Consider the following 72089-nt stretch of genomic DNA (forward strand, 5'->3'; position numbering starts at 1 on the left):
CTGATGTTGTTTCATATCTTTTAGATATCAGTCTTACTCCTTTCTTGTCGTCGGCCATATCCCTGACAAAAATAGTATTACCCGATAAAATCTGACTTCATTTTTTTGTGGTTCACTTAGCTAACTAGATTAAGCGACGTGAAATCATCAATTTGACGCACGAGAACTATTCAAAAAATCATTCATCTCAATCAACTCCCACTCATGTATGCTTAACTCAACATTAATGAAAATTTTTTAAAAAAATCATGAGTTTTTTTTTTCAAGAAAAAAACACCCTTTAATGTTTTATATCCGATAATTTATTTGTCATGAAAAAACCCATACCAAAAATTTAAAAAAAATATCATGAGTTTTTTTCTCAAGAAAAAAACATACCCTTTAATGTGTTATATCCGAAAATATATTTGTCATGAAAAAACCCAATAAAATCACTTTTCTGAAAAATGTATCCAAAACTATAGTTCTTCAAATTTTAAAAAATACCTGATAGTTTTTTTTAGTTCACCCCACTCAATATAGGGGATTTTTTGTGCGATTTCGTAATTACTGTCTCTAATAGTAATAATTATGAATATTTTTAAATTTTGTATAATTTGTCCAAAATACCTCTAACTTATTTGATGGATAAATCAACTATATTTTAATTTCATTTTATTGAAGAATTCATTTTTGTATTAATACAATTAATTATATTAATTTGTATAGGTAACATTGTCAGTTCTTGTTGCTTATTTCATATGTTAATAGTTATGTATGGACAATTTTGATATGTTACATGTTTAACACTTATGTAAGCAACAATGATATGACACTCAATTATTGGATGTACAATTTTTCTATGTTTCGTCACATCCAATAGATGAATATCATACCATCGATGCTCACATAAGTATGCACAATGAATACACATGTTATATTAAAATTTTATACACTAATATGATTGGATCCACGCGTCCCCCACATGAATTCATGTTGGCCCCTCTCAGTTGTAACGACTCACCATAAGATATGAGAGCTTCTAAAATAACTTAACGAAAGCAATGTCACGTCAAACCTCTCTTGTTCGGGAGAATCGAAACACATCACACTTGACTTGAGTTATAACAACCCGGTTCGCTGTGTAGAACTCGTAAATATTAACGTGCTTCAGATAAAATAACAACCAACGAACTTTTAAAGAATAAATGGTTTCTAACTGAGTATGAGAATATGTTGATTAATGAGATAGAATAGATATATTCTAGGTATTTCCATTTATGTTCTTCATGTAACATTCTGACCGAATGACCCTTCTTTACTACTTTAACAGCCTCTTCTTATCTTATCGAAAACAAGGGTCCGAAGAAGAGTTCTCTGAAATAACTATGTTGTACGAAAAATGCTACTCTAGATATATGATATAAGCCCTTGGGGATACCCGTGCCCCCATACGCATTCATGTAGGCCCCTATTTGTATGTATGGGGGATCCAAAGGCCTAAACTCTGCGGAGTGCAACACTCGAGTGGAGAATAGTTAGAGCCCATGTTTACTTATTTCGACATGGCTCTGCATGTTATCCGCGACGGAACAACACAAGGACATTTTTAAAACTTTAAAGTACGTGGCTACTAGGATCTGATATAATGTCAACCACATACAATTACCTAGTAGATACATAAAAAATCAGGCAAAAATTTGTTGTTTATATCTTCTTCACAGCACAGGCTGGCATCGATTTCTCTTCTTTGAAGTATAATTGACAAGATAAATGCAGAGACGAGGCTTGTCATGAAACTGAAGGAGGGTGACCATACCTTCTTTCATTAAGGTAATTGAATACTTGTCTCAAATTCCCTCTCGATGGCCGGGCATTGACAGCAAATTTAGAGATAAATACTAATCGTCTTCGGAGCTCAAACTTGGAGATATGGGAATTATTGAAGGATTTCCCGTCATCGAAGTTTCCTGTTGAAAAAGCTCAAGAACTAACGAAATCCGTGGAAGGCATAAACAAAATGATAGTCATAAATGAAACCAGCCACTCAGTTGCTACTACATTTTGTGATAATGATTCATTCCTAGAACTAGGATTCTCTTCTGGATAGCATCAAAGAAAGTTCTAGCATTATGTCCAATTTTTCAACGAGCATAAACTCAAACCATAAAGAAAATATCTCACACCCCCCGACGACATAGAACCAAGACAAGGTTTCAAGTTTTACCTGCTTCATCATATAATAAAGTCAAGATTGCCAAACAGATGCAGATGCTTACATCTTCTCCTGTGAAGAAAGAAACCACCAAAAAGGATATTTAATAACAGGCTGAAACAATATGAATACAATGATCCATTTGATTTCGTTTGCTTTGAGAAGCAAGAAACTACAGGATATGCAAAAGCATTCAAAATTTAAGCCACACGGCCCACGGGCAAAGAAAAAGTTCAGTCTTTGAGGATAAGAGGGAAAAAAGAGAGTTTTCAGTATCAGCGGAATGGGGAAGGCATAGAAGATATCACACAAGAAGCGATGAGTTAGATCGAAGAAAACCATCACTTGTGTTTCTCTCACCGAGATGTCACTGGTGGGACAACAATGTAGCTGATAATTTCAAAATCATAGAATTCTTACCATTTTGGCAGCAAACTAAAAGCTTTCTCCCCTCGCGCAACTGTGTCTGGGAAAAATTCAGCGCAGAAGGGAGATGTCTTAACAAAGAGAAACGATCATGTTTGGAGTCCTGTTCACAATTAGAACATAAGTTTGAGAAATCTTGACAAAGAACGAATTTGGAATCCCATTCACTTCTAAAAACAGAAGCGAAAGAAACAAATAAAATGAATCACAAACGAGAAAATTTTGATGAAATAGAATCAACCGACAGACATACCACAATGGGCAAATGCAAATGAAATCCAGAGTTCTTCGGAGAGATATTAGACTCTTTATCACAGTTCAAGATGCAATTATCAGGAGCCACCTCCATGGCTGAAAAATTGAAAATTTAGTGCACTTGTTTTCTAGTCCAAGATGCAAATAAAGATGCACCGGTGAAATAGAAAATAACTGGAGTAAAATTTCAAGTAACATAACTTTTATATGATATTGACCCCATCAGTGACTTCACAAAATTATGCTTTGAAAAGTAAACAACTAGGGGAACTACTAAACAAAAGAGATGTACCAAGTTGAGTTCTGCCAACTGCTATATTGGTTGGTCCCAACCAAAATAAAGAAACCTCTCCAAACAATTGTTCATTCTCAATTACGGTTTTAGTATCCAAGTCTAATGGCCTTTCTGGGGCAAACTTGCTCTCTGTCACCAGCTTTGAAGGCCTGGCTGACACCTGAGGAGCATTTTCCCCCCTCTGTGCACGACGAACTCTGTCCTTTTCAACAATATCCGCAATCTTTTGATTACACGAGGCTGGATCTGATCTTATTACATCATGGGCATGTTTCCAGAAAAGATCAGGGCGTAGACCTCTAGACCAACTTTCCTCATCGTCTCCCGCCCCGGCAATATAATTCCAACTAAACTCTGAAGAAGTATGATGTTGATAATTGCCATTTGAGGATGACGCTGAGACAAGTATTATTGGTGTAAAACCCCATGAATCATAATCTGGGACTTCATTCATCCATATGACAGTCTTCTGTGAAATCCATAATGGTCTTAGAGGCTTTTTAAGTGATGATGAAACAGAAGCAATATCAGCTCCACTAGCCTCCAATTCCTTGGTCCACCCTTCCAATCGGTTTTCAATCATTAGTTTCTCAGTTTGTGAAACCCAAAGGGGAAGATGCAAGGAACAATCCCAATATGTCGAGTCTTGTCCTAAACCATTTAAGTCCTGTTGAAGTGCATTTAAGTCAATTATGATGCATGTAAATATCATTACATAAATCTATCAACAAGCAATTATATATCCACTTGACAGTTCGATTAGCTAAACCTTTTTAACTATGGACAAATTTTGAAAATTGAATGTGAAAATAATGTCAATGGATAATATATAACATTCCAGTTTAAATTAAGTTCTCAAAGCTTCAAATCATTTTCCTGGATGATAGGATACATCCCGCAATATTTATTAATTACAAAAAATGAAGCTAGCATTCAAGATCAATCCTATTCGAGCAGTCCACAAGATAATATATTAGAGAAGCCTTGCGAAAATACGCGACCATCGTGAAGTAAATGCTACAAGGTGACCTCTGTCATTTAGCATCTTAAGCTTAGCCTTGAAAACACAATGTGATAACAAACTATGAGTATTCCCTATCACAGCAGAATCAAATTTCTTACTGGCTATTTATTATCAGCACTTGTTCACAGCATACAATCATCAATTAACATATATCTGAACAAATAATATAGGCACATTTCTTCAAGTGTGAATATCGAAGGCACTCAATCCAGGAAATGAAATTTCTTTCACTTACATTCTCAGAAACATGAAGACCACCCAATGCCATGCGATAATTGAGAATTGCACGATTTAAGACACAAGTCCATATCGGTATAGTCTTGGACATGCTGTCGGGAAATCTCTTCCCTTTTCGTGTTGAATCAACGATCATGCATCCTCCCCTCTGTCCTACCACCAGAAATCAATTGAACAAGTCATTGTCCATTCCATATCAGCATACATGACTGCGCAACTTGCCACATAAAAGGCATATACACCACACAACAGTGATGAGAGTGAATCCACATCAATTTGTGGCACGGTGCAAGTTTCGATTTCTTTCTGGTGATCTAGCATTTTTTATAATTTCATTTTCACCCGTTACAATATAACCGACACACACCTCGTTTTATCACACATTTTCTCGCTATTTGCGACAATATTGTCAGATTAACATGGATACAGGAGATGGAATACTCAAGATTTCCAAAACAAGACCAATAAAATTTTATAAAACCAAAGTCTGACAAATGAAGAATCTCCAATACACGCTCAAAAGAAAGTCAGTGGTTCCCGAGAAAAGAAGGTACCAGCAACAAGGGCGACGTGAAGGTTGAGGCGGCAGGTGTTGAAGGACAAGTTGTTGGTGTGGCCGTCGGTGGATTTGAAGTAGCAATTGGAGTCGAACTTTGGAGAGTACCAAAGGCCGCATCGGAGGTTGGCCAGAAGCGGCAGCTCCGGCCACAGCTGCGAGATTTCTCCGACGAAGATGGAGTCCTCGTAAATGGATCGGAGAGCGTTGTAGAGAGAATTATCCCTGCGTTTGATGGCTCTGGACACCTTGTATATGCTGTTGCTCAATCTCTCTTGCGTGAATTCCATTGGAGGGCAGAGAGTGTCGGAAGTGAGAAGGTAGATGCGGCCGTACCGTACGTCGGACAAATTCTGTGTGAAACGTTTCCAAGGTACATAATTTTTTTTTTTTCAAAATTAATTTTGAATAATAATTACTTAGCAAGAACAGAAATCAATCAAATTTTGAAAATTGATACATTAAAATCTCGGGGAAGTTGTTGAAAAATTCTCAATCAAAATATTTTTTTGGGTTCACTCCCTACCCAGAAAATTGTGGTCCTATGTCATACAAAATGTGGTACACTTCATGTGTAAATGTGGTACTAAAAAAGTACTCAGGAACTGAACACAAAAAAAATCGACAGCTGGGGATTGAAAACCAATTTCCCGTAAAATCTTTGTTAGAAATCTTAAATTTCTCAAAATTTTACATATATGATGACGACGGCTCAATCGAGCGAATTGAACAAATATGTTGAGAAATTCAAAAATCAATATATTCGACTTTTGTTGGTGTTAAAAGCGTGACGAATCATTAAATAAATATAAAATTTAATGTAAAACTTGATTAATTTATATAAAACCTCGGATTTTTCGGAGAATTTTAGTATTATTTGATTACTTATTTTTGTTTGTCGTCATTCTCTTTGTTATTTTTGGAAAAAAAAATCTTATCAGATCGTCTTACAAGTAAATTTTATGAGATAATCTTCTACTCATAGGTTAAGAGATAATGAATATATATACGTTTGTAAATGGATAATGATAATTAGATAGATAATAGACGATAATCTATCATAGATTCAAAATTTAATTCAAAAGTTTAAACGAGCTAATAGATAATACACTATCTGGATAACAACCACTTTTCTATAAATACGATAAGCTTTCATTCGAAATGTACACGCCATTTACCCATCAAATTTTTTGCTATCATATTTTCGAAATTCTTCTCCAAAATTCTGCACAAGTCATCAAAGTTCTGTCTAAGTTCAGAAAATTATTTCTCTCTCTTAATTGGTCGGAATCCAATCTTCACCCTTCATGATATGCTTCCATATGTTTCGAATAACATATCCAAAATTCGGCCAAATCCAATGGTTAATTTTTCGTATTTATCCTTCGCAAGAAAATTGATCAGATTTTAGGTGGAAACAACATGCCTACGATTTTTCGTTCATAAGCAGGTTAAAACGGCTTCCAAACCCGATATCCACCGTTCATAATTTATTTTACGTACTTTTGAACGTAATGTAAAAGTTTGAGCTCAATCCAACGGTTCAATAAGGCACAAATAATTTTCAAGACGACTTATTTTCAAGGCGATGAGTTGCTGCATTTTCGAAGTTCCAGTTGCATGATTCTTTTATGATTTTCGAATTCTTCAGTTTTCTTCCATGTCTAAGGTAAGTGGACTTTTTTTAAAAGTATAATTTCTTTTATGAATTATTTCGTTTTTCGAAAATTCGGTCGAGTGAAAATTCTTCTTCTATTCCATTCTTGATACGATTATCATATAGTTGTGTATTGGTACTATGAGGATTCGTCTAGATATGGATGAGAATTCCAATATATGTACATAATATGTTTATGACCCTTACACGGTGGAATTGTAACCGTTATACGGCATTGTCCCCTTACAGAATTAAAAATTAGGGACTGATATCAGTAAACCATAGAAAATAGAGGAATCTCAGTGTCTGATCAATGGTATGCATGTGGCATGAGTCATATTATGCATGGTATGCATTTCGAATTTTATGCATTTTGCTATATTGTGCCCGAACGGCCCTCACTTGTTGAGTGATAACTATATCACTTATTACCACTTACTTTATCCTCCCCAGATAAGTCAGAAGAAGAAATATAAGAAAAAAATCAGACATCAGTTTTGGGGTTGATAGTGGACGCATGAAAAAGTTTAATTAAGTTTATGTTCTTTTGAGTTTTTAATTCAAATTGTAAACGCTTCCGCATATTTTTATTGTTTTCAAAGTTATTGTTGTAAAAACGATTTCATTTTATGGTATTTATGAAATAAACTAATTTTGGTTTATACTGTATCACGAAACTTGTTGTTCAACAATTATTTGATTGTTGAATAACGCGGATGTCGACTAACCCTGGTTTCGGGATGTGACAATTTTATTTTCTTTCTTGAACTTTAATCGCTTCCTTACAAATTTTTAAACCAGTTTTAATTTGACGCCAGTGATTGAGGAAGAAAGATTTAGGTACCAGAAAAAGAGATTATAAACAACTTGAGAAATAATTTAATACTTGTTGGTAGATGTCTAATCTTTATTTCGACTCTATATATACATTGTTCTATTCTAAAAATCAGTGTTTATAAAGACGAGATTAAGCATGAAATACGAGTAGATCAACATAACGATTTGGTCAAAAGCGTGAAAAAACATGTGAAGCAGTGGTATGTCGTAATATTGATCGGGCTTAATGCACGAAAAACACGAGTTTTTTGGTCTCAATATGTTGATCAATGTGCTAGAGCGGGCATGAATTAATAACCAGAACGATGTCATAAATATGTTCTTTTAAATATCAAAATGTTGTTTCGAAAGCAACCGATTCTATAAATCTCCAGTTTGCTGATGTAAAACGCTAATGAGCATCATTTTCATTTAAATGATCCAAATACACACACAAGACTTAATTCTGAAATATATGATGATCCATAATTTTATGGCTTTCTCTTGATTAGTCCTGAGGGTACCGCCGCCGAGGCAGGGTTGATGGCCTTCCGAATTTTGACTACATTCCAAGCTGTTCCTGCACAATGTCCTGCAGTTGCAAGTGCATCCTCTGTTGCCTCACCAGCACTCTCTCCAAACCTGCATGCATGTTCATCATGGATAGTTTATGTATAAAAAATGTGTAGGATTCACGCCCAACCTAGGGACGATATGTAAAACCGAGAGGTGATTGAAACATGTCGAGCTAGGTGGGGAAGGTCACTTAGAATATCGCTGCCGAGTCCGGCCTGAGCCTCAGCAGCAGCCTTCTCTCCATTAAAATCACGTTGGTTCAATGGTTCCATCGCGTGTACAAACAAAAATCACCCCACCTCCGGATGTAATAAAAAAAAAGTATTGTAATATTAATTTCAAGAATTTATAACTTCGTCGAAGTTTCTCCCACAATCCAACATACATGAAATGAAGGCTGTGAGACAAAATTACCCGTAAAGTTTATTATGCTAATATTAATGGTATTTAGAGTCACCTTTCAGTTACCATCCTTGTAACTGCACCAGAGGTGGCGGCCATGGCCTGCTTCTCTGCTGCTTCTGCTGCATCGATTATCTTATCTGCCATTTGATATAATAATGCACAAACCATTTCATTTCTTCCCAAAAACGTACGTACTTGTAATATTGCACTTTTTCAGAAAAGGAAGTAAATTAATTAAAAAAAAAAGAAGAGATTTACTCATAGATATCAACTTACTGACAGCATCGAGTGAAGCTAAGAGAACTTCTCCAGGAACCATGGATAAGAAATTTTTTCCGGGTCCAGATCGAACAACGGGCACAATCACAGAGCCACTGGCAACCCCAACAGCATCAAGCATTGTTTTGCTTAATTTTTCAGTCATTTTGGATAGCTTTCTCACCCTTTCGTGTAAGGCAAAAATTTAATGGAAGGAGTGATTTACAGAAATTATATACAAATACACAATGTATAGATGTTCTATTTTTCGCAGTGATGAAGTAGTACCGCTTCAGGCTTTGGTTGACAGCACTACTCTTTTTCTTGGCAACATTGCTATTGCTTTTGCGAATTTCATTTGATGGTAGCCGTTTTTTATCCTCCACTGCACGAATTAAAATTGTTTCCCCTCCCAATTGCACCTATTATTAATACATGCACATGTGTATCATAATTTAAAATATCGGAAAAACGTCTAAATTGGTTCGCAAGTTTGCTTATTTTGGGTCTTGGTTACGTAGATATATACACTAATTAGTTTGGTTTTGATGCAGTATTTTGGTTTTTTACTTTGTTTTTGGTTCGGAGTATTAATGTGGGAGTGACGTAACACCGAAAATTGCTTACTAAAGAAAACAGAGTTGGTTCAACAAATTTTGACTATTTGGAGAACAAGAAACCTATAATAAGCAAACTTAATGGACTAATTTCGTTGTTTTACCTTAAAAATTAATAGGGAAAATAGTTTTATGTTACTAATTTGTTCAATTTTGAGTTTTAGTCTACTAAATTTTCAAAATTTGATTTTAGTATGTTATCTTTAATTTTCGACTATTTTAATTCAATTACTGATGTGATACTAAAAAATGCTGATATGAATTACATAAAATTAATGCTGACGTGACAAAAAATTGATGTTCGACGTCACGTTAACATGTACACCAAAATAACAAAAAAATAAAAAACTATTATACTAAAGCAAACTGTAAAAATTTAGTGGGCCAAACAAAAAATTGTAAAAAAAAAAAGTATTTTCCCAAATTAATGTATAAGTATTGTCTCCAAATCTACTAAAACTCATTCTTACCTGATTGCTGTAAGCATTGCTACATTTGAAGATTCCTTTAACAATCTGACCAGTCCCTCCAGCAATGGCCCTAGCCAGTACACTATTATACTCATCTACCGCTGGTGCAAACTCTTTCCAGTTGACAACTTCCTTCCGGTTAGCAGAAGATGAAGCAGCACTTGTAAACAGTGAATTTTCTTTAAGAAATGCATCCAGCAAGCTCAAATCACCGTGTTGCTTCTGCGAAAACGTTACCCCGTAACTCAAAGCCTTGCCATCTTTCATCGGCAAAGAGAAGAGATAATGCAAGGCATCAAGCTTCACCACAGGCTCGTCTTTTGTAAGAGGCCATTGAAGTTCATCGCCAACTTTTATAGTCGTGGCAAGAGATATATTCGAGTCCGATACTCGGAAAACCTCGAAATCTCCATTGGCGAGTTCCAATGCATCTTCTTCGTCCATAAGATGGACCTTGCAATCTTTTATTTTCAGCAAAACTTCATGCATCACGATTCTGTTTTCTGGGATTTCTTGCGTTTGTTCAGTTTGTGATGGGGTTTTTGCTGATGTTTTTGATCTCTTGAGCTTGAAACAGTTCATGTTCTTGAATTACAATTGAAAAAGAATATGGGAAGAGAATGCGGATAAGTTTGTGAAAATGAAAATTAAAGAAAGAGTTAATGGAGAAAGATGTGCTGTGATTGATTCCATAATTTCCGACTTTATTCTGTTCTTGTTGAAGAAGTTGATGCCAATATGTTGCTTTCGGCGGTGTTAATTGATAAGGAATAAGAGAGCATCGGATTAAAAAAAGTTTTAATATTTATATTTATTTATTAGGGAAAATTACAATTTTTTTCCCTGTGTGTCTCTCTTCATGGTTTTGTACCGTCAAATTTTAGTCCAAATATGTTTTTTTTTTCGATTTTAGTAACGGATAAATAAATTCCTTAATATTTATTACATAAAATACATGAATTAATACTTAATTATTTAATAATGTTTTCAATTCGAACTTTGACTAGAAGGATAAATTGTAAGTTTAGTACATGAACAAAATAATTCATTTTCTAAAAGACTTGTACGCCTCCGATATCATTGTGAGACCCAAGTCACAAGGCCACTCACCCTTAAGGATGACAATGGAGTGAGTAGATATGGGACGTGTTTGTCATCTTTATCTCTGTTTTTGAATTTCATATCTATCTTTATTTGCATCTCGATCCCTGCTTTTTCGAATTCGGGGAATCCGAGAAATCAAATCATCATCCTCATTTCAAAAATATTAATGGGACGGAGCGATTCTCCAAACCCGAACTTATTATTATATTATTATTAATGATGTTTTTCAAAAACATTAATATTATAATATCAATATTATTTACGTACTCGCTCCCTCTTTTTTCGTGAAGTAAGAGGTCACTAAGCACGATAAGGTTAACGCTTTGTCATCCACTTTTAAGAATTATAAACTATTCTCGTTGAATGAGAAATTCAATAAGAGAACTCGGATCCAATCGGTTTCTATCGGAACTCTTGGAATTGGAATAAGTTCATTAGCGGATCATGCAATCTCGGTGATATTCTTTATCTAATGATCGGGAGCTAAACCTTGGGAGTAAGAGAGGTTGAATGACCTGGCAGGCAGACAATAGTAGATTCTACTTTATTGACAATAATATGTCTTTTTTTCTCTATCGTAGCACCACATGAGTAACCCTCTTCTCTACCGATTGATAAGAATGAGAAAAAAAATTCGAAAGCTTGTTTTTGTGGTGATAATACCAAAATATCAAGTTGGCTTACATAGTATATATCATAAATCGCTACTCTGCCACACGAACGAAAAGTCTACTCTCGATCTCTTTATGCACCATGTATTGGAATATAATGGTCACCAGCTCGTCTGGACTTAGCTTTGGCCGGTCGATCCTGCAATAAATTCTTTCGAAGTCCGAAAAAAATGAAATTAAAAATCATTCATATATAAAATGATATGTTTAAAATGAAAATATATAATGATAATTTTTATTTTGTTATGAGTTGAATATAAATTAATATATTTTAATTTTTGATAATATTTTTTAAAATATTATTAATATAAAGTTAGAAAATAATTTTAATAATTATTAAATTTTTAAAAAATTTATTGCATAATAATTATATTTTAAAAAAAATTAGTTGGTCAAACAGGTCCAATCCGGATTAGATCCCTCATGTAACGCATTTTGGCCAAATCCAAGTTATTTTGATTTTATTACTGTTATTTGTGGTAGGTTACCGCTCTTCTTGCACCAGGATTTGTGCGTGATATCGGCGAGGATAAAGTAGAATTTAAGTTCAGGAAGCCAAATTCTATAAAAATTGGGGGAAGTACTTATTCACTTCAATCCATGCTCAGGTTACCCAAGGTAGTTTTCCAACCTTCAATTTGAAATAAGCATAATTTAGCAGTGAAGTTTTAAAAAGGTTGAACGTTGGCCTAGCTTTAGTTATTAAAACAATGATCATTTTGTAAATACAAGTATGTGTTTTAATATGGATTAGATAAGGTACGATAGAATTCTGCTGAATATTCATGTGACGATTCAGTTTTTGTGATTTGGAAATATTCTATAAACTTGGCGTTGTCAGAGCTTAGGTTTTGTGAAAATTTGTAACCTCTGAGGTTTTTATATTGATGAAATTACAAAACTTGATATTGCATGGCCCCATCTTTTAATTATCTAAAAATTGAAAGTGGGTTTTAAAATGGAATTCAGGGTCTTGAGTAGAGATGGTCGGTATGGTATATCGTACTGAAATTTGGGATACCGTATCGAAAATATCAGTATGAGAAAAATGATATCGTTACCGTACCGACTTTTCGGTATCAAAAAAGTCGGTATGCTGAAGTTTCGGTACAATATCGGTAAAATACCGTCATACCGAAACTATATATAAAAAAATTCATTTTCTTATAATTCCAAGGCTAGTCCAATACTAAACAAATCCATCAAGACAGTCAAAGAGACAATGAAAGATATATACAAAACAAATTCATCAAGACAATAAACGCTAACCGCAACAAGTGTCTGGAGATTCAAAGACATCAATGAACACCAATAAACTTCAACCGCAACATTTTTGACTTCTTCATCCGCTATCTTTGCAACAATGTCTGAGATCATGTGATTTTTGAAACCTGTCAGCTTTTTAACAAGTCAAGGACCAGCATACAGTCCTTTAGCTAGCTGTAAGATTAGGCGACAAAAATAAGACTTCTCGATAGTTTAAATTCTCAACTATAAGTCGAGTTGTTTCATTGAACTTTGCTTTGGACTATTCCAACATGATGAGTCAAAACAAAAGTTAAATTCTTTATTTTAGTATGGTATCGATATATATCGTTTTATATCAAAAAAATAATGTTGTTAGTTGACGCGTGATTCACTGATATTCACCAGAAGAACTTGTCTTCTTCAGCCCGTGTGTGCTCTGTGAGAGAATGAGTAAAAGTGTAGAAGAAAACAGAGAAAATCTTATTCCACTTGTGGTGTCAAGAATATAATAGTCTGCCCTACAATTATTGAATGAGAAGACTTTTATACACCGAAAGAAATGTATGATAACTGCTCCTATTTGTTAGATGAAATCTCAGCCACTGATTTAACAATTCTCCACCTTGGCCAGATTTTCATCTTCCTCCAAATGCAGTGACCATGTGCAATATCTGAACTTTGAACCAGGTAAGGGTTTAGTTAACATGCCCGCTGAATTCTTACTAGTAGAAATATTCTCCAGCTTCACCTTCCCTTTTGAGATTACCTCTCTTACAAAATAGAGCTTGACGTCGATGTGCTTAGTCCTTTCATGATAAACTTGATTCTTGGCTAGGTGAATCCCACTTTGACTGTCACAATACACCTTAGCTACTACTGTCTCTTGTGGCCTTAATTCTGCAACCATCCCGCTTATCCACAAAGCTTCCTTGATTGCCTCTGTAACAGCTATAAACTCAGCCTCTGTAGTAGATAATGTCACTACTTGCTGTAAGTTACACTTCCAACTCACCACATTTCCATGATATTTAAACACATAACCCGTCAACGATCTCCTTGAGTCCAAACATCCAGCATAATCAGCATCTACATATCCTTCAATAACCTCTATACTCTCCTTTCTATTTCCATACAGCAATCCCACTCCAAGTGTTCCCCTGAGATACCTTAAAATCCACTTCACCGCCTCCTAGTGGTTCCTGCCTGGTTTACTCATATACCGACTGACCAGACTCACTGCATAGGCAAGGTCAGGACGGGTGCAAATCATGGCATACATCAGACTGCCTACAACATTAGCATAAGGAATTTTCTCCATGTACTGCACCTCTTCTTCAGTTTCAGAAGAATCCTTAAGTGACAATTTAAAATGTTGAACCATAGAGGTTTGGACTGGTTTGGAGTTTTCCATCCTAAACCTCTTCAACACCTTCTCAATGTAAGTCCTTTGTGAAATAAAGAGTTTATCTGTATATCTATTTCTCTTGATTTCCATACCAAGGATCTTACTAGCTAGCCCCATCTCTTTCATTTCAAATTCATTCTTAAGTAGTTGTTTCGTCTCCTCTACCTCTGTTTGACACTTAGATGCAACTAATATATCATCTACATAAAGTAATAAATAAATATCAATTCCATTTTTATTCCTCTTGAAATAAACTCAATTGTCAAATTCACATCTGAAAAAACCAACTTTGATCATATAAGTGTCAAACCTTTTGTACCATTGGCGTGGAGATTGCTTAAGTCCATACAAGGACCTCTTTAAACGACACACTTTCTCTTCTTCCCCTGCTTTAGCAAAGCCTTCGGGTTGTGTCATAAAAATGTTTTCTTCTAAATCACCGTGCAAGAAGGATGTTCTTACGTCAAGCTGTTCCAGCTCCAAGTTCTCATTTGCTACTAGGGACAATATCATCCTGATTGAGTTGTGTTTAACCACATGGGAAAACACTTCATTGTAATCCACTCCTTCACATTGTAGATATCCCTTAGCCACTAGCCTTGCCTTGAATCTTGCCTTCTCAACTTCTAGAATAGCTTCTTTGATCTTAAACACCCACTTGCAACCTATCACCTTCTGTCCCAGAGGTCTTTCAACCAAAACCCATGTTTGGTTTTTCTCTAAGGACCTCATTTCATTTTTCATTGCATCTAACCATTTTTCAGGGTTGCTGCTGCTCATGGCCTCTTTGAAAGACATTGGCTCTTCTTCACTTTCAGATGCCGCCATAAGAGCAAATGCAATCATGTCAGCATATCCAAACCTCTTTGGTGATGTAATATTTCTTCTGGTTCTGTCTCTTGCAAGCAAATAATCATTTTCGACTTGGTGATCAGTTTGAGACTTTCCTTGTTGCTTATTATCATCATCTTGGGACAATCCTGATGGTCCACCTCAAAATGAATTTCCTCATTTTTTCCAGAGTCTCCTCCATTCATCTTGGGGTTAGGTGAATGATACATCTCATTTTCCCTGAACACGACATCTCTACTAATGATTATTTTGGACTGACCCTTCTCATTACACCATAACCTGAAGCCTTTAACTCCCTCTTGGTAACCGAGGAACATACATCTTATAGATCTTGGCTCCAACTTTCCCTGGTTCACATGCACATAGGCAACACAACCAAAGATTCTGAGATATTTGAGATTTGGAGCATGTCCTGACCAAATTTCCATAGGAGTTTTAAACTTTATTGCAGTAGATGAGCTCCTATTGATCAAGTGAACAGCTGTAGATACAGCTTCTGCCCAAAAGCTTAATGGCAGGGATGCATTTGACAACATGCATCTCACTTTTTCCATAATGGTTCGGTTCATCCTTTCTGCCAAACCATTTTGTTGTGGGGTTCCTCTTATAGTGAGACGCCTCTGGATTCCATTTAATTTGCAGAATTGCTTAAATTCTTCTGAACAAAACTCCAAGCCATTATCAGTCCGAAGTGTCTTAACTTTCTTTCCAGTTTGGGTTTCAACTAAAACCTTCCAATATTTGAAATGCACAGATGTGTCACTTTTGTGCTTTAGTATATAAACCCAAACTCTTCTTGAGTAATCGTCAATGAGTGATAAAAAATATCTAGCACCACTTTGTGAGGGCAACTTTACAGCTCCCCACAAATCAGTATGAACATATTCAAGTATACTCCTGGTTCTGTGAATTCCAGTGGCGAATCTGAGTCTCTTTGCTTTGCCATATATACAGTGTTCACAAAACTCAAATTCTGATATTTGATCACCTTCGAGAAGACCCTGTTTACTCAATTTCTTGAGGCCTACTTCACTGATATGACCAAGTCTCATTTGCCAAATCTGACCCTTAGTGAGGTTGGCTTCTGTTGCAACACTTGCTTCTTCAGTGACCACTTTGGCTTGCAGCAAGTATAGCCCATTCTCGAGTCTTCCTTTCATTATTATCAATGAACCTTTCAAGACTTTAAGGGCTCCACCTTCAATTGTACAGCAAAGGCCATGGGAATCCAACATTCCCAAAGACACTAGGTTCTTTTTCAGTTCTGGTACATGTCTCACATCTATTAGAACCCTATATGTCCCATCTGTGAGCTTGAGTTTTATGGATCCGATGCCAGTTACTTTACAAGACTCATTGTTGCCGAGCAGTACCTGTCCTCCATCACAAGATTTATACGTAGTGAACCAATTCTTGTGAGGACACATGTGAAAGGAACAACCTGAATCCAGTACCCATTCTTGATTAATCCTTTCAGCTAAGACACAGAGAACTTCATCACTTTCGTACCCCTCAGAGGCTACTTCAGCATCTCCACGATCACATTTCTTGTCCAGATTATATTGCTTTCGATCTGGGCAATCCTTTTTAAGATGACCCTCTCTCTTGCACACGAAGCACTTCTTTTTATCCTTAGATTTCGATCTTGAAGTGTTCTTGAATCTAGAATCCTTCTTCTTAGTTCTTCCTCTAACATTGAGTCCCTCACTTCTTGACTCGTCTACTTCCTCGGATCTTTTCTTTAATTCATTGAAGAAAAGGGCAGCCTGTACTTCTTCAAGCGTAATCGAATCCCTTCCATACATCAATGTGTCTGATATATTATCAAACTCACTGGACAGTGATCGGAGGAGGAGGAGGGCCTGATCTTCATCTTCAATTTTGATTTCAATATTTTCAAGATCCAAGATGATCTTATTGAAATCATCCAGATGATCTTCCAAAGATCTTCCTCCCGTCATCTTCAATGTATACAATTTCTGCATTAGATACAACCTGTTGGCCAATGACTTTGTCATGTACAAGTGCTCAAGCTTCTGCCAAATTTTGGCTGTCGTCTTCTGCTTAGAGACTTCTCGTAGCACTTTGTCTCCTAAAGAAAGAATCAGAGCGCTATGGGCTTTATCAAGAATACTTTTCTTGTTTTCAGCCGATAGCGTAGATGAGAATTTATTTTCTCCTTCCAGCACTTCCTCGAGACCTTGTTGAACCAGTAGGGCTCGCATCTTGAGGTGCCATAGACCGAAGTCATTCTTTCCCGTGACTTTCTCAATGTCGTACTTCGCAGACCCCATTCCAAATGAAGGACACGCCGTGACTAACCTGGCGCTCTGATACCAATTGTTGTTAGTTGACGCGTGATTCACTGATATTCACCAGAAGAACTTGTCTTCTTCAGCTCGTGTGTGCTCTGTGAGAGAATGAGTAAAAGTATAGAAGAAAACAGAGAAAATCTTATTCCACTTGTGGTGTCAAGAATATAATAGTCTGCCCTACAATTATTGAATGAGAAGACTTTTATACACCGAAAGAAATGTATCATAACTGCTTCCTATTTGTTAGATGAAATCTCAGCCACTGATTTAACAAATACCTTATATTCTTAAAAAATTTAACTTTATTATTTAAAAATATTATATATTTTTTAATTTTTATATATTATTTCGATATTTCAATATATACCGAAAATTTTAAATTCCATATCGCTACCGTACCGAATATTTCGGTATCGGTACCATACCGTATCGAAAATTTCGATAAATTCGGTATTTTTCGGTACAGTAACCTCGGTATACCGAAAATTCGATATTTTTTCTCACCCCTGGTTTGAGACCTGTTACGAATTTGTTTGTGACTCACAGACTTTTTCTTTTTGGTTCTGTTTTTGGCTTTTCCTACTAAGTGCTGTGCGAAACTAATACGAATGCACGTCTGCTTTTTTAAAAAATGGAGTTTTATCTTCCAATATTTTGGTCTGCAAGGTGAAAGGATTAGTTTGATACGAAGAAGATGCTACAAGGAATCTAGCATGCAACAAGTTCTGTGGTATGGTGTTGTTCGTCTTACCAAGTTTTCTGAGATGGAACTATCTATCTTATAATGTAATGTAACAATGCATGTTTAGCAATACTTTTCATTCAAATGTTTATCTTTTTTTTTTCTATTTCGACATGAAATGCTTTCATGAAAAAGACTATCTCATGAATCATCGTTGCCATGGAAAAAAGGATTTCTTTATCTTTGCATTATCAAAACATATTTGAAATATTCTTCTTAATTTAGTTCAAGTGCAGGGCCCTTGTTTGGATTCGAATGCATAAACCTCTTCTTTTCAAACTTTCCCCTGCTAAAAAACTGCATGTAGGTTGGAGTTCTTTCTAGGCAATCTGAATCTTTGGCATTCAATCAAGAACAAAACCAATTTGGACTATAATTTCCCAGAATTTTCTTGTACCTTTTGTGCGATGCAAATCTCTCGCAATCCCAAGTTGTTATAGGAATCTATTGCGTAGTTATGTCATAAGTCATTCGCATATATCTCACAATCCGATGTGGTACGATGAAGTAGCTAGGCTCTCAAAATCACCCTTGAAACACTTCAAAAATGTAGCATCTGTTCATGATTTAGAACAATTATAACTTTTAGTGTCAACAATTCTCCCTTGATTTTTTAAACATAATTTCGCAATAAAGCTCTATTTATATTAACATTGTAAGCCGACGGTCTTGGCTTAAAAACCAGAATAGGAATCAAAATGGAATACTTGCAATTAAATTTTATTTTCTAAAATGAGAAAAATGTAAACGAAACTAGAATTAAAATCCGTGAAAGGAACTATATTATTAAACTTGAGATTATATACTAAAAATTTTGTTGTCATGATCCGTCATTTTATTTAATGTCAAATGTATTCTTGTTTGATTCAACATTCATTATTCAAGAAAAAAAAATTATATTATCATATTATTATAAAAAAAGAACCTAAATCATATAAAACAATCTATATAATATTTTATTCTTAATTAATTTTCAATTTTTTCTAGAGAAAAAAAGGTTTTTCGTATGGAATTAATGATTCTAGTACATAGAATGTTTGAGTGGGGGTGATAAATGGGAACCAGATTACAGAATATGTTATCTGGAGTTGGATCATTTATGGCATATTTACACTTTTCTATATTAAGAAATAAATATTAAATGCTCAAATTTAAATTTGTTTGTCAGATTTAAATGAGTGGGAATTGGTAACTTGTCGAAAAGTATTTGGAGAAAAGCCAGAGATGGCCATGCTATGCCAACTAAAAATCTTACCCAATTTGATATATTATATCCAAAATGAGAATGTGCAAAATTAATTAGTTCTAAAGTTTATCAAGTAATTAATATTTCTTAAAATGTTATTTTTCAAAACAATCTTTTATACCAATTATGAACATTTTTCTTTGTATTACAAAAGCGTCTATTTTTAATTCTCTAATTTTTTTACTTTGTTGTAGCTAATGTAATATACATGATTATTTATTTTTTTAATATCTAAAATTTGGAAATTTTAATTTTTGGTTCTTTTGTTCTGTATGATTGTTTCGTCGAATAAGTGTAGATGCGACATCGTACACGTCAGAGTCACGTAAGAAAAAAGACTAAAATTTCAAACAAGAAAAAATAGCTAACTTAGACTGAAATTTGACAACTAGATCAAAAATACAATTTTTTGTACAAATAATATAAGAAACCAACCAATGAATGCATCATCCTGGCGTATTAAAATGTATGATAGTAAAACATTTGTTCAGAACCATGTGCAAAAATGCTTCCACAAGCATGGAATCCTATAATTCCATGCGTGTGGATTTTTTACCAGATCAGAACTTTCCTTAAATACTCCAAACTCATATCTTTAGATCTGTTTGTACCAAGATTTGATAAATTTTCTCTCTTCTGTGTATAATATTTACTTTTTTTCAAACTATTTTACGAGTTAGAGGCAAGCCCCTCGAAGTAAACGACTTCACTTTTTTTAACATTACATTGACGGCTACTTTCACTATGAGTTTTTTACCCTGTCTTAGGAATATCTGGATGAAATTGTGGGTAAACAAAGGTGTAATATTGAGTGTTGAGGCCATACCTCATTTTCCCCTTTGATCCATTTTTTGATTTAATAGTAAAACACACATCCTCCTCTGTCGTTCTATGTTATTATTATTTTCTTAACACGAAGCGTTGCTGGTCATTGTGTCACAGCTGGATTTGCTTTTAACTTTTCAAGAAAATATTGTACGAATTTCATGACAAATAATTGTTTAANGAATGCAATAATTAGCAACAAATTATCTTATTCGAGTTATTATACGATTTAAAATATTTGAGTTGCATTGTTATCACTAACTATAATTTTTGATAAAACAACAAACACTAATCTTATATATTGTATGCAAATTAAATATTATAGTTTTGTATAACACAATAATAATTAAATTTCATATTTTTTTTACCCTTAATAGTATTTGGTAAAAATATGATATATTTAAATTTGTATAAAAAATATAAAAAAAGTATGGAAAAATCATAAAAACATATGTAAAATTTTATTTATGTTAACAATGTAGCTTCTCATCGTTATTTTAGGGAAATAATATATAATAAAAAAATATGTATATTTTAGAATTGCTCACATTTATTTATTTTATATTATTATTGATTTCAGATAACTTTTTTTATGGATATGAAATGTCTCCCAGAAGGAATCTGTGACCAAGTTGACAGCATAAAAAAGAGACATTGGAAAAAATAATAATGGATTGCCCACATTGATATTACTGTTGTTTGATGAGATGGTCGAAATTCCCCGCTAACTAATGATAAAATAATATTCAAAATCAGTGTTTTCCTCGCAATTTTGGATTGAAAAGTCAACCGAAACAATTATTCAAATGCTCCAATTTTATAATAATATATTGCACATAATGTCGCTAATAATGTAGAATGGATCCCATACAGACCTTTCAGTTGGGAGGTAGGATTTAATTTTTATTATTTATCTCCACAGAGTATAATTTTTTTTATATCTGTTTATAATTTTATTTTGTCTTGTTTCATTTTGAATTCAAGGATATGAATTTTTTTGTAATCTTATATTTTGTTTCAATTATTTTCATTATAGTAATTGAAATTGGATCACTATAAATTTGCTTCTTTGCAAAGTTATTTTAAGAAAAAAATAATACGTTTGAACAATTATTATATACAAAAGTTTTTTTTAACAAAATAAAAGTAATATATGTGATTTTTATTATTTTTTAAATAATCAAAAAACACATTGTAGATGAAAACTTTTGTTGGAATCAGTTTGGAGTTTAGAAGGGGTAAAGAAACCCTTTTAAAATTTTTCAAAACTATAGCAGTTCTTAATAATTTTTAGGTCGTGAAGACAAATTTTTGAACGATTAGATTTGCTGAACAACTGAAATTATACAATTTTGGAAACGATCCGACTTAGTGATAAAAAATATATATTAATTGATGCAAACAATCAGTTAACAAAACACAATTAGATATGCAAACAGGTAGTATAAAATGTGTAAGGTAAAAATAGATATTTATGGATGTTCGGAGATGAATAATATTACGTGTCACCTCTTCTTCCACATAGAAATAATTTCACAAAAATACTTTGGTTTTATAACACTTTGTAACAAGAATTTCTATTTTGAGTTTGCATATTTATAATTGAAAAGCTCCAACGGTCGGATTTGTTTTTCAACGATCATCTGTATTATCTTACGATATAATGTTCAACATTGTACACTTCAATAAATGACATTTAATGTCCTTTTGTTTCCCATTTCAACCCTTATAGTTTCTGAGAAGTTGATTGACTTTGAACACTTTGGAAAACAACCTATCAATCCGTAGTTGTTAGGATAATGCGCAATAATGTTTTATATATATCAGTTGAGTTCAAAGTATACATCTCAATTTGATCACATCTTACCGGTTGCAGTGTTGTTGGATTTTAATGTTTATACTTGTACAAGTCAGATAATCTCTTGCAACTAGAGCGGTCTGACTTGATCTAGCGTTCGGAAAAATGTGTAAATACAAAGGATAAACGGCTGGATAATGAAATAGTTCAATGATGTTGTTTCCCAATCACCAAAACTTAAGAAAACATAAATATTCAACAACTTTGAAAATCAAACCAAAAATGATATTAAAAACAACACAATTAAAAGTCAAAAATTGAAAAGAGAGTGATTACAAGGCATTTTATTTAGTAAATAATAACGAAATTTATATGAAAACGAGACTAAATAGTCTGATCAAAATATGACTTGCAATAATCGACCAAATAATGTATATCATCTGGTTTTCTTAATCTTTCCATCAATCCTAGTATAAATCAAGATTAATAAGCCATTAATGACTATCTAACGTACCAACATAAAATATGTAGTTAATCCACCCGTTTTAATTATTATTATTATTATTATTCAAACATACGTAAAACTATCTAAGTCGATTGTGACTTAGGTTTCAATTAAGTAGTATTAATTTATTATGTGCGTATGATAAAATAAAAATGATAATAAATATAAATCTCATTTAATTTTCTATACTGAACAATAAGAGTAATTTTGCTTAATATTAGAAACTACAAAAATCTTGTTATTTCATATTTTTATATTAAATTCATTTGACATCTTTTATCATTATTACATTTTACATTATATGTAATATTAAAATGATTTCATCGTTTGGTCTTTAGCAAAATTATAAAATATGAAATGTTATATATATTTTATATATATATATGTATATATATATATATATATAAATGATTATCATTATGAATCGATTAAAAAATTAAATAAAAAGAGAAAATAATAAAATATGTGGATATAGCCAACAATAGGATGTAAAAAAAGAAAATATTTAAAATAAAATTATAATTTTTGTTTTTCTCATCCCTATTAATACTATACATACTCTAATGGAGATAGATATATAGATAGATAGATATACACGTACATTTGGGTGGTAACAGCGTCGACAGAATTAAGAGAAAGATTCTTCACAAAAATATGTGCAATCCCAACACTAATCCTACAGTCTGCATCTGCATAGAGAATGGGCATGATTATCACAGGCAGCAGCAGCAGCAGCCCCACCTGTTTCTTGATCTGATATCAGTCTCCGCCACCTTCAAACCCCAAGAAACCACCAAGAAGCCTCCACCGGAGGTGAGCAATCTTCCGACCCCATCTGAATTTGTTGAGGAGACAAGAGCGCTTTTCAGATTAGCATTTCCTATAGCCCTGACAGCCCTAATTCTGTACTCGAGGTCGATGCTTTCTATGCTGTTTTTAGGCCATCTGGGTGACCTAGAGCTGGCTTCGGGTTCATTGGCCATGGCTTTTGCTAATATAAGTGGCTATTCCGTTCTTTCTGGGCTAGCATTAGGGATGGAGCCTCTTTGCTCGCAAGCCTTCGGAGCTCAGAGGCCCAAGCTTCTTTCTTTGACGCTGCAGAGGTCTGTGATTTTCCTTCTTGTTTGCTCGGTGCCAATCTCCTTTCTTTGGTTGAATTTCTCTAATATTTTTCTGCATTTACACCAAGACCCGAGTATCACCTCATTGGCCCAGACTTATCTTCTCTTTTCGATCCCTGATCTTGTCACGAATTCCTTTCTTCACCCCATAAGGATTTACCTTCGGGCTCAAGGTATCACCCATCCTTTGACTTTGGCTTCCTTTGTTGGAACGGCTTTCCATTTGCCCATAAATTATTTGTTTGTTTCTCGACTCAAACTCGGGGCTGCTGGCGTGGCGGCTGCTTCCGCCGCGTCTAACGTCATGGTGCTGCTAGCCTTGGTTCTGCACATCTGGGCTCGGGGGCTACACGTCCCAACGTGGTCCAACCCCAGCCTGAAGTGCTTCACCGGCTGGGCGCCGCTCATTCGGCTGGCGGCGCCGAGCTGTGTCTCCGTGTGCCTTGAATGGTGGTGGTATGAGATCATGATAGTGTTGTGTGGGTTGCTCGTTGACCCCAAGGCCACCATGGCATCCATGGGTGTCTTGATTCAGACAACCTCGTTTCTTTATGTGTTCCCTTCTTCCCTCGGGTTCGCTGTCTCAACTCGGATCGGGAACGATCTGGGGGCGAAACGGTCACAGAAGGCAAGAATATCAGCCGTCGTCTCCATTTTTCTCGCAGGCCTGATGGGATTATCCGCGATGACATTCGCTACCTCTGTGCGGAGCTTCTGGGCCCGAATGTTCACGAGCGATGAACACATCCTACGGCTGACATCAGTGGCGCTGCCGATCCTAGGGCTGTGCGAGCTCGGTAACTGCCCGCAGACGGTTGGATGTGGGGTTTTACGAGGGACAGCGCGGCCTTCTATCGCCGCTAACGTGAACCTTGGTGCATTCTACTTGGTTGGGATGCCTGTCGCTGTTGGGCTCGGGTTCGTGCTCGGGGTTGGGTTCTGTGGGCTTTGGATTGGGCTTCTGTCGGCCCAAATATGTTGCGCCGGGCTGATGCTGTACGAGGTGGGGATCACGAACTGGGGCTTCGAGGCAGCTAGGGCTCAGATGCTGACGTGTGGTGAATCATCGTTGCCTCGTGAATGTGCGGAGAATGACATAGAGCCCTTGATTTGTGTAAAAGTGACGTCACACGATGAGGACCTTTCGACAAAAGTGACACCCTCCAACATTGTGTGATTTCATTTTTTCTTTTTTTTTTCTTTTTGGATTTTAGACAGTATCCGTTTTGTGTACTAATGAGATTTTTATTTTTATTTTTATTTTTTGTGGGCATTTGTAGTTATTATTATTTGGGGTTAAAGATATTTATGTAAAGATATAAGATGGAAGAAGAGAGTGGTTAATGAGAAATTTTTGTCACTAATCTTTCCCAAAACTATGTTTTCTTATGCTCATATTAGACTACTACTACTCCAATATATTAGACAATTTGTTTAACGCTGATGTGATACTTACCTAATGGATATGTAATTCTGATATGTTTCATAACGTCTAATACATGAGTGTCACCTTAGCAATGATCGCAAAGATGAATAAAATTAATCAAAAACATATCAAAATTGTGATTTTGTACACATTTTATATGTATATATGTAGGCTAAGAATATATTTATTCCTTCCAAGTTATACTCTCCCATCCAATATTGCATACACAGAGTAACATACACATCCATCTCGTTTCCTTCAAAATCAAACATTTATCAACACAATTCCACTATATTTTTATGAACTAAAAATTTCTTTTTCATGTCCAATAAAATCATATATAATAATTTCATAAAGAATACATAAAATATGTAAGAACCCTAATTTTTCTCAAACCTTGTAATTAAATATTTGCAAGGAAATGTTAAGAGTATAGGATTTTGATTCATGTATTAGAATGAGATATGCATATTGGAAAATATTTTTATATGGGAAATCCTTATTGTCAAGTTAATAATATATGCACTTGTACAAGCATATTTTCGAAATTTGGTTACGAAATATTGCAAAATTGAGAGATATCATACAAGGTTTAGAGGAACTAATACATGGACATTGCTAATTTCGAAATTTACTAGATTTTTTTTGCCTAAATATGGTGCTGCCTAAATATTGGATTATATGCAAGCTTGAGCTAAAGGAATAGAAGCAAATACTCCCCTCCCTTGCACCATGTTTTCGAGTCAATCTAGGGTAAAAGATTAGGAAATAAAGAGCTCAAATGAATAGCAAAATCATCAGCCATGGAAGAGAATAATTGGAGTCAGAATTGGGAGATTTTTGCACAATTTTGGGCATGATTTGAGTATATAATTTAAGCCTCCTCCCCTCACCTATAAATAGGTCATCATACCCACTCCTCAACACACCCTAAAATTCGAAATCCCTAGCTGCAGAATTCGAAAATTCCAGCAGCATTCTCTAGCTGAAATATTGCTTGAAAATCGTCCAAAGTTAGGCAAGAAAGTGAGCTGAAGGGCCGCTCAAGTAAGGAGCAAGAAGTGATCCAAGCCAAGCAGTTGTGCACCCATGTTTTAGCTTAAAAAAAAAAAAAAAAAACCAAGTAAGTGAGCTTGTTTTAAAGTTTAATTTTCAGTTATGCATATGTTTGTTTTCATAAATTCGGTCGAGTATAACTCTTCTTCTACTCCTTTCTTGTGTTGGGTGTCATATGGTTTTGAGCACTGTGATGATTCGACTGTATATGAGTGGGAATCCCAATATGAAATGTTTATGACCCTTACACGGTGGGATTATAACCATTATATGGCATCGTCCCCTTAGAGGAGTAAAAATTAGGGACTTATATCAGTAAATCATAGAAAGTAGAGGAATCCAGTGCCTGGTCAATGTTATGCATGTGATATGAGTCTTGTTGTACATGAATTGTGTTTCGAAATTATATGCATGTTGTTATATTGTGCTCGATATGGTCGTCATTCAGCTCGATACAGCCCCACTTACTGAGTGACAACCATATCACTCACCATTTACAATCCTTTCCCAGATAAACCTGAGAAACAACTCGAGGAAGAGGAGTCGGACTAGTTTTGGGGCTGGTGAAGATTTCGAGATTTTAGTTTAAATTTAAACTTTTAATTCAGTTGTAAACTTTCCGCATTAAATTATGTCGTTTTTCGGTTATTGGGTTGTAAAGACATTGCTATCTATTTGAAATTAGGATATAAACTGGTTTTGATTTATACTGTACTACGAGGTTGGTTGTTTTCAATTGTGTGATTGCTAAACAACGTCGTTGTAAACTAACCTCGTCTCGGCCTTGGCAAAATCAATTAATTAGATTTTTTATTTGAATGGCCTTGTCCCTCGACATGCGGCAGCCTTTTGGGTCACTATCAACAATAATAATTAAGTTTGAAACGCCAAGTGACGACAAAGGTCACTCTCCAAAAAATGAATTATATGAGTGTGATCTAGTTTGAGGCTAAGTGCATTTATGCTAAAAAAAATGTTACCTAATCCAATATTCATCTTATTTGAAACTGACCAAATCAATTGTGAAGCAATGTTGTTGTCTCCAGGATAAAATGGTCCAACTCCGATCCAGTTGTTCATTTGTCATGGCCATGCACAAACCAAACCTTTCCAGGCTCATGGCTCAAGTAAGTACAAGTTATAGCCACGAAAACGACTTTCTTCGAAATTATGCGTAAAATGTTAAAAACGATATTTTTTTCGCTAATAGTTTCGATTTTAAGAAATGGCAATTTTTTTTTTTAAAATGCAGTTTGTTAGTAGTGTAAGTTCATTTCAGAAAATTTGGATGTGGTGAGATATTTAGATGTATTATTGGGATAGATATATATTATTTGGATGTGCTGATTTCTGATTTTTTCTGTAAACTTCAATTTGTGGGGCAAAAAAAGCCAATGAGCCATATGGTGAGTGAGACAGGAAATGAGAGGTGAAATTATATTTCAAAAATTATATGTTCGTTAATTTTTTTTTAAAAAAATAATACTATTATTTTTATCAGCACCTCAGATCAATCTCTCTTCGGACAAATAGGTCAAATAACACCATGTAAATTTATATTTTTAGATTATGTGAGTCGATCTCTTATATTATGGATCAAGATCCAGCCGTGAGTGAATCGATAAACCCCGTCACTTTGTGTATGCACTTGATAGTAACATGTCTGATTTCGAGGCCAATGGATAGGGAGAAGTATACGAGTCCAAGGCATCAAGTGGAAAGAAAATGAAAAGTGGGAAAGGGTGAGAATGGGAATATGATAAAAATAGAGCATCGGAAAAGGGGAACAAAATGGGGTCTTGTCCACATTTTGAGAGGCAGAATCAATGGTGAGCAGGATTTTCGAACGAGGGGTCCGTTGTGCCAGAAAAAATGTTTCGATCCAATTCCCACTCCAAATTGTAACGTAGCGAGGTACAATTTCAACCATTTGCAGAAGAAGAAAACAATAATAGAAGTGGAACAGAAACTGGGGCTTCTGTTTCTGTACACGTTATATTAAAGGATAGAAGTGAAGAAATGGGGTCGTGGCACTCTTTTCTTCGCCATGCCCTACTTCCACTCACGTCCATCAAATCCACTGCAATTTTAGCAACTTAGTTTAAACCATTCTCCACTTGCCAGTCTTGCAACTTTTTTTTTTTTGTTATTTTCATTTNTTTGTGTTGAGAGAGAAATACTTTGGTGTTCTTCGGTATGAAAGATAAGATATATATTAATTAAATATTTTCGTTCAGTCTAATGTTTAAATCAATCTAATTCTACAAATGATTATTAAAGTTATAAATCATTATGTTAAAAGCAACAATGTTATGCATCGTAAGATTAGGACTTGAATCTAACTTAACCCCAAAAGCTAGCTCAAGAGGAAAAATTGTCCAAGTCCATATATGTAACTCTTGTGGATTTTATTATCTAATCGATGTGAGACAACTAACACACCGAACATTTAGAGCGTGAAGTTTACAAATGACCCAACTATGGACAGGCCAATACATAACGGTGAAAATGAACTCTGACAACATGTTAAGATTAAGAATTGAACTTAACTCAACTTTAATTAAAAGCTAGTTGAACGGCAGATTGTTGAAGTCCATATATGCAACCCTCAAAGATTTTATCCAACTGATGTGAGATAAATACAAATGAGAAACCTATTGCATGTTCAACGCTTACCTCTAGAATCGTTTTGTAGGGTTTATAACAAATTAATCATGAGACTGAAATATTTTGATACAAATATGTAAATAATCAGAACGAAAACGGCAGAGATAATTAAATTTCTATATTTTGTTTACGTTTATTGGTTTCATTTTGTTCTCTTGATATATTCCTGAATATAATTGTTTCTACTCAAGATTGTTGTATTTAAATGTTCTTGTTGGCAAGAAAATAGCATCAACTTGGTAAAAAAAATTTGTAAAAAAATTAAAAAGAAATCCTCAAAAAATTGACCCCAACTTGGGTTCGGTGGTGAAGAAGAGGAGAATAAAATTGAGTCGTTGACAGCTAGATAGAAATGATACATGCTCGTGTATTTTTTGGCTTATTTTGACAAGTCCAATATTCTCTTCCTTTTTTACTGTTTTAGGTTCACTCCCCCAAACAATGCATGCAAATCATGGGGTCCCTTTGAAATGTTTCACGTAACCCAAAATAAATTTCTCTCGTACGGATTCTTTATCCTTTTTTTTTTTAAAAAAAAAAGACTAATTATTTCACTAAATTTAAATTTTTTGTAGAATTAGTGTATTAAATCATTTTGTCGACAGAAAAAACAACACGTGAAGTTATTTTACTTCTTTTTTTTAGGTTCAGATCATGGGTCCTTTTTTTTGTCAGATTTTTGGAAACACATACGTTTGTTTTTAGCCTACTAGCTTTTTCTGTTTTTCTAAATTTGAGAGCAAATATATAGTACCAACAAAATGAAAACAACTAAAACTCACGTTTATTTTTCAAAATAATTAAAATGTGTATGAAATTGAAAAAATAAATAAAAATCTTGTACATCTACGTGCTGAGTAAATCTCTTGTGAGACGGTCTCACGAATTTTTATCTGTGAGACGGGTCAATCCGACCAATATTCACAATAAAAAGTAATACTTTTAGCATTTTTTCATGGATGACCCAAATAAGATATTCGACCCACAAAATTTTTTCCTGAAACCGTCTCACAAGAGTTTTGTGCTATCTGTTTAGTTCTTCTCTTCCTAAAATCTCAATGACACACCTACATTACCGTCTACCAACAAGAATCCAGTTCCTCCTATATATATAATTTTGTTCACTTCGCACACAATGTAGGGAAAAAGTAAAATGCGTAAGATGTAAGTGAACCTATTTAAGTTTTGGTTGTTGAATTAGTCAAAGTCGGGTCTTACTGCTGTAAATAATAAATTATTGACGTAATACCAAATATTGTTAGCATGATATAGAGCATTTCGTTGACATATCTGACATCATGTTAGTATTACGATGAAATAGAACTAAAACTTACAACTTCAAAGAGCCAAAGAACGAACTCCAAATTACGATAAGTTAGATAACTAATTTGACTATTTTTCATGTATAATTATTTGAAAAATTATATTTTTGGTCTCGTAACTTACGTTTTTTTAAATCATGTTATGAATTGATTTGCATTTTTAGGGCAGTAACTTGTAATTTTTTTTCCCAATTCCGGTCATTATCTTTGCCCAAAATCGAAATTAACAACCGAAAATTGCCTAGCTGATAGTCAGGAATGCTGAGGTGGAAAATGAATTTGAGGATTTGATTTTTGGTAATTTGCGTGACATTTTTTTAATTTCACCTATGCAAATAAAAGAAAAAAGAAAAACTAAAGTCCATCAAGAAGATTGGAAATTTCAAACTTTGGTTACTGGGTGTAAATATTTTTATTAATTTTATTTTTAAGATAATGTGCACTTTGATTTTTACTTTTTTATTTTATTTGCTAAGGAGATTTTTTTTTTTTTTTAAAAAAGAAAAAGTCACATGTGCTACTTTCCCATCAAATATCTAAATCTATTTTCCAACTCAGCATATCCGGCAGGACAAAAACTTGTGTGAGACGGTCTTACGGATCGTATTTGTGAGATGGATCTCTTATTTGGGTCATACATGAAAAATTATTATTTTTTATACTAAGAGTATTACTTTTTATTGTGAATATCGGTAGGGTTGACCCGTCTCACATATTAGGATCCGTGAGACGGTCTCACATGAGACCTACTCATCCGGCCGCTAGCTAGGCAATTTTCGATGGACCATTTTAATTTTTTTTTTAAAAAAATGATTGTGGTAAAAAAAAATATAAGTTATTGCACTAATAACGAAAATTAACTCATAATAAGAATAAAATTTAAGAAAAAATACAAGTTACGAGAATAAAAAATGAAGTTTCTCTATATTTATACATGCACAGAACACAAGAACCGTAGAATTGCTAACAATTGTGTCCGAAGGTCAGCACACACAATGAACCCAGCCCCCAATTTTGGATGCTGGGTCCAAACAATTTTCAATAATATTTTAATCGCATTATTTTTTTTCGCAAAATTAAGATACAATTATAATTAAAAATAATTATGTATAATTATTGAATGTAAATATATTATGAATTTATTAAATTAAACTAATATATATTTTTAATATATTAATTAAAATGAGTATAATAAATATATATTTATAATATTATATAAATGAAAATTATAAATAAAGATAGTAAAAAAATATAGAATGATGTATTAATCGACGAGGTACGACGAAAAGTTGTTTGTTGGTTTTATGATTGTGAGAAAAATTTTACAGAAGTTGAGATTTTTTAACTTTTGATGTGACAATAATGTTGAGTTTTAAGTTTATGAATGCGGACACCCTTATAGTAACACAAGAGGATAAGGTTGTGTGTTACCATTTTATGTACCTAAATTAATAAAGGCTTCATTTAGAATTCATCTAATATAAATTAATTGAAACAATCAAATGTATTTGAAGTTGTGGACTGAAAATCTATAATTTCAAATAACTTAATCAAAATGCACCATAAGATACTAAGATATTGGGTTGTAATGGATTCTTTATTTCTATGTATTTAATATAAAACATAAAATTTACTCTCCTTGAATTTTTTTGAGTTTTCATATGTGAAATTTATGAAATCCTAACTCTGGCACTATTATCAGAGTTCCATTATGTTAATATCTATAAGTAGTCAAAAATTTGTGTGAGACGGATCTCTTATTTGGGTCATTCATGAAAAAATATTACTTTTTATACTTACTTTTTACTGTGAATATCGGTAAGGTTGACCCGTTTCAANCTAAGAGTATTACTTTTTACTGTGAATATCGGTAGGGTTGACCCGTTTCACAGATAAAGACACGTGAAATCGTCTCACAAGAGACCTACTCCTATAAGTATGTCGATCATCTTTTGATCTAGTAGCAAGAACGAAGCTTCAAGATCCAAATTATATATATGCGCACACACGAGTAGGACGGAAAATAAAATTTATCGACTATGCACATTTAAATTCTATGACGATGATATATAAATGTAAAAAATATATATATAGACAATATTTATGTTATATAGTGAACATCTGTAGTAAATTGAAAAAAAAAACATAGTAAATTTATAACTAAGTCATAAATTGTATAAAATATTTTACTATATCTAGCACAGTAGGATGCTATACGGTAAAAATATATAAATAAAATGTTTAATCACCTGCGCTGACCTAAGTCAACGTCATGATTGAAAGTATATTTTGCTCGACTTTTCTATGATAGATGAATCTCATTAAATTATGTCTCGCTGATCAATTCATTCCCCTTCATGAAAGTTGATAAAACACATGCCATTAATATATATTTTTGTTCTAAATTTTCGCATCATCTATGTATATATACGTATAAGTATATGAAATTGCTCCTATACCTTGCGCTCCTGAAATCACGGCGGAGCTAGACAACGTTGGTTGGGGACGGATTTTTTAAAACATTTAGGTTTTGTTGATGAGTTAACCGAAATGAATTTATTCAAGATTATTAAAATCATTATTATGAAATCATTAAGTAGTTAGTAGTCGATAATCTTATATGTAACAAGAGAAAACTTTCATCCTTCGAACTTCCAGAAACAATCATTATATATTTTGAATACTTATGTTATTGTTCTTATAGTTCAGTAGATTCTTTCTGCATAACTCATTAATTGCCTACTAAACTTTGAAAGTTGATATAAGATTTCTATTGCTAATACCAATACAGGTCATCTGAAGAATAAAAAAAAATCAAATTTATAGTTATTTGTTCACCCTCATTTAAAATATTATCATCGGTCTCTAACAGATATTTTTCCCTCCAAAATCGAGGCGGAGCTAGACAACTTGCAATGCTACATATCTCGTAGCAACTAATTTTAAAAATGTGCATCCCAAAGAATTTATGCGTCTTTAAGTTTTCCGTCTCATTAACCAACGATCACATTAAATAACGTTGTCCTTTTTAAGTTCCGTCGCATGGGCTAATTTATGAAAACGGACAAAATCACTTGATTTATGGCATATTAAATTATTAATCAATAGAGTTTGACAATTTCCATTTAAAATATATTTTAATGTTAATTATTGCTAGTATAAGCTTAATTTTCATCCGTGAAGCTTTAATTTATCTAACAAATTATACACAAAAACCAAATCAAACTCGACTTTACATGAAAAAGGACTAACACGACCAAAGTAATTGGTTATTACCAAACTAAGAGGGCCTTACCAAATATTTAGCTAAAATTATTTAAATAACTTATAAATCCTATATTTTATTTGTTTTAGAAGCTGATAAAATGTAAAGTCTTATTCTAAATAAAATTTACTGAAATGTTCGAATAAAATAAACATAACAATGCTTAAAGATAGATTCTGATAATATCAAGATAATATATATTAATATTACCAAAAATATACGATAATATTAAAAAAATAGTCCTACAAACATTCCAATGTAAAAAGTTTGTTAGAAAGGCTCCCTTAATATATTAAAACCAAGAACACAAAGGTATCAAACTTGAATGATCATAATTGAAAAAACAAACTAAGGCTTCGATTTCTAACGCTTCGAATAACTCGAAATCAACATATGGACGTCCCTTAATCTGCTTCTTGAGAAGTCCTCGAAGAAGTTCACCTCAAGTACTTATTGTCCAAACGATGTGAACCCCGATTCGATCCCTTAATAGGTGTCTTGTCCTCTGCGCCGATCGGGAAGACAAAATAAAAATACATGGAATCATACACTTTTTTTAATTTTTTTTAATCACAATATATTTGTTGACGAAGCTATTTCTGCTCCTTTTTTGTCCACTGGAATGCGAAGCCATGACACGGATTCTTTAATTTGCAGGTCCACACATGTACAGTGTCTCAGAATAGAACATGACGATAATTAATTTTATGGTGAATTATGAACATTTATTACTAAGAAGCCTGCAGGGAAATTACTCCACAGACAACGTACACATGCAGACATTATTTCAAGGCTGGATGTAAATAAAATCCAGCAGCTCCATTTTGGGAAACTTGCCATGATATTTGGTGAAATAAATTAAGAAACCCAGTTTTTAGTTTGAATATATAGATATATATGAAGCCCATTTCTTTCTTTCTTTTTATGCCCAAAAAGAATATTCAGAATCAAGTTGGAGTCCCCATGAACTTGTTGGACGTAAAGTGGACAGATGCTATATTTAGGGTCGGTTATTACGTACAGATATCCTGGCCTATATATATATATATATGGCAGTAGTTAGCTAGGTGTAGATACAGTGATTAGGTCATATTTTACGATGCAGACAGGCATGATGGGCGTGGGTTGGAGGATGATGATGGCCTTGTTGGAGGGTTGTGAAACTGAAGAAATGGGAACAATTGCTACCATAAAAAGTATTATATGTGAAAAGTTATCTTGTAATTTACAATTTTTTTTTTCATTTTTATCAATCATCATCCATTCTCAGTCTTATTTCATTATTGTGCATTTTATGTCAACAATTTTAGGTGATACATTCATTTTTCNATTTATATAGTATGGAATGATATTAAGATATGGTGACAACTGTAGAGAATGTGGAGTAAGCAAGAATTGGTTGATCGTGCATGCATGTGAACGTTGGAAACATGCATGATGGCCTAAGATGAAAATGTCGATATTTTCTTTTCCTTTCAAATTTTGATTGTGAACAACTCCAAAGATATAATTCACCCTATAATTTATGAACGTGCATAAATCATATAAAAACGGCATTCCATCTGCGGAAAATTTTAATTGTTCGTGTATCGAATTATTTTTACGCTTATTTTTAAGGATCAGAAAGTATCTTGTGATGAATCTATATATGTGAGATGGGTCGACCTTGTTTTTATCTATGCAGTGAAAATTAGTATTTTTCATGAGTTGAGTCAGATTAGAAATCCGTCTCATAGGAATTTTTGTGTTTAAAAATACTTAATATGTATATACATTGATAGCTCACCTCGTTGAATACCATGTTAAGAGCTACATGATCAAGGACCATAGGTGGTTAGATATCCAACATTGAGAAATAAATGCATAATTCCACTTTAATTACCTAAAATATAATTTAACACCCAAATTAAATTGTATAATTTATTGCAATTAATTCTTTAAAAAATGATAAATAATTGGAATTATACAAAAATCGTGCTAACTCTGAATATTTTTACCAGTTTTGGATTGTTTCAACTCTCTATTTTTTTATGTTAATTCTACGTCGTCGTAGAAAATAAAACGAACTTATCATTCGTCTTAAAATGTGTATCAGGTGCTAAATAATTAATAAAATGCGAACAATATAACTTCTAATAATTCAAACGATAATATATATAAAATTTGATTGTTAATTCTAATCTCCTAATAAAATATAACGTCAAAACACTAGAATGGATGAAATAAACACCTGACATTATTTATATTTAGTAGGAATTTACACAAACATAAAAATAAGTATGCGTAAATACGAAGACTGGAATTTGCAGAAAGTTTTGGCAAGTTTATGACGTTATTTTATTTTATTTTTTTGTCCCACTCCACGTTCTTTATCCAGTATTGGACTTTGCCGGCAACCAACTGATTCAAGTAACTAATGGGCCGCTATATAATTTTCCTATTGGGCTTGGGCCAAAATGTAATTTTATAAGTCCAAACACATATGTTGAGTGTATCGTATGAATACAATACAACTTGTTCTGATATCAATTGTAGGATAATAAACTCAGATTTCATAATTTTGTAAATGGTGACAATATTATTAGACAATATAATCAAGTAGTACTCCTTGTTTGTACAGATTATTACAGTTTAAAAATGTATATATAAATTTTGTATAATTTTGGAATAATATGAAATAAGTCCATGTAAATCAATTTAAAATATTAAAAGATTTTAGAGTTTAAAAATTTCAGCCCAGACAGAGTCATATTTCTGGCTCCGCCGCTGCCTATTCATCATGTCAAACTACATCTTCTGAACCTAAAATAAATCTAAGAAATTCTGATCTAATAATTTGAAGCACAACCATGCATGCATACTATTAACATCATTATCATACATGATCTTGATCGATGATCATATGTTGACCCATTCGGATCCATCGATGAATGTAAGAGAAATAAAAGGCTTGGCTTCTTCGTCAGTTAGCTCTCTGGACCAAGGCACTCTTCCTGCATGGTTCGCCCCTGCTCCACTGCACTTGTATTGCCCGTAGAACACAGTCCTGAGTATATGTTATTTTCAAAGTTAACGGATGTAANAAAAAAAAAAAAAAAAAAAAAAAAAAAAAAACTTAGGAGAATTTTTAATATGTAAATTAAGAATACTTACATTTCTCTGGAGGGATCTCCCCAATTATACCATCCTTTTTGAATGATAATATTGTCCATATATGTGTAGGCGAAGACCACCCTAGAGAAGGCTCCCCATGCTCTCCCCAGGTACAGTGCGCCTGACCCCGTCACTTTACAGTTCACGAACGAGAACCCACTGTCGTCTAATATGCTCTTTCTTGCTTGTGCTGTCACTGCTCCTATCGCACCTGCTATTGCATGAACGGCACAGTTCTGCACCGTACGTACACCTCTACTTGTTAGTTTCTGTATATATATATACCAACCATGCATCAATTGATTTTAGAGAGTAATTTGTAATTAATTACCTCGAACATGGAGAGGCCATTCCCAAAGATGAAGTCGACGGAGCCTTCAATATAGCAATCTTTGTAATAATGCCTTCCTAAATGATCGTATAGTGTGTCCTGTGCACCCAAGAACTTGCAACCAACAAACGAAGCAGTGTCCGCAGATATTCTAAACGCCACCGCTTGCTTCCCGACTGCTCCCGGCGGGGGAACCGGTGCCGTATTCTGCACTCATTATATTCAATAGAATAATTAATTAATCGCTACCTAAACGGGATTTCCCATTAGGAAAAATACCAAAATTGGTCCTTTTTTGGTACTCTAACAAGTCAAATTTCGATCTTGATCTTATAGGAGTACTATTGGTCATTTACCTTGACGGTAATATTTTTGGCTATGAAGTATGGAGAATTGACTGCAAAAGTTGCGGAACCAAATGTACCGAGAGGCTTGCCGATGGGGCCAATTGTCTGGGCAGTATCGCCCCATTGAATTATTGTTTTGTCGGCTCCTGCGCCCTCTATGCTTATGAATGATTTGGTTGCTGGTATTGATACCTTCTCCCTACAGCATAGTCATATTCATATATCTAATTAATTTTCATTTAATTGCAATTACTTGTTGAATTATTCTAAGTTACATCTGCGGTATTTCTCTCCTTATAATGCAATTAAATGTAAGTCGTTGGATCATCAACATATATGTCAACTCCCATAAAAATACGAAGAACCCACATGATATATATAATGATATTGGAATAAGGAAATACACTGTTCCCCCCATCCTCCGTCCGAGTTCAAAACAAAATACAAAGAAAATAAATAAGCACGTGTAAAAAGACAAAAATAAATTACTTTATCAGAATTTTTTTTTAAAAAAAGAAAAACATATAGATTTGACCAGATCGACAGATAGTGTATGTGGTGTGTGATAATAACAGGATTACGATAGTATCGTTACATAAATATGTATTACATTCAGGTAAATACGGTCTCATGAGTTGTATTTTGTGAGACGGATCTCTTATTTGGGTCATCCATGAAAAATAATATTTTTTATGTTAAGATTATTATTTTTTATTATGAATATCGATAGGGTTGACCCGTCTCAAAAATAAAGATTCGTGAACAAACCTATTCTTACATTAATTCATGAGAATCGAGCACACGACGAAAGCCAGAAACATGAATACTCACGTGTAAACTCCTGCATGAACTTTGATGACAACCCGGACAAGATTGATCGTCGGCAACGAGTCGATGGCGTCTTGGATACAAGTAAAATCCCCGAGCGCAGCGTTCTTATCGACCGTAAGAGTAAACGAAGGGTTCACCTTATTCTTCGCAGCCTTGAAAGTGGTGTGCTTCTGCTTCCCAACAAAGCTAACCCATTTCATGAATTGTTGCTCCGAGTGTACTTGTGCTTGTACCGTCGCGTTCACCTTCATTTTCTTCCCAGCATGACTTTTCTCTGTGTTGCATTCTTGGTTCGGGTTCGCTTTCGTTTGCTTCCCCGCATGATGACTCTTAATTGGCTGCGGTTGCTTCAAGTGGCAAAGTGTGTGGTTTGCATTTAGAAGTAGAAAAAGGAAAGTGAAATACGAAATTTGCTTGAAATTCAACATTTTTTTTCAAGAGAGAAAATGGTGTTTTGATTTGAAGTAGTTGCTTCGAGGGGAGGATTATATATGAGAATGTGTGTGGTACACTAGCTAAAGATTGGGTATCCGTATATCTTTATTAAATTGGTCGATATATATTGGATTATATTTATAGAACAAAAAGATGGTTGTGATTAAATTGGTTTTCTTTTTTGATCGGAGAAGGGATTGTGAGGTGGGATTGAGAAGGTCACGGGCGGTGCAAAGTACGTAAATGGAATGTGGGGCTTCGCACGAGTGCACTTTTTAGAGCTTTATTTGGCGTATAAAAAGGGTTTCGTGTCCTATATTTTGCCTTTTGTTGTTGCGGGTTTCAGTGTCACCCGTGACTGCGTGCTGTTTGTGTGCGTGGGGTGAGTATACCCGCACTTGGAGGTTTTAAATGTTTTTTATTTTTGATAGCGGTCAATTCAGTATAAATTTATTCATTTTTTATTGGAGTGTTAACTTAGTAACGTCAACAATTTTGGTGATACGTCATTGTTTTCCGATGTCACGTCAGTATTTTGATTTAAAAAAAAGGACAAATCGAAAAACATACAAATTAATGGATTGATATCGTTAATTGACTACAATAATACAAAATATGAAAAATAAACAAATTATATTACTTAAAATGTACTTTTTTAAAAAATAAAAAAAATAGTTAATTCATTTTGTGAGCTTAAAACTAAAAAAATTGGAAGAGACACGAAAAGTAAAAAATATGGAAGGAGATTATGTGTTTATTGGTGAATTAAACATATTTGAAGTATTTTAATCATGACATCGTAAGATAAGGACTAAATTTGTGTTTTAAAAAAATATAGGGATCGAAAATATTATATTAATGTGTTTATAGATTGAAAATAAGACTCGCGAAATATTAAATAAAGTAATTCGGTCTTGAGTTTGGCTCTGAAAAAATTCGAACATGTTCGAGTTCAGCTTGAATTCGAATGAAATATTTTTCGAGTCGAATCGATTCGTTTACACAATTTCAGAATATTTTCAAACAATCCTTTTTCAATATTCTACTAACCAATCAATTTCAGAATATTTTCACTTCCACACGGTCTATCGATGCTATGGATTTATGAGGCATACTTAGGCTCCGTTTGGTACGTGTGATGGAATAAGTAAATGATTAGTAATTAGAGTGATTAAAAAATGAGACATATGGATTAATAGTATGGTGGGATAAATAACATGGTGTTTGGTATGATTTTAAAGTGATTGATTAATTTTGTAAATTTTATTGTAATGACCAAAATGCCCCAAGTGTTAGTTAAATATATATTCTTAAAATAATTGGATAGATAATTAAATATTTATAATTATAATTTACATTTATTAAAATTAATTTAAATATATTTATTAAAAATAAATTTGTAAATATGCATTTACTTTAATAATTAAAATAGCAATAATATTTTGAATGTTAATGTTAAATAAAGTTTAGAAATAATTACAATATTATTGTTTGTTTAAAATAATTATAAATATTCTTAAAATAATTTGATAGATAATTAAATATTTATAATTATGATTTATGTTTATTAAAATTAATTTAAATATATTTATCAGAAATATATTTGAAAATATTACAGTAATCATTAAACAAAATAAATTAGAATTTAATAAATATTTATTTTCATAAAAAAATTAATTAACAAGATTAAAAATTTATAAAAATTTAATTTAAGATAGATTTGCATTAAAATTTATTTTCTTTAAAATGATTAAAAATAATAAAAATATATAAATTAATTTATTAAAAAATATATAATAAAAATTTAAATATTATATTAATTATTAAATTTTCACTAGTTTTAATTTTCATATTATATTGAAGAAAACAATTCAAGGGTATTATGGTTAATATACAATCTTATCATTATCACTATTCAAAAATTATACATTATCACACATTTGAGGAAGGATATTTAATCACACAAATAATATAAATAGTGAGAGCTTTCAATCATAATCAAGGACCTCCATGTTAAATTAAAAATGAACCATGATATAAGGGATGATTATTTAATAATCATTTCCTTATCATGGCTATCAAATATAGCCTTAGAGAACAAAAAAATTGGGGTCCGTGCAATTAAAATTGAAAAAAATTATCTTACAAGTGAATGATGTTAAGTTGGTAAGAAATAATACACAAAAACTCTCGTGAGACGGTCTGATGGATCAATTTTGTGAAACATATATTTTATTAGGATCACCCATGAAAAAATTTATTTTTTTATGTCAAAAATATTATTTTTTATTATAAATAATTTTTTTATGTCAAAAATATTATTTTTTATTATAAATATGAATATAATTGACTCGTCTAGCGTGATACCTTCTTACCTACTCAAAATAATAATTATATACCCATTTGTCACTATAAGAAATGTGAAGATGTGATTGCATCATCATACAGCGATTGTTGATAGAAAACAAATCAAGATCTGGCCGATGAAAAAGCAGTGTTCTAAAAAACCTCGCTTAAGCGCGCTTAAGCTTGAAGCTCGGCACAAACACCCCGCTTCGGAGAAAGCGGAAAAAAGCGGTCAAACTGTAGTTTGATCGAATTAAGCATAATTAAGGTGTTTAATTAAGCGTCCTTAAGCACAATTAATCGCATCTATTTATTTTTAAATTTTTTTATTTTGAAGGTATGTCTTTTTATTTTAAAATAATAAATTAGGTTTATAATTTAAATGTTTGTTTTTTAATTTTAATTATGATTAAGCGTGTCTGATAATGATTTGACAAATATTTAACATTTTTAATGTGTTCTAGTTGCAAAAACAAATAAAGATTGTAATTTTGATATTTTTATGATTTTATAAATATGAGAATTAATGTATCAGACTTAAATTTATCATATTTATGTATTATTTTATCTATTTATTGGTTTGAGATATTTACAATTACACTAAAGATAAAAAACGCTTTTTCACGCTTAAGCCTGTGCTAATCTCGCTTAAGTTTGGAGCTTGACATCCGCGCTTCGGGACGCTCCACGCTTTTAGAACCTTGTGAAAAGTATTATAATTAGAACGAATCATTCGATATTATATCCTTCTATTAACATCAATGATTAAAAATCTAAACCGGTGAGATGGCTTAATGGAAACGCATATTCTATTTGTGCCACTCATTAAAAAAAAGTTGTTTTTTATTTTAAAATATTAGTTTTTATTGTAAATATGTGTATGATTGACTCGTCTCACGAATAAAGATATGTGAAACCGTCTCATAAGAAAAATATCAAATCTAAATATGTTTTTAGATATCTGATATAAGGGTATTATACCCTTGTACTGAACAAAGGAATAAGGACATGAATCAGATAATTTATAACAATTAAATAATTAATCTTGCAAGCATCCACTATTGGTTCAAGCCGACTTTGTGATGTAATTAGGAAAAAAAGTTAAATAATAAATTGGTAGCTTTCGGTGCGTACATAATTTGTTTATATGTTTGGGATTATGTCATATGATGATAATGGAGTGGTTCTTAATTTAGAGTACGAGTGCACATTATTCGAGCTTGACTCGATTTAGATTTTTTAGGCTCGAACTCGATCGAGTATTCAATTTCGAAATCAAGCTCGATTCGTGAAAATATCAAATTACTCGATCTCGTGCTTGAAAAAGTTTGTCGATTAATTTTAAGGTTTAACTTTTGTGTTTATATTGACAAAAATACCGTGAAATTATATATCTTGTAAAAAATTAATATATAGTTATTCGAGTAGCTCGTGAGCTACTCGGATAAAAACAATTAAAACTTGAACTCGAGTCTATTGAAGAATTGAGACCGGTCAAATCAAGCTCGAGTTGAGTTTTTAATGAACCGCTCACAAGCTACTCACGAATATCTTGATTCTCGCGCACCCCTAATTTGGAGTACATAAGGTGGCTAATTTGTGGTGCATTTAGCTAAATCAAATCAAAACAAAAAAAAAATTTTTAATATGAATTTAGAAAGTGTGTAAAATATATAAAAACATATTCTCAAAACCGTCGTTAATTAGAGAAGATTTTTGAACAACCGTCGCAATACGAAAGCGACGGTGACTTTTAGGACGATTTTAAGTTTCGTCGCTAAAATCGTCGCTAATCAACCGTCGCAAATTTGATTAGTGACGATTTTAGCAACGGAAAAAACCGTCGCTAATTAGAAAATTTTTTTGTAGTGTACAATGTACATTAACTTCTTTTTATAATTTATTACAACAATCTAACTTTATATAATTAATTTTAAAAATTAATTTAGTTAATCTAATATTTTTAATAATACATTCGAAACAAAATTGTGAAGAAATAATTAATTTTTGATCATATGAAAAAAAAACTTGCATTTTACTTAATTGAATTGGTTGTTGAATCTAATATATATTTTAATGGTAAGAATTCTTATTTCAAAAATTGTAGAGAGAGCCCGAATTAGTGGTCATAATGTAATGAATAATCTAGTGGTCAAAATGATAGAGAGCCCAAATTTATCTAGAAACTAGGTGATGAGATGTTACTCTTAGGACACTGAATTTTTTGAAAATAATATTGGGCTTTTTTTTAGAGATTTTTTTAAAGATGTTAATTAGAGATTTTGAAACAAAAATAATCATAGAAGGTCGTGGGAGATAATCAAGACCAGTCAGTAATTGGAAGTTTATCGAAGCTCTGGTGCTGGTAACCAGTGCAGTCCAAGTGAGAAGACCAAATCGAAATAGAACAGACTTCATATGTCACACAAGGTGAAGATCTACTTACATATAAAACAATTTGATGAATTTTAATGTGTGTAACATGAGATTTATTTGCATCATACGAACCATATAAGATATAATCATTGTCAAACGAGCAAACTTAGTTGGATTTAGTGATTTCGAATAAAAAAAATATCCAAAAAAAATTTTGTGTTATTGGATGAAAACCAAAATTTAACAAATTATATAACTAAAATACAAAACAATGTTAACTTACAAGATCAAAATCCTAATTTTTCAAATAATTTAAGAGTCCACTAAATCTGGTTTGGTATGTCTATTTTAAGAACATTTACAATACTGTCTTTAGAAATAATTATGATTTTATTTTGAAATGTGGAAAAAGAATGACAACATGGTCGGGCTAGAGTTTGACCAAACCCAAAACCTGCCCTGATTCACTTTAGACCGTCGTGCGCAGTCCCAAAATCCGACAGATCCAATCTAGGTTAGACTCACTAAAAATTATATATATTAAAATTTGATCGTTATACAATAAAAAACTTTAAAAAAATAATAAATCATTAAATTTACTTTCCAAATTTATATTAATAATGTTTAGGAAAAAAATTATCACAAGATATAATATATTAATTTATATTCAACTCATAACAAAATAAAAATTATAATTATGTATTTTTACTTTAAACACATTATTATAAAATAAAATTATTTCAGTCAGAAAAAATTATAAGCCAAATTTAAAGATTAAAAGGACCGTCTCGATCCTGCTTGGTCAAGTTTAAATCCAACCCACTGAGTCGAGTTTAATACAACCGGCAATTGTCATCCCTAAGTGGATTGTCAAAAAGACGTTGATAAAGTAATTTATATGGTTTTTTCACCAAGTAAATAGAGACGATCATGTATGTGTTCATCATGCAATAATGACAAATACAAAAATAAGATATAAGATTTGGCTTTCTATCAACGTTTTTAGATGTAATAATCAACAAGTATCTATGGAAATCTACGCCTCAATCCATACCCAAAAAGATCCCAACAAAGATCGAGAGTGACTGAAAAACTGCACTCTCTTTCTTCTTCAAGCGTCAGCCCAAAATCCCACCATTTTCCTACAACCTTTGACTCTGTACCATGCTCAGGGCCGCCATAAATTCGAGCATATTGGCCATAGCCACTTCCATCTGTTTCCTCTTCTTCTCCACCCCATAGAAATCATTCTACCACTCCCTGTTCCTATCTTCTCCGTTTCCAAGCAATGAATCAATCTCCTACCACACACGCCGAAGTGTGGAGGATTTGCAAGGTGATGTTTCGGGTAGAGACATAACACTTGCTCCCCTATTCAAGTCTATTGAGGAACTGAAAAAAGCAGCCATAAAGATACTTGACAAGAAAAAGGTGATGCTTACTTTATAATCAATATTTGCATTTAAAATGGATAACAGAAGTGAGTGCCATTGTATAGTCACTATAAGGAAGAAAGGGTTGAGCTTGGTTGTGGAAAGATAACAAGAATTTAGTTCGAGAGCTAAATGATCGACTTATGATGACAGAGCGTGCTTTTACAGATGGGGAAGGGCTTCCTGGAAGATTGTGCTACAAACATTTGGTATGTTTCACTCTACACATAAAGGAATTCATGTCTGTATTATACAAGTACCTATAAGTTATTATGCACACACAGATACACACGTGTGTGTGTGTATAGTTTTATGATTAGTTTTCATCTGATTAGGGATATGAGTTGATAGTTATCTAATTCTACATTTGGTTGATTTGTTCAGATATATGCACCATCAGAGTATAATGACTATGGTTCAAAGTTCTTTCCCGGGATAGACGACTATAGCGAAAAGGCGAAGAGCTTGAATACTGCAGATTCATGGCATTCTGTACATCATCAAATTTGGAGAGTTGCAAGAGCAATTACACAAGCTTCCTTGTGCCTTAAGGGTGAACTAAAATGAATGCTCGCAAAATAATGGCTTGGTCCTTTTGTATATAGATCATGACAAATGGAAAATGCTTCAGATGACTCGTTACGAGTACTATTATCTTGCATGTTCGGAGCAAAATTTATGTTCATGGATGTTTAATGTATAATTAACATCTTTTGTTTGTGTTAGTTTAAGCTTGGACGCTGTATTTTGATCATTTGATGTGATAGTATGGTTGGTCCAACCACACATTATCTAGAAACTTTCAAATGCTAAGCTGGAAGATGGTGAAGAAATTTAAATCTAGATCTCCATATTATGACACATTCTACTCCACAAATGGTGCATACAATCCATAATCCATGGGCGGTTGTGGATTGTATTGCACGTAAGGTACTGTGCATACTGTGATATAATATAAATATCACATGAATGTTTGAAACTAATGGCAAATGTTTCCCAGGTGACCTAAATTGCAGATGATTCTGGACTGAAGTCAAATCAGAACATAATAGAAACAAAATATCCAAAAAGTAGGATTACCAAGACGTTTTTAGACAATTCATTTGATCTTCTGGGGAAAAATTTCTAATGCATAGTGTACAATAACTTAGTTCAATCAAACTGTACAATAAAGCTGTAATGAGATGCCCCAAGGCTCGATTGTCAGAGCAACCTCAACTATTGCTTTCTATATCTTAAATGCATTTGTTTTTTACCTGTATTCTAACTAAATATGTACAAAAAAAAAAAACAGTAATCCGTGAATGTGAAAGGCCCTCACTTCCATACCTTTATGGCTCCATCTCGGCTGCTTGATATCAGAAGTCTCTGGTTTAATTTCACAGAAGCCAAAGAGAGGATAGAATCATGGTGACACCCTGCAGAGTCTGTGGCGGCAGCCGCAATAATAGCTTTCCTAGTCAATTTGGTTGCCAGTGGTCGTCTCTTTGCTTCCTGCTTGGAATTGCACCAGAAAATAGTCTTACGTACAAGTTTATGGATTACATGGAGATAATATGTTTCAATATTTAAACAAAGAAATAAATTGCAACGTGATTCAGTAAATAAGGCATGCCAAATTTATTTTTTAAAACAGGCGATGGCTTTTAAGGGGTTCGAGTATTCAGGACTCATCATCCAAGGAAATTCTGGAATTATACAAATTCCATGCGACGGACTGATTTTACTTGAAATTTCCCTATTCTTTCATGCTGTTATTTCATAATAAACTCGGAAAGCTAACATAATAAGATGCAAGACAAAGAATATTTTTTTAATCAGATTTTTAACACTTCAATACACCANAAAAAAAAAAAAAAAAAAAAAAAAAAAAAAAAAAAAAAAAACTCACACAGATTTTGTTTTGTCAAACTAGGTTGTGATGTAGAAGTGGAAATCTACCACAATAAGCTGTAAATTTCTTTGATTGCGCTTGGATTGTGGGATTTAAAACAATGGATTTCAATCCATTTGGTTGATTGAATTAATTTTTGTTGGATGAGTTTCAAATCCAACCCTTCTTTTAACTTATGTAAATGTAATGATAATTATGATGGATTTGAAAATTAACTAAGATAAGTGTTCTTTCAAATTCATCGTTCAAATCCCTCCCTTCAAATCAAATCTTTCCATGTAAGCGCTACATTAGAAAAGGTATCCGACCTACTTTGATTTTAAAGAACTTTTATTGCACCAATACCAACTGGAACAGAGAAATAAGAGGCAGATCTTAGCGGCTGATTACCTGCACAACTTGCACCCCGAAGCTAGATTTTGTCTCATAAAAATAATCATTTCCAACTCCTTTAACAGATGGTCCACATACACAATGACTCCGATCCGGGCTACATATACAAACAGTATCCAATAAGATGAGCAAAATTGTATAAGAAGTAAACGGAATACAAACACAAAAACCTCGATCTCAAAAGAAAAGAACAAATGAGTACCTGCAATGGTCCCATCGGCGTATCTTCAAGTCAGTTCCCCCAGTTAAAAGATCTCCACCAGGTAATGGAAGCAATGCACGGATACCAGGAAGACGAAGGGGAGATTCATTCAGCTCGTCAATCCTATACTTCGAATTCAAATTTTGCCTCAATTCTGATTTAGTGTTGGTCTTAGCAGAGGGTCTGGCAAGTGCCCATGGCGACTCATAATTCTCAGCTTCAGTCTCATTGTTTGCTGCTCTCAACACCTGCAAAAATGAGCAATGATTGCATACTACAGTGACTAGTCATAGGTAGGTTCCTAGCTAAAATTTCACCACTGGAAGTAATGACAGGTTTTCGAAGTTCTTATGAATGATACCGAGAATCCAGAAAGTGCTCATGGAAATTGGTGACAAATCTAATGGAAGTAGCCATCTCAATTCTCGTACAACTTTTTTCTCCATGCACATTCTGTTCTTTTTGGTAAAATCAAAACATGGCATACACCATGTTAAAAAAAAAAACATTATCACCCATGTTTCTTCAGTTTCATAATTGAAACAAATAACAATGTTACTTTACAAAACCTCTATTTAATACTGACACTGCCTCACTCGAAAACATGGTCATGCATCATACAAGAAAGAAGAAGAATAAAATGGATCCAATCACACAAAATAATAAACATCATGTAACAAGAACTGATATTTCATTTAATGCATCAACATTATGATGCTGTGCAACGAGAAATATACAGGGGAAAATACCATAAAACAGGAAATATGACAAAACAGAATATTCTGTACCTGGTGGCAACTTCCATTTTCTGCATTCCAAAGCGAAACTTCATTACACCCAGCCGCAACATACACCAATGGTCTTGTAGCCACAGACAAGGGTGTACCAATAGGAGGAACAAAAAGACAAATCTTTTCAATAGGGCATGCAGGAGAATATTGCCATGAGTTAATAGGTATGCAGAATCTCAGATCCCACAAAGTAAGCACACCCCTTGATGATCCCGATACAAACCAATTACCACAAGGGTCTGCCGCCAGAGAAGCTATATAACCCTCCTCAGGAAGCACTTTTGTACGCCAGGCATGAGAGGTTGTTCTTGTATCCCAGAGATGGATCCCGCAATTTTGTGTGCTGCATATAACTGTTTTGCCAGCACTTCCATCTGCAGAGTAGTTCAGAAGGCTTAGTATAGCACCTTCTCCAAAACCATTCCTTTTAACATCTGTTATACCAGAATAATTTTCAACAACATTGCCAAGCCCTCTAGAGATGTGATCAACAGAAAATAAATGCATGATCCCATCACTTTCCCCAACCACAATTTGTGTAGAACCTTGAAGCACAGCACAACAAAGTGCTCGACTACCACCCAATGAATAGGTTAGCCTAGACCTAAATGAGATGTCCTTCTCCAGCTTCTTACAATCCCATATCTTTACAGTAGAATCTTCAGAAGCACTAACAAAAAAGTGGTGGTCCACGGAAATAGAAATATCATTGACAGCAGATTTGTGCTCCTGGAGATGTGCAACCAACATACCCCGAGGCCTCCAGCCTGAATCTGGAACAGTGGATGACCAAGCTGCCGGGGATGGTCCTCCAGCAGCCTCAGTGTTTGTAGAGTGATTTTCTATAGAGCTCCTTTTTGTCCTATCAGACAATCCCACTTCATTAAATTTGCTAGTGATAGGGGTAGTTTCATCAATTTCTCTGTCTTCTACTTCATGCACCACTCTTCGCAATTGTGCAGGACCATTGCCAACATAAATTGATCCCGATACTAGCTTAGGAGCTGGGATCGTACTGGCTAAACTAAATGATTTATTTATTGGATCCATCCAAGGCAAGGAGGAAGAACTAAAATCTAAAGAATTTTGTGGAAATGAAGAATCAGATGTAGCAAGAGCAGCGCTACCTGTTGGCTGGTTGTCAACCTTAAATAAGTACAAAGGTATACTTTCTGATGATTTATCAATAAAGCTGTTCATGCAACTCATTTGTGGTGACATAAATCCAGAAAACTGAGACTTTTCTGATGCTACACGATCTTGGGCTTCCTCCAGGCTCAAATCATGACGTATTATTCTTCCCATGGGTTTGAACTTACTGTCTTTATCATCTGAATCAGTTAAATCCATGTGTTCCCCTGTGTTACCAATAAAGTTATGATGTATATCATCATGTTTTGTCTCTGACCAACACTTTATCAGATCCAAATCCTTGACGGTTTTCTGGATCAATTCTACAGCTTCCAATTGCTTAGATTGTGATGACGTGCTGTACCAAATCTTTCTCTGTCTCTCAAGCATGTCTGAACTTCTGGTATTTTCTAAAACTTGATAATACAATTCTCTCGAGGCTGAGGGCTTCAGACACGAGAGGATAGCTTTTTCTGAGGCTAAAGATGCTGGTTGTCTACGTAAGAAAGGACGTACGAGCTTGACCATAAATACATATGAATCAATTGCTCCTAAGTTCTCACTACATGATGCAATGAAGGTGACAGCTGACCTCCTGACCCACTTACTGGGATAGCATAACAGAGGAACAGCACGCTCTATCATCTCAAGCAGGATCCTCTTCCGTAAATAATTGCTTCTGCACAAGATAGCTAAGCAAACTAGTGCATTCACAATAACAGACTCGGTTACATCATTTAATGCTTGTTCAATGTAAGGTAAGAGATATTCCTCCACACTTCGCTGGCCCACAAAAAAACAGACATATACTATTTGCCCATAAAATACAGCCCTTAGTTGTTCATCTCGATCATTCAAAAAAGCAGGGAGTATAGGCAGCAAGAAGTCATTGCTCTGCTTCTGGCCCAAAAACCAACAAAGGTTACCGATTTCATGCAAGAGTGCTCTCCTAATGTTTGGTGTTTGCTTTGGACCCATTACAAGTTCTTGAATAACCTCTGAGATAGATTTTCTCAACTGTGTAAGCTGTACATCAGTACTCACCCTCTGTGGCTCATCAGAACTTCCTTTGGTAATAAATGACTTTTGCGATAAACTTGCTTCATTAATAACCCCTGCCTCAGTCAGGCTTTTTGAGTGAATAAGGAACCCATAAGAAGTCAGTGCAAGCTTAGATATATTGCTGGCATAACAAATTCTAACACTTTCCTCAGGATCGTCAGGAAGCATGGAAAGCATAGGAAGAATATATTCCGGAAAAATTTTGGCATCACTAGGAGGAAAATCTCTGACTAGAGGAAGAATGTCGCACAAAGCCTCTAATGCAGCACAGCGTACAATTGCAGCTGAATCTGAAAGCAACGCTATAACATAAGGAAGGACAAGTTGCATTTGATCTTCGTCATCGATATATAAAGAACAAGATTTCAGCAGCAGGACAGCAACCCGCCGTATAAAAGGTACCTTGACATTTCGAATGCAGGAACAAAGAAGTGAGGCAATCAGTACCATGCCCTCACAGCTTATCATATCACTAGGTAATGGAACAAAAGGCACTCCATAAGTGTCTGATTGATTGTCATAATCCAATATCATTGAGGTCAAATCTGCCATTGTAATCTTCTTCAAGAATGGAAGGTGACTACGTTGGAATATAGTGGAGATGCTTTGAATCAACTCCCCAGGTAGTTGCAATCCATTTTGCTTCTGATCTTGGGAATAAACTGAATTAACGACACTATCTGGCACTGGATTCATACTAAAATGAGAGTTGTTTTGCTTCACATCCCTGAGCAGCGTACTCACATCCCCAAGAAGATCGAAATGATTATGACTTGAGCTCTGCTTGGTCTCTTCACCTTTGCTCGATAAAATATTTGCCCTGTTGATATCTTGTTTTGCATCTATCGCTTGCGGCAATTGACTTGTATCATTTGGAAAAGTTTCCGTAGAAGAGAAGATATCATTGCCGGTCTTATTGCCTATCATTTGCCTGAGTATTTCTTGGAACGAGGTCTCACAAGCTAGAACCTGCAATGGAAACAATTATAACTGAAAAACCTAGGACAACAATACAAAGAGAATTATCCAAGTTCCTTACCCTTGCATCAGAACTTAGAGGATTTAACAAGGAATAGAATTTGTGAAGAAATGGTGAAAAGTAAGTTGGAAACACAACAACGGCATAGTTCTGCAGGTAGCTCTCAGCAGGCAGTCTTGACTCTGAATCCAATTGAATCATATGAAGAATCATTTTACGAATTCCTGAATCTGGAATCTGCAGTCATCCAAAAGGACAAATTAACATCTTAGTATTCTGGGAATCCAATTCAAGAAAGTGTTCTGGATAGTATATAGTATCACAATTTAATATGAGATGTTTACTTGCAGAATTATCGGACAAATTTTAGCCAGAGACAGATAGTGGGTAAGATTAAACAACTGAAAAAGTGAATGGAAAACTTAACAAGAAATAGGATCCCTATGCGTAAGAAGGTACCTTTTCCAGATGTTGGCTAGGGTCATACTGTCCTCTTCGATATGCAAGAAGTTGAGATAGCTCAAACAATGGCTGACCTTCAAGAAAAAGCTCAGCAATCACACACCTAAAAAGGAATGTTCAAAACGTCAGGAATTGGAAACCAAATATGATATATTTCCACATAAAAAATGATACATAAAAAAAAAACACTAAATTCAAATGGTTATGCTTGAAAGATCATGGTAAAAATATTTATTCTACAACTAATAGCTCTTGAATAATAAATCCTCCTAAAAAGGTCTCATATAATCCATAAAATAATAAAAACAAATTAAAGACAATTGAGCCAGTAAACTAATGAATTGGCTGATAGAGGAAGGCATTGGATAACTAAAATAACCTCTTTCAAAGCAGATAAAAGTTGATAGAGAATGTTATTCCCAAATTCTTCCAGTCTGCGGCAATCATTTTATAAATTTTGTTTATAAATCTACCCAAACTGTAAAAACAAACACAGTCACTTGAGATATAATAAAAATAACCGGGATAACTAATAGACTAATGCGGAGACATGGCATTGCAGATTAAAATAATTACAAAGCTGTGTGTTTCAGCCTACACTCTTCTATCACGTGTCATTCACATTACGTTAAAATTGGATAAAACATTTCACCAGCACTAACTTCAGCATGGCAACGGCCCGACAGATTACAATGATGATTCCACCCATTTTGATGTAACTTTCTCTGATAGGAAAAGCTAGTCAAATGGAACAGAGATTGCAAAATAAGACATCGACGCTTCGAGAAAATTATTTTCCATCCATGATTTAAATGCTCTAGATGGATTTATCCAACTAACCAAGGAGTTCTTCAAATGTTAGATCACTTTATCACATCACATCATGCAAGTATATAAATAATGCCTGATGAGAATTTCCATCAAAGGTTATCGCATCAAGCAATAAAATTCTCACCCTACTGAAAAGATGTCCATTGCTGGCGTCAAAGGTGCATCTTGTGCCATTTGCATCTTGCCTCCATGCTCATAAAACCTCTGGAATGTAGTGTATTATTTGATCTCATGGTATGAAAAACAGAATACTCCAAATATTAGAGAAGGGAAAATACAATGTAAGCTGCATAAAAACCCACAGAGATCCATATTATTTTTTTGATTTATCACTTGATAGATGATGGGCACTTCATGGCGCAAATGCATCAAAATGCAGATGCCATTAGAATCTCTTGATGACTGAAACCCCTAAATTTTCTGAGATTGTTCTGCACTCTCCATGCAACAAAAGTTACAAAACTAAACATGAGGATGGGAAGGAATTCGGGAATTATGATAAAATTTTCAACCCATTCCTTTGTGCCTAAAAGGATCTAAGATAATAGTTATGATAGTGGTGTGGATGAAAAAATACCCTAAACTTGCAAATGTCAAGGCAATATCTGAAGACGATTAGTGATGCCACATAAGATTCTTCACATAGATTACACAAACTGAACTTTTATTTCATAAATTTCAAGAAGAAAAGGAAGAATAAATTTGGTAAAATTTTGTACAAACCCAGAATCCAGATCGACGACAACAAAATGAAATCCAATAGCTTTTAGAAAAATCTCCCTTTTAAAGAAAATCAGTACCAGAACAATTTGATATTAAAATGGTGTACTTTGACAGAGGGCAAAGATCGGTCTTTGACGAGGAAAAAAGTAGTATACACAGCGCTCTTTTTGGAACAAAAGTAAAAACTGAAAATTAACAGGTAGAAGATTAAAAAGTGGAGTGGAAAGAAGACATAAGATAGAATGCAAGTTGATATTATATTCAATAATAATCCTGTAGAATGTGAATCCAACATTCATATAAGGTATTGTACAGGGAAACTGAAGTTATTGTACAGGGAAAGGTATGAGTAAAGAGAATCAAAGTAAAGCGAATTCCAAGGACAGAATAAGAAACTAAGAAGATAATCAAGCATGAACAAATGGTACTAGTAATTGGTTATGCTCACATTTGCTTCCGCACTTGAAAGATCATGAGTTGACTGTTGATACCGTCACATGAATATGGAATATGTCTCTTAGCGAAATAAACACTAATACATCTAAAGTCTAAAAGAATTCTCTTAGCATCAAACCACTAAAACATATAAGCCCTGTATATATGAATTGTTCAGCACGCAGTCATTAAAGCATATACTTTTGACTGAAGTTCTGTGTCTATAAAGGTTATCATCGTCAACACATGACCAGAAAGGATTCAAGAAACAAAATAACAGAAAAACAAACCTCAGGTGCAACATAACAGCGTCTTCTTTCTCCAGTATCAAAGAAAAATGAAAAATCAGATGGATCATCATGTGGAATATATGTGGGCTTAAATGATGCGAAATCAGCGAGGTACAGCCAATTCCAGGAAGTGACCAGCACATTCTCGCACTTAATATCACCTGCAGTAAATTTATTGACCAAAAAAATAAGTGGACGAAAAAAAGAAACCTTGCAGCTATGCATTTTGAATTTCTGGCTTCATCTCACCATGACATACTCCATGCTCATGGCTCTGTTTCACAGCATAAAGTAACTGCAAAATGCATTGAGTAAGTTTCTAAACATTTGCATCTTTGGCACAAATTCAAACTCCTACAGCATCAAAAAGATTTGAGCGAGAGACGTGAACCTGAAATGCTAGCCATTTCTTTTCGACAAGAGAGAGAAAAGGTCGAGTGCTCAACCGATCGTGAAGATTGTTAAAGAAGTATTGCCTCAATATATAAGCAGCTTTATCTGTTTTAAGCCAAAACTGCAAAATGAACCCAAAAATGGCATTTGTTTAACTGTTTGGAATCTCAGGAACTAATTGGCAGCAATGAAATTCAATGCAACTATAAACCTCAATGAATAAAACTAATTATGATAAGGCAGTCTCTTTGGAAACTAAAGGCACAAAATTTCCAAACGAGAGACTTAGGATATAAACTTTACTTTTTACCGTAAGTTGTCAAACAACAGATTCACAACCAATTATCTCTTCAATACCACTATAAGAAAGCATGACACGGAACACTCCTTACAGACATAAGTTTTGTGAAAATGACCATTCATAGCTTTCGTGATGATTGTTCATCCACCAGACACTTGGAATTTCAGAGCAGTGTCCTGCCCCAGCAATTCAACAGCAATCATGTGAATTACATAATCACCCAGTTCAAACAAAAGAACTGAGCTTTTGGCTCTCCGAGTAAACAATTTTCAGAATCAAATTCAGCCAAATAAAAAAAAGGTATACCACTCCAAAAGTGCACTCAATCCTCTTCTACCTTTAACAGCAAAAAAGACCAAAGATTGCACTATGGAGCATCCCCACAATCATCATAAATCAAACTCCTCACTTCCATAAAACTGCCCATGTTCATTACAAGAAACATAGCAGCTGTCACAACCCTTGTTTAAAACTCACCCTAAAGCTAGCTATCGAGAGGAAGGTGCCCAAGAGGTTATAAACCCACAAGGCAGACTTTTCAAAAGCAATGTGGGACAAACCATGGTACGTTACAATCCATCCCTTAGAGAACCGACGTCCACAACGGTGGTGACTTCGCGGACCCTATACTCATGTGGGTAGCAGTCCTCCTCGTGTGACTTCACGGACCCCACGCGTCTGCCGGTAGCAGTCCTCCCTGCCCACCGGAATGACTAATGAGGGTCATCCCCAAAACTCACTTTCAAAAGCTAGATATCGAACAGAGTGCCCAAGAGGTTATAAACACATGAGTAGGATTTTTCTAAGCGACGTGGGATCAACCATGTCACGTTACAGCAGCCTTTTTAGCAGAGATATAGGACCATAATAACAATTAATATAAATTATTCTCGGACATAACACACAAATTAGAAGAGTCAAATAAACAGAATCGCATCCTCAAAACCATAATCCACATGGAGTTAATATTTTACCTGGAAGGGCCAAACGTGGGAGTGATCAACGTTGGAAAAGACATCTCGAATGTGATTGAGACGGCGCTCGTAATCTCTTAGAGTGATGGAATCGCCTCTCTTGAAGTAGACCTTGACCAGAACCAAACCCTCGTCATGCTTGCACAGTATGGATTTGAGGAAACGCCCCCTCCCCAACACTTCCTTCAGCACCAAATTGTAAGACGATGGTAAATCGTGCAGATAATACTCCGTCGCCGACGCCTGCGTAGTCCGCGCGATCTTATTCCCCATTTTTCTTCCTCAACTGTCTATTTCTCTATAAATTCTGCTGTTACCATGAGTTCGAAATTGATCGATAATGGAGGGGAAGGAACTGCGACACGCGAGTAGAATTTGAAGCTCTGGAGATTTTTTGGCAGTGAAGACAATCGATTACAGAGCTCGGGCCATCAATTTCCCATTGTCCACTCTTCTTTTTGCAGATGATCGAAGGGGAGCTCTTCCTTTTCCAATTAATTTATTGTCATCGTTGATTGGATCATATTCTACCCACCCTGGATCAGGGAGCAAATTCAGTTAATTTCGGTTCAGAACCGTACAATGGATCCGATCCAATTGCGATCGATTAATCCATCAAATTAATAAATGTTTTTATTAGATTTTTTTTATTTAATAAATGTTCTTATTTGATTTTTTTTATTTGTACCATATATATATTTCATCACTAACCAGATTTTATATATCCAACCTGAAATATATAAATATTATTTTGTATATTTAATTAACATATAACTTCTAATTCGGAAAATGTATTATAGAAAATCGAGTAGTATCGTGAAAACGATTTTACATATCTATTTTTATGTAATAAATCAATTCATTGTATGATAGAAACTACGATGAAAAAATTAACATGTTTATAATTGGGTAAATTTAGCACGAATAAAAAAGTATATTATTTTCGAAGTAAATTTAAAAGGAAAAAGATATCAACATGACTAAGTCTCTTGTGAGACGGTCTCGCGAATCTTTATCTGTGAGACGAGTCAACCCTACCGATATTCACAATAAAAAATAATACTCTTATCATAAAAGTAATATTTTTTCAAGGATGATCCAAATAAAATATCCGTGTCACAAAATACCACATATACGACCCTTTTCACAGAAAGATAGGATGGTCGAAGTTGAGACGTGAATACGATAATATGTGTGATTGTAAGGTACTCTTAAAACTCAAAGAGAAGCTTTACAGTATAGCGGTTAAGTCTGCTGTGTCATATGGATCTGAATGTTGGGCAATGAAGAGGTAGCGTGAATTTAATGGTTTTTTTGCTTCACGTTGAAATTGACTAGCTTAAGCTCAATCTTAATCTCCCATTTGAGCCAAATGATACATCAAAACTTTATGAGGCTTAAGCTCACCAAAATCTCAAAAAATTCAATATAACACGTACAAAGAAACAATCTCACTTGGATATTGCCAATTGATGATCTTCAAAGAAGTTTTGGATTGATAATGAGAAAAAAAGTTGGCCCTTCGATAACATGTGTCAACAAGTGGTTGCTCGTATGCAATACAAGCAATGAACACTTTTCCACAACTGAATCTGCGTACCATTCATTCCTCAGTAATTTGGTCATAACGAAACAGACCACAATAACACCGCAGAATTCCTTCCATACATCAAGAAGAAAAGGCGAGACTAATTACAAAGAAGTTAGGCACCCAGATCATATCTCTAAACGCGAGGAAACATATCTGAATTATTGAAATCTATATACACAGCGGGAGATCCATGGATCAGAATTGAGGAGGGCGTGTGGAGTCAAGCACCAACCACATCGCGATCTTCGATTTTCATATCATTGGCATCCATGGCTTCCTTGTCCGCCCATCCCAGCTCGGCCTGCGAGTATCCGTCGCCTGCCCACGTGAATTTTCCGCCATGGCCACCTTTCTTAGGGGATCCGTTGACTCCTGTGGCCGATTTGCGGTCCTTCCTCGGCTCGGGGCCGTTGGGCTTGACGCTCGATTTGGAACCCTTGCTCGTGTTCTTCATCTTCTCTGCTCCACTGATGTTTTTTTTTTGGTCTTTTATTATTGGGAGATACGGGTCAGGGGCGGAGTCAGGATTAAAAATTATGTGAGGTTGGCTCCGTTTCATACTGTATTTAATAAAATAAATAATTAATTAAAAATTTATAATAAAAAAATATGTAAACTTTGATTTCATGAAAACATAGAACAAGAGTATTTAATACCTTCAAAAACATAGAGCTAAAACACTACTGAAGCTGTGCTATTCGATTCTTCTTAGAATAAAACTCATTAATTATTAAATTGTTATCAATTTTTTACACCAAATCTCGTTCTATGTAAATTACCATATATAGAATATCCGAAAAACTATGTTTTCATCTTGTTACGAAGAGTTGTTTTAACAAGTTTCATTGATGAAAATGCTCGTTCCATGGTTGCTGTAGAAACGGGACGAGTTAAAACAAGACAAATCAAGCTGTCAATTAAATAAATATATCAGATTTGATAAATAAGTAAATGACGTAAATAAAAATATATAAATCACTTGTTAATCAAATCATAGGTTCCTGACAATTAATCTTCGACATAATTCAGAAATAGTTGATAAATTCTGAAATCTTTCATGGTCAGCAACATCAAGTTTATAGTGATCCACTTGCATTCTCAAGTGATGCAAATCTTGTTAATCGAAATCAATATAATAAAATTTCTCAACAAGTCATAGATATGATCAACATTAAGAAGCTTAAAGTTTTCTTTAGGTTTCAAAACACAACTAAGTTTAAGAAGTTCAATTGTCTCATCTTTAAATCTATTATTAAGCTCTTCAACTTGAAAATATATTGTAGTTGTAAATACATTAAATCGATAGTGGTACTCAACTGTGATTGAATCATTTTTTTGATAAGAACGACTTGTACCAGATTTTAAAAACTAAAACAAAAATTCCAATTAAAAAAATTGATTTTTTTTAAATTAATTCAGCTCGATGAGTTCTTTGGGTTGAAATTGATATTTTGTTCACCCATAGATTGAATTAATGTATGGCCTTATCTTAATTCCAAAAAGGATTTTTCAAATTTTTTACTCTTAAGAATCATTGCGATCAAAAGTCAAAGTCAGTTTACATCATTTTTTAAAACCAACGGTAAAAAAACATTTGACAAACATCAAAGAATAATATGGACATTAATAGAAAACATAAGGCTTGATACATCATTTAAGTCATTATGAACAAAATTCAAATCATTGATAAATCATATAATATCACATACTATGATTCACATGAAAAATTGGCGCAATTTCTCAAAATAATTACTTATAAACATACACTAATTCATACTCAAAAAATTAAAATTCTATAAAACTTTTAGTATTAATATAAATTAAATAAAGATATAATAAAATATGTAGTAACTGCATAATTGTATTATCATATTTGTGTGTTATTGTAAATATAGTATAAAAATATATTTGGAATTTGAAGCTAATTTTAAAAATCAATTTACATTAGGTTCTTCAACCTTTTGAGCAAAATGCGAGCGAAAGTCAAATTTAATTATAGATATTTGCGAAATATCATTTTAAAAAATTACTCATAGTTAACAAAAATTTTTCAAATTTGTATCAATAAAGTAAAACTAACAAAACACAAAAATAAGGTAAAAAAATACAAAAAAATCAAAAAATTTTAAATTTGGGTGGGGCTGGAGCCCACCTTAGCCCAAGGGTGGCTCCGCCCCTGTGCCGGGTGGGTTATGTACTTTGACAAGGACTTGAACGAAATGGATAAGAACAAAAAATTAATTATTTTTTATATTTTATAAATCGAACTGATTAACGAATTTTTAGAATCGATTTGATAAATATTTAACTCGAATTTGAATATATTGAAATAGCGTCGAACCTAAATATGTTTGAACATTTTTTTAACCGAACTCTATCCAAAATTATTGTGTTCTATAGTTCGTGAACCGTCCGCAAGCTTTAATATTTTATTATTAATATGATATATTTATATATTAAATATATACACATTTCTAGCCTTTCACTCATCTCGAGCTTTCAAATCTCCATTCTCAAAATTATTTATCCGAACAATAGTTCGAATAGCTCGTGAAAAAATAGTTTACTTTTTCATTATTAGATATTACATCTATTACTATATGATAGAGGGTGAGTCCTTGATATTAACATGTTGATCTCTTGTAATGGCAGAAATTGTCATATGATTCAACGAATGTTTAAAAACGACATGTTAGTATATTTGTATAACATCAATTAATATAATATCTCACATGTATAACTAGAAGTGTAAATTCAAAATGACTTGTAAAAATATTCGATATGTATTGAAAATTATAAAATTTGAGCTGAACTCGAACATATAGAGATAAATTACTTTGTTCGATAATATATGAACTTCAATATTTTATTAATATAATTCGTTCTAAATAAATATAGTTTTAAGTCTTTTTAAATATTTATTTTAGAATAATAATTCGATATAAAATATATTTCTTATGTATTATTATAGGCACATAGTACAGTTATTCTCATGCTTGATTTGTATAAATTTTTTAATATTTGGTTCCATACACAAAGCTAAACGTTGAAGGAAAAATTATATTTGATTGACACAATTGATTTGATTAGATGTGGTTTTCATATATTATTTTGTATAATTGGACAAGATCAATTTAGAACTAGCTAGTTTCCTTTTATGGTGTAATCAATTGTAATAATTAGGAGCATATTAGTTGTATATATTTCTTGTAAATGGTTATTGGTTAATACATACGAAAATTCTCAAACTTATCTCTTTTATATTTAAGATTTTTACATGGTATCATAGCAAGAATTCTGAATAAAATAAATTTCTGCTGCAACAATGGGAGATGAAGTTTCGATGAAGGAGAAAGGAACCAACCAATTAGATTCTTTCATCTTTTACCACTCTGATCACCTAGATTTAGTTCTTATCTCCAAACTACTTGATGGAAATAATTATGGGCAATGGAGCCGCGTGATGCGAATAGCTCTAAGTGCCAAGAACAAAATTGGTTTTATCAACGGGATCGTCATGAAGCCATCGAAAAACGATGACAAATTCCAAATATGGGAGCGCTGCAATCACATGCATGGTGCTTTCCTGGATTCTTAATTATGTTGAATCTGACATTGCTGGAAGCATCATCTACATAGAATCAGCTGCTGATGTATGGAATGACTTACAAGAAAGGTTCTTGCAAGGGAACGATACCGGATTTCTGAAATCAGTCAAGAAATTTCAGAACTCCGACAAGGACAACAATCTGTGTCAATTTATTATACCAAGATGAAAGCCTTTTGGGATGAATTGACTTCTTATCATGATCCAATCGGTTGCGATTGTGGTGGCCTCAAGGGTCTTTCCGAAAGAGAAGAAAAAAAAAGACTCGTGCAATTTCTTATGGGTTTGAATGATTCTTTATCCACAATCCGCAGATCCATGCTCTTGATGAATCCTATTCCCGATACTCGAAAGACTCATGCCCTTGTCTTACAACATGAGAGGCAAACTGAAATGGCTGCAAATCGAGATAACTCAGTACATGCTTCAAATTTGCAAGACCAAAGACACGCAATCAGACGACTAATAGAAAGATAACTAATGCAGAATTCCGTCGGCCAGCTGGTGGCATGAAGATCTACTGTATCAATTGCGAGATGGATGGACACACCTTCGATCGCTGTTTTTACATTTATGGATTTCCTCCATGACACAGATATCATTGAAAGGACGTCCAACCAAAGGGAAGAAAATTTGCAAACTCATCCATTGCTTCCAACGTGCAGATGAGTGAAACCAAACAGTTGACAACGAAAGAATATAATCAAATCATGGCTCTCTTTCGCAAAGACACTGGTAACATTGAACCTCTTACCAACACTTCAGGTATCAGTTCTATTTATACGAACAACACATGAATTTAATCCTGATTTTTGTGTAATGATGGATTTAACTACGAAGAAGACGATTGGACGAGGCAGACAGAATAATGGCTCGTATTATCTCATGGAAAGCCAAAGTCTTCGTCTTTGCAACACATCAAAATATACACCCGACATTTGGCACAAACGTCTTGGTCATCCCTCTATCCACCCACTTCAATTTGTTAGAGTAGATACCTTGCAAGTCAATTGTTGGCTAGAGATTTTATTGAATCATTTGTAATAAACAATCTTTATTTTAATATAATTTAATTTTTAATGGTTTCGTTTCACTTATCTGTATACCCATGCGATCAGCATAGATAAAGTCCTTGATTATGCTTTAATACAAATGAATCGTAATTCGATGTTGAAACTCATTTGTAAACACTGCATATTCTAAATTCGTTCTTAGTCGATTCAGCCGCCTAAAACATGGATAAAAGTCGCTTGAGCTCGAGACTAGCATCTGTGATGTTGTGTACTGCGTTTCTTGGCAAGGGCATAGAGATGTCCAAACATGCAGATGAGTAGTCATATGATGATTATACCGAACAACCCTCTATCGGACTTTCCAAGTGGTTATCATTCATCGAGAGGATAAGTATGTGGTTATGATTGTACACCATTAGTCCTTACGACCTGAGACAACACTGATGCTCTATATGCTAGGGCTGTGCTTTGACTCGTTTACCGGCTCCAGGAGAGTCATCAAATGGCGAGGTTGTGTACAGTTGCGACACATATAGGAGCCAGTGCATTGTAGTCGGGGATTCGCCGCTCACCTACGGGTGTGGATATCCTATGTGATCTGATGAAATAATAGTACGTGGAATCTCTGGACAGAGTATGAGATGTACGTTGGAGAAGGAGTTCTCCAATAGTACATGCGATGCCACTATTTATATGTGTCACATAGTTATCGAATTATTATGCAACCCTCAATGAACCAATGGTTGCAAATTCGATCGGGATATATGAGATGAAGGGACTGTACTGTACGTTAATCATAATCGACTGGCTCTTGTAGGCACTATCAGTGATACCTGGGGAATCATGGGACGATGCTACTAGACGCTCTTACCATGATTCGGTGGGTTTAATCAGAAATATTATTTCTGACATTCTCATGATCAATTGTTGATACATAGAATGAGGCAAATAAGGGTAAGCCCGAATAAAGGATTATGTCCTGAATCACAAGTAGTTGTGAACTCACGGCTAGTTGTATCCTTGAACCATTGAGGGTCACACAAGCACTGGATCATTTGTTCCCGTTGAGAAAAAATAAATTCAAGGAGTTAAATTTATATTATGATATAGTAAATTCATGGAGTTGAATTTATGATAATTAAATTTCGAGAAAATAAATTCAAAGAGTTGAATTTATGAGATAGTAAATTCAATAAGTTGAATTTATAAAATTTGGAGATAATAAATTCAAGGAGTTGAATTTATAAAATTTGAGAATTTAATTTATTAAACTCAAATGTTGAGTTTATTAAATATTAAATTTTGGAAGTAATAAATTCAAGGAATTGTATTTATAATTTAAATATTAAATTCAAATGTTGAATTTATAAGGGATTTAAGTTAAATGTAATGGGTATATGCATAATGTGCTTGTAGGAGTACAAGATCAACATACATATTATTAAGGTTCTTAATTGGACTTTAAAAGATTAATTAATTAATTAAACTAGTTGGACTAGAATAATTAATTGATTAAGCTCATTAAGTATTTAATTTTATTAATGGTCTATATATATGTGTATTATGCTTAAGGTTAAAAATAACTCATTCATAATTTTTTTGAAAAACACTATCCTCCACATGAAAGGATTTTTCGAAAATCCTCCTCTCTTTTTCTCTCATATTTTCGGCCACATCAAAGAGGTTTTTGATTTGAGCCACCTCTCGATTTTTAATCTTCAACGATAAATCATTCTATACTTTCTAGTGCAAGTTAGAAGAGGAACAAGTAATCCAGTCGTGGACCGGATTAGGAGATTGAAGAATGAAGAATTGAAGAATGTACGTGGGATTTACAAAAAGAGCTACGTTTGCTTATATCGACGTAGTTGGAGCCAAGTGAAAATTGTTCACCAAAGGTAAAAGTTTTAAACATTCTATGTATGTTTAATTTATAAAATCATACGAGTGCTCAAACAAATATATTTTGATTGTCAAAATAAAATAAAAATTTTAAACTTCCGCTGCGTTTTGGGCACGAGAAAACCGAGATCCAACACAATTATTATCTAAAACTATTTCAGAAATTTCTTTAGATTCAAATAATGTTTGTGATATTTGTCATCTGCAAAACAATCTCGTTTACCTTTTTCCGTTAGTAAAATTTCTAGTGTCAAATCTTTTGATTTAAAACATTGTGATATTTAGGGACCTCATAGAATTTAATCTTATCATGGAGCACGATATTTTTTGACAATTGTCGATGATTATTCTCGTTGTACTTGTGTTCATCTTATGCCTCACAAATCTGAAACCCAATCAATCATAAAGAATTTTTTTTCTTGGGTCAAAACACAACATAACAGCACAATTAAAACTTTAAGATCCAACAATGTTCAAGAGTTTCTTTCATTGCAAAGTTTCTTCAATGATAATGGCACTGATTATCATCGATTTTGCGCTTATACACCTCAACAAAATAGGGTAGTTGAACGAAAGCATCGTCACCTTTTACATGTAGCTCGTGCCATTCGTTTTCAAGCCAATCTTCCATTGAAATTTTGGAGGGAACACATCAAAACAGCATACTACCTTGTTAATTGTTTACCCACACCACTCTTGTCCAATACAACACCATGTGAACGATTACATGATAAGATCCCCTCTTATTCACACTTACGCGTCTATGGTTGTCTTTGTTTTGCCACAAACCTCCAACCCACTCACAAGTTTGACATCCGTGCACGATGTTGTGTTTTTCTTGGGTATCCATCGGGACGAAAAGGGTATCTTCTATATGATTTGACTGACAAAAACACTACAAAAAAAGGCAAAAGACAACGGTTAAATACCATTGTCGTAGCTCAAATAAAACCATTGTTAAAGGCCTTGTGGTTAAAGGGTGTGCTCAAAGACAACGGTGAAAAACCGCTATCGTAGACGTCTGAAGACGACGGTGAAAAACCGTTATCGTAGATCTGTAAAACCGTTGTTAAAGGTTTTGTGGTTAAAGAGTTCGCTCGAAGACAACGGTTTGAAGTGTTGTCGTAGCTACAATTCACAAACTAATTAGTGACGGTTTATGCAAAACCGTCGCTAAAATTAGCGAAGGTATTCATGCAAAACCGTCGCTAAAATTAGCGACGGTTTTTTATAAAGTTCGTCGCTAATTTTAATGACGGTTTGGAATGATTTTTGTCGCTAATTTTTTCAGTAAAATTAAAAAAATTTACTTTTAATAATTTAATAAATATAAAAAAAAAACTTACAATCTTACTATGCTAACAGTTTTCTGGTCTTAAAAATTTATCAAAAATTAAAGCGAACAAATTTACCTTAAATTGAAACTAAAATCGTGTAAGAGAAAAAAATTTTAAGTGTTATGAAATGGTGTGAAAGAAATAGACCGAAAACTCGGATATTTATAGACAGTTTGCGACGGTTTTTGATTTAACCGTCGCTATTAGCGACAGTAATTTCATAAACCATCGCTATTAATGACAGTTAAACAAACATCGTCGCTATGAGCGACGGTTATTTATAAAATCATCGCTAATTTAAAATTTGCAACGGTTTTACAAACCCGTCGCTAAATTTAGCGACGGTTGTTTACCAAACCGTCGCTAATTTAAAAATTGCGACGGTTAAAAACCGTCGTCGTATTCTTAAAAAAACGCTCATAGACAACGGTTTTTAAAAACCTTTTTAAAAACCGTTGTCGTAGAAAAAAAAACGCTCATAGACAACGATTTTAAAAAATCGTTGTCGTAGATATATCAAAGACAACGATTTTAAAGAAACTGTTGTCTATGAGCGGATTTTTTTAAGCTACGACAACGGTTTTTGTTAAAACCATTGATAAAAGTAAAAAGACAACGGTTTTAATAAAAACCATTGTCTTTGATGTGTTATTGAATGCGTATTTTCTTTTAGTGTTCCCTCTTGAAATATAAAATGTTGGATGTTCTTCTCGTTGCATTAAACTAAATGATCTGTTTAATTCTCTTCTTTGTCCGCCGTAGTTTATATTCTAGATGAATCACTCAAAACCAAGTCAGGTGTATCCTTTCTATATTTCACTTTGCAGTTTGCACCACTAGATTAAAATATCAACCTGCTTTCATCTGTATTCAGTTGAAAGAAATAGATATCTTGAAGCTATATATACACTGAAAAACAATCCATGAATTTAAACCTGAATAACTCATGTATTTTTTTCTTTTATTGCTAGCCACTTTAATTTTATATTAATTACTTATATAAATGTGGAATGAACTAATAATTTTTTTCTTAAACATAAGATGACTGAGGATTAGCAAGGAATTGGGCATGCGCTAGATCATCGGAGACAGTTCTATATGTCTTTTTGTAATGGTAGTGAGAGTTGTTTCGTATGCTAGGATACTTATGAAGATGGTGCAATGATTGAGTATCCAGGAACTTGTCCGGGACATTTTCTTCATTGGGATTGTCGTCGAAATTTATTAAAAGCGAATTTCGGGTGTCCGATATGTCGTAACCCTTACGATGCTACTCGTAGGAATGATGTTTTTGTTCGTCTGACTCTTCTCTTACGACTTGATAACACATCTACTATGATAGAGATTCCTCCGGGCATAAGAGTGGATGAGATTGGCAACCTTATAGGACGAAGGGTACCCTCGCTACAAAAAAAAAAAAGCAAAAGACAACGGTAAAAAATCGTTGTCGTAGGTAAAATGAAACCGTTGTTAAAGGACCTGTGGTTAAAGGGTGTGCTCAAAGACAACGGTGAAAAACCGTTGTCGTAGACGTCTAAAGACGACGGTGAAAAATAGTTGTCGTAGGTCTGTAAAACCGTTGTTAAAATCCCTGTAGTTAAAGAGTTCGCTCGAAGACAACGGTTTGGAGTGTTGTCGTAGCTACAATTTGCGACGGTTTATCAAAAACTGTCGCTAAAATTAGCGACGGTATTCATGCAAAACCGTCGAAAAAAATTACTTTTAATAATTTAATAAATTTAAAAAAACTTAAAATCTTACTATGCTAATAATATTCCTGGTCTTAAAAATTTACCAAAAATTAAAGCGAAAAAATTTACCCTAAATCGAAACTAAAATCGTGTAAGAGAGAAAAATTTTAAGTGGTGTGGAAGAAATAGAACGAAAACGCGGATATTTATAGACAGTTTGCGACGGTTTTTTGTTTAACCGTCGCTATTAGCGACAGTAATTTCATAAACCGTCGCTATTAGCGACAGTTAAACAAACACTGTCGCTTTTGTTTAAACTTTAAAACCGTCGTTAAATTTAGCGACGATTTTTGCCAAACCGTCGTTAATTTTAAAATTGCGCCGGTTTTGCTCAAAACCGTCGCAATTTTTAAATTAGCGATGGTTTGGGAAACAACCGTCGCTAAATTTAGAGACAGGTTTGCAAAACCGTCACAAAATTTAATATTAGCTTCAAATTTTATAAATAAAAAAAATTTCGAAGACAACGGTTAAAACCGATGTCTTCTGCCATATATAAACAATAAGAAAAGACAACGGTTTACAAAAACCGTTGTCATATAACTAAAAAAATCAGTTGAAAGACAACGGTTTAAACAAACCGTTGTCTTTGACCCTTTACAAAACACATATAGACAACGATTTTTAAAAATCATTGTCGTAGTCTTAAAAAAAACGCTCATCGACAACGGTTTATAAAAACTGTTGTCGTAGCCTAAAATAAAACGCTCATAGACAACGGTTTTAATAAAAATCGTTGTCTTTGATGTGTTGTTGAATGTGTATTTTCTTGTAATGTTCCCTCTTAAAATATAAACTGTTGGATGTTCTTCTCGTTGCATTAAACTAAAGGATCTGTTTAATTCTCTTCTTTGTCCGCCCTAGTTTATATTCTAGATGAATCACTCAAAACCAAGTCAGGTGTATCCTATCTATATTTTACTTTGTAGTTTGCACCACTAGATTAAAATATCAACCTGCTTTCATGTGTATTGAGTTGAAAGAAATAGATATCTTGAAGCTATATATACACTGAAAAACAATCCATGAATTTCAACCTGAATAACTTATGTATTTTTTTCTTTAATGGCTAGCCACTTTAATTTTATATTAATTACTTATATAAATCTGGAATGAGCTAATAATTTTTTTCTTAAACATAAGATGGCTGAGGATGAGCAAGGAATTGGGCATGCGCTAGATCATCGGAGACAGTTCTCTCTTTGTAATGGTAGTGAGAGTTGTTTCGTATGCTGGGATACTTATGAAGATGGTGCAATGATTGTGCATCCAGGAACTTGTCCGGGACATTTTCTTCATTNAAAAAGCAAAAGACAACGGTTAAAAATTGTTGTCGTAGGTCAAATAAAACAGTTGTTAAAGTACATGTGGTTAAAGGGTATGCTCAAAGACAACGGTGAAAAACCGTTGTCGTAGACGTTTAAAGACGACGGTGAAAAACCGTTGTTGTAGGTCTGTAAAACCGTTGTTAAAGTCCCTGTGGTTAAAGAGTTCGCTCGAAGACAACGGTTTGGAGTGTTGTTGTAGCTACAATTTGCTACGGTTTTGGAAACCGTCGCAAATTAATTAGCGACGGTTTTTCATTTTTGAAACCGTCGCAAATTAATTAGCGACGGTTTATAAAAAACTGTTGAGGATCGGATTGAGTTTAGAAGGGGGTTGAATAAACTCAACGGCGAACTTAATCGATTTTTCAGAATGATGTGCTAGAGTCCTGTTAGAGATACTAGCAGATTCTTGTTCAAGTTTAAAGACCAGCAGATCACAAGATAATGTGCGGAAACGATCTGTTGGTTAGTGAGTGAAAAATCGTGAAACAGAAAAGCAGTAGATGGCACAAGGTTTGTTTCTGGAAGTTCGAAGATGAATCTTCTACGTCTCCCCTTCTTTTGTTTCCAGAAGGTATCACTAAAAGACTTTGGTGAATACAGTACAACAATTGTACGCACGCACTTCAACAGGACTTACCCTTCGCCTACTGAAACTCTTAGTTTTACAACTCAACTACTTGAAAGATCTTAAGTTCTGGAAAGAACTCTTTTCCAGTTACAAATTCTTCTATTAATGAAGTGAATAGCTTAAGAAGAGATAAAGAAAATAGCTAGCACAAAATGATCTCAAATGATCAAGTGTATGCAATGAAGCGTGTGCTGCTTTTTCAGTGTTGAGCTTTTGAGATAACTGAGAGTTCTAGCGATGCTCGAATGATATTCTTTGATTGAGATTCGTTCACTACTTGTTTCTTGAAAATTGCTCCGTCTTCATATATAGGCTTAAACCAACGTTAAAATCTGAACGGCTCTTTTGACTTTTCAGTTATTCAGCTTTATTGCTGAAAATGGACCTTGCAGAATACATTAAACCAATCATTCTCAGTTCATACCAAAAATGGTAAGCCGTCTTAAATGTTCCCGTACAACATTTAATGGCATTAAATAAAGCAATAAATGCTAGTATCACGTTAATAGATTAACGGTAATATTTAAAGACTTGAGATACGCAACAATCTGCTAGTGTCTATTTCGGGTTTCTGATTTTAACTAAGAAGTCATTTGTTAATTAGATTAAGCAATACTTGATAAGTGCTGCTACTGGTTTTAGCGCGGTACAAGTGCTTCTGATTTTCTGCTTATTTACATCTACTGGTTTTGTACTAGCATCTCCAAAACAAAATTAAGTCTAATAATTTCTCCCTTTGTGGTGATGCCAAAACCTAGATGTCCCTTAGAACGTTAGTAGAATTGAGAAAATAGATTACGAAGCAATTAGTATCCAGAAAATCAAGACAAAACAATAAAATTAGTTTGTTCCAATATCTCTAAAAATAGCTTCATCTGGATTTTGATCCCTTCCAGAAGAATGAGGTCTGCTGCTACTCGCTCCAGTTCTATCTTCAGCAGTTCTATCTTCTTCCCCCTTTTTGGCATCATCTGCAATGACCCTGGCAATTAAGTCATCCATTCTCCCAGATAAGTTGTGGATGCCATAAAAATATTCCCCCTCAATTAATGCAGTAATTAAACACCAAACGACTCTTGGCAAACTTTCAATCTGAACCATTGAAAATGAACAGTCGCAAGGATCTTTATCTCCTTTGAATACCACTATAAATACCTGCACAAGTTAAACAAGGTTAAGCGTACATAAGATCAAATGAAAACTAATGTGAATGAAGAAGCAGAATCTGATCCAGAAGTCGAAGCAAGAATGTTCAGAAGATAACTTGCTGCGTTTTCTAAGAAGACGTATGAAGATATCGTTCTTTATATAATGATTCTTGGATCAAACTCCTGGAGTTGTAATGTGAACAATCAAAGAGATTGTTTTCTCTTATTAGGATTGGGATGCAGCATCATTTCCTTCCATAAGCATTCTAATGCAATAAGAGAGTGTTGGTGGATCGATGATACTGAAAAGCTTAGTAGGATAATCTGTGTAATCATTCTGTTGATATCTTCAATTGTACCCCTGTAATGTAATGCATCTGATTATATGAATAAACGATTTTGTTTTTCCATACCTCTTGTGTTGTTCTCATTTCTGAATATTTCTACTGGATTAGAATAAAGAAACGGAAGACACGTGAAAACAGAAGATAATAAACAGTAGTTATGATAAATCAATTAATCCAAGAACATTACGAAAATACGCAAATTTATTCTCAGGAAGTGGTTTGGTAAAAATGTCTGCGGCTTGCTGATCAGTAGGAATGTATTCCAGACGAATATTCTTGTTTTGCACATGATCTCTAATGAAATGATGTCTGATATCAATGTGCTTCGTTCTGGAATGGAGTACTGGATTATGCGATATAGCAATTGCACTGGTATTGTCACAAAATATGGGTGATTCAGAAGCTTGAACTCCATAGTCTTTAAGTTGTTGTTGTATCCAAAGCATTTGAGAACAACAGCTTCCAGCAGCAAGATACTCTGCTTCTGCAGTAGACGTGGCTATGGAAGTCTGCTTTTTGCTAAACCAGGAGATCAACCTGTCACCAAGAAATTGACAAAAACCACTTTTGCTTTTCCTATCCAGTTTACATCCTGCATAATCAGCATCTGAGTATCCAATAATATTAAACAATGAGTCTTTGGGATACCAGAGGCCTACATTTTGAGTACCCTTCAAATATTTTAAAATTCTTTTACCAGCAATGAAATGTGATTGTTTAGAATTTGATTGAAATCTAGCACATATGCAAACAGCAAACATAATATCGGGTCTACTGGCAGTAAGATATAACAATGAGCCAATAAGACCACGATACTGAGTTACCTCTACTGGAGTTCCCCCTTCATCTTTATCAAGTTTGGTAGACGAGCTCATAGAAACTTTTTCAGTAGTTCCTTTGTATACTTAGCTTGATTGATGAAGATTCCAGTATCAAGTTGCTTAATTTGAAGTCCTAGGAAAAATGTTAATTCTCCCATCATGCTCATCTCGAACTGTTCCTGCATTAACTTGGCAAACTTTACACATAATTTGGGGTTAGTTGACCCAAATATAATATCATCAACATAAATTTGAACTAATAATATGTGCTTGTTTTTTACTAGGGTAAACAAAGTCTTATCCACGGTACCGACAGTGAAATCATGATCAATAAGAAATTGTGAATGTGTGTCGTACCAAGCCCTAGGTATTTGTTTCAGACCATACAATGCTTTATGTATTTAAAAACATGATGCGGTAATAGATGATCAGAAAAACCTGGAGGCTGTTCAACATAGACTTCCTCTTGTAGTAGACCATTGAGGAACGCACTTTTCACATTCATCTGATACACTTTGAAATTTCTAAAAGCAACAAAGGCTAAAAATATTCTGATAACTTCGAGCCTAGCTACTGGTGCAAAGGTTTCATCATAGTCTATTCCTTCTTCTTGTCTGAATCCTTGTGCAACCAGTCTTGCTTTGTTTCTGACAACTGTTCTTTCTTCATTTAGTTTGTTTCTAAATACCCACCGGGTTCCAATGACAGCTTGGTGAGATGGTCTAGGTACTAGAAACCAAACTTTATTCCTCTCAAATTGATTCAGCTCTTCTTGCATAGCTTCTATCCACTTGGGATCCAGAAGAGCTTCTTCAATCTTCTTTGGTTCATCTTGAGAAATAAAAGCAGCATGCATGTATTCATTCATCGTCTGCCTTCTGGTCCTTAGCGGAGCTGTTGGATTTCCAATCACCAAAGATGGAGGATGAGATTTTCTCCAAATAAAAGGATTTAGATTATCTTTATGTAAAGCAGTAGATTGTTCTGGAATATCAACTGCTGGTTCTGGAATGTCAGCTGCTGGTTCTGGAATGCCAGCTGCTGGTTCTGCCATATGAATGTCTGGTTCTGGATTTTGAATGTCCTTGACACTTGCTTCTGCATCATCTTCACTGTCTAGTTCCAGATGAACCCTGTCTAACCTGT

At 33.9% G+C, this 72089-nt stretch overlaps 5 protein-coding genes across 7 annotated transcripts; 1 reads left to right on the top strand and 4 right to left on the bottom strand.

Moving 5' to 3' along the window:
- Positions 1–1122: 1122 nt before the first annotated feature.
- On the bottom strand, positions 1123–5375 carry LOC140963625 (uncharacterized protein C3F10.06c). 2 transcript variants are annotated; one of them, XM_073423016.1, is made up of 7 exons: positions 4986–5212; positions 4430–4579; positions 3168–3837; positions 2874–2971; positions 2615–2723; positions 2207–2266; positions 1123–1949 (listed from the first exon to the last, which is right to left on the bottom strand). In XM_073423016.1, exons 2-7 carry the CDS (start codon positions 4565–4567, stop codon positions 1771–1773), a joined length of 1254 nt encoding a protein of 417 aa, XP_073279117.1. In that variant the 5' UTR covers positions 4568–4579; positions 4986–5212; the 3' UTR covers positions 1123–1770. The 2 variants fall into 2 exon arrangements, with proteins under 2 accessions (XP_073279117.1, XP_073279116.1); XM_073423015.1 differs by having other exon boundaries at positions 1126–1949; positions 4430–4584; positions 4986–5375.
- Positions 5376–7771: 2396 nt separating this feature from the next.
- Positions 7772–10474, bottom strand: LOC140963080 (senescence/dehydration-associated protein At4g35985, chloroplastic-like). The gene is made up of 5 exons (XM_073422307.1): positions 9787–10474; positions 8988–9121; positions 8718–8884; positions 8494–8578; positions 7772–8102 (listed from the first exon to the last, which is right to left on the bottom strand). The coding sequence occupies exons 1-5, from the start codon at positions 10366–10368 to the stop codon at positions 7952–7954; spliced, it is 1119 nt and encodes a 372-aa protein (XP_073278408.1). The 5' UTR covers positions 10369–10474; the 3' UTR covers positions 7772–7951.
- Positions 10475–23124: 12650 nt separating this feature from the next.
- LOC140963631 (protein DETOXIFICATION 51-like) lies at positions 23125–24913 on the top strand. The gene has a single exon (XM_073423023.1). The coding sequence runs from the start codon at positions 23152–23154 to the stop codon at positions 24793–24795; it is 1644 nt and encodes a 547-aa protein (XP_073279124.1). The 5' UTR covers positions 23125–23151; the 3' UTR covers positions 24796–24913.
- Positions 24914–36058: 11145 nt separating this feature from the next.
- Positions 36059–38489, bottom strand: LOC140963355 (probable pectinesterase 53). The gene is made up of 5 exons (XM_073422645.1): positions 38017–38489; positions 37195–37384; positions 36839–37045; positions 36508–36743; positions 36059–36400 (listed from the first exon to the last, which is right to left on the bottom strand). Exons 1-5 carry the CDS (start codon positions 38442–38444, stop codon positions 36253–36255), a joined length of 1209 nt encoding a protein of 402 aa, XP_073278746.1. The 5' UTR covers positions 38445–38489; the 3' UTR covers positions 36059–36252.
- A 7190-nt stretch (positions 38490–45679) lies between these two features.
- Positions 45680–55988, bottom strand: LOC140963676 (serine/threonine-protein kinase VPS15-like). Of its 2 annotated transcripts, none has more exons than XM_073423079.1 (11): positions 55468–55988; positions 54191–54313; positions 54049–54094; positions 53800–53960; positions 52476–52555; positions 51518–51623; positions 51119–51295; positions 47884–51048; positions 47096–47343; positions 46891–46990; positions 45680–46100 (listed from the first exon to the last, which is right to left on the bottom strand). In XM_073423079.1, exons 1-11 carry the CDS (start codon positions 55738–55740, stop codon positions 45924–45926), a joined length of 4656 nt encoding a protein of 1551 aa, XP_073279180.1. In that variant the 5' UTR covers positions 55741–55988; the 3' UTR covers positions 45680–45923. The 2 variants fall into 2 exon arrangements, with proteins under 2 accessions (XP_073279180.1, XP_073279181.1); XM_073423080.1 differs by lacking the exon at positions 55468–55988 and adding an exon at positions 54609–54795.
- Between the last annotated feature and the right edge of the window lie 16101 nt (positions 55989–72089).

The sequence above is a fragment of the Primulina huaijiensis genome, chromosome 17 (genome assembly GCF_012295235.1).
Source record: "Primulina huaijiensis isolate GDHJ02 chromosome 17, ASM1229523v2, whole genome shotgun sequence".
NCBI classification, from domain to species: Eukaryota; Viridiplantae; Streptophyta; class Magnoliopsida; order Lamiales; family Gesneriaceae; genus Primulina; species Primulina huaijiensis.

Excerpts from the sequence above, each read along its gene's own strand:
- LOC140963625 (XM_073423015.1), bottom strand. The coding sequence starts at position 5,277 with ATGGAATTCACGCAAGAGAGATTGAGCAACAGCATATACAAGGTGTCC. Across the intron at positions 3,838-4,429 it reads GTCTTCATGTTTCTGAGAAT|GACTTAAATGGTTTAGGACA; the intron begins GTAAGTGAAAGA and ends GCACTTCAACAG. Across the intron at positions 1,950-2,206 it reads TTTATTATATGATGAAGCAG|GAAACTTCGATGACGGGAAA; the intron begins GTAAAACTTGAA and ends CTTTTTCAACAG.
- LOC140963080 (XM_073422307.1), bottom strand. The coding sequence starts at position 10,368 with ATGAACTGTTTCAAGCTCAAGAGATCAAAAACATCAGCAAAAACCCCA. Across the intron at positions 9,122-9,786 it reads GCAATGCTTACAGCAATCAG|GTGCAATTGGGAGGGGAAAC; the intron begins GTAAGAATGAGT and ends TATTAATAATAG. Across the intron at positions 8,103-8,493 it reads ACAAGGATGGTAACTGAAAG|GTTTGGAGAGAGTGCTGGTG; the intron begins GTGACTCTAAAT and ends ACATGCATGCAG.
- LOC140963631 (XM_073423023.1), top strand. The coding sequence starts at position 23,152 with ATGTGCAATCCCAACACTAATCCTACAGTCTGCATCTGCATAGAGAAT.
- LOC140963355 (XM_073422645.1), bottom strand. The coding sequence starts at position 38,444 with ATGTTGAATTTCAAGCAAATTTCGTATTTCACTTTCCTTTTTCTACTT. Across the intron at positions 37,046-37,194 it reads CCAAAAATATTACCGTCAAG|AATACGGCACCGGTTCCCCC; the intron begins GTAAATGACCAA and ends TAATGAGTGCAG. Across the intron at positions 36,744-36,838 it reads ATGGCCTCTCCATGTTCGAG|AACTGTGCCGTTCATGCAAT; the intron begins GTAATTAATTAC and ends CGTACGGTGCAG.
- LOC140963676 (XM_073423079.1), bottom strand. The coding sequence starts at position 55,740 with ATGGGGAATAAGATCGCGCGGACTACGCAGGCGTCGGCGACGGAGTAT. Across the intron at positions 54,314-55,467 it reads CCCACGTTTGGCCCTTCCAG|TTTTGGCTTAAAACAGATAA; the intron begins GTAAAATATTAA and ends TTCATTTTGCAG. Across the intron at positions 51,296-51,517 it reads CTAGCCAACATCTGGAAAAG|ATTCCAGATTCAGGAATTCG; the intron begins GTACCTTCTTAC and ends GGATGACTGCAG.